This window comes from Sus scrofa, chromosome 2 (assembly GCF_054392235.1).
Source record: "Sus scrofa isolate SSC_HxYL_T2T_F1_AM1 chromosome 2, Sscrofa_HxYL_maternal_Yorkshire_Landrace_v2.0, whole genome shotgun sequence".
NCBI classification, from domain to species: Eukaryota; Metazoa; Chordata; class Mammalia; order Artiodactyla; family Suidae; genus Sus; species Sus scrofa.
This window is the reverse complement of record NC_139384.1, coordinates 73103022-73175110: the sequence shown is the minus strand read 5'-3', so window position 1 is coordinate 73175110 and position 72089 is coordinate 73103022. Positions and strand designations below refer to the sequence as shown.

The 72089-nt window shown below is 36.2% G+C and overlaps 1 protein-coding gene and 2 pseudogenes across 1 annotated transcript; 1 reads left to right on the top strand and 2 right to left on the bottom strand.

Moving 5' to 3' along the window:
• LOC110259628 (olfactory receptor 7A10-like) overlaps nt 1-289 on the bottom strand; it is a 936-nt pseudogene extending 647 nt beyond the window's left edge.
• Nucleotides 290-13979: 13690 nt separating this feature from the next.
• Nucleotides 13980-14880, bottom strand: LOC146405458 (olfactory receptor 7A17-like; annotated as a pseudogene).
• Nucleotides 14881-43324: 28444 nt separating this feature from the next.
• LOC110259627 (olfactory receptor 7A17-like) lies at nt 43325-49234 on the top strand. The gene is made up of 2 exons (XM_021085107.2): nt 43325-43399; nt 48284-49234. The coding sequence occupies exon 2, from the start codon at nt 48302-48304 to the stop codon at nt 49232-49234; it is 933 nt and encodes a 310-aa protein (XP_020940766.1). The 5' UTR covers nt 43325-43399; nt 48284-48301.
• Nucleotides 49235-72089: the final 22855 nt, after the last annotated feature.

Below are 72089 nucleotides of genomic sequence, written 5' to 3'. Positions count from 1 at the left end.
AACCTTCATAGGTTATAACTTTGCTCTGGGTCTGGATGTTCCACAGCATCTTTGGGACAGTGGTGGAGGTGAAACATATGTCTACAAAGGACAGGTTGCAGATGAAGAAGTACATGGCTGTGTGGAGGTTGGCATCTGAGCTAATGGCCAAGATGATGAGCAAATTTCCAAACACAGTGATCAAATACATGGAGAGGAAAATCCAAAATATGAGGGATTGCAGTTCTGGTTCCTCTGAAAAGCCCAGGAGAAGAAATTCTGAAATTCGTGTATTATTTCCTGATTCCATGTGGTATAGATAACTTCTGGGAAAGAAATAAATATCATGATTAATAATCACACAAACTTGCATTATGCACAAGTTCAAAATGCTACAATATAAACTTCACAGTCAATAAATTAATTTTTATGTTTGTTGTATGGACCTGGTTTTCTTTAGTGGATCCTCTGTGCCACTTCTGGAATTTCTGTCCCAATCAGCTTTTTCCCAAGAGGGCCATGTCTTTTACAGTTTTAATGGGAAATTATCCATGTATTTCAGGAATGTAAATTGTAGTCTGACCACATTTTAGGCACTTTCTAGTCTGTATGGGACACCACAGAGCAAAATTTCCTACAATTCCTGATTGAAAAATATATAAGAAAATGATAAAATTATATAATACTTCAGATGGGGATAAGTTGCATGTTAAAATGGATAACTGATGTAAAGGATAGATTGAATATGACATTCTATTTTTATGGGTATTTAGGCAAGACCGGCAAACATGGTGATATTTGAATAGTGACCTCAAGTAAGAGCAGGAAGGAGATGAAAAGTTATGTGTGGATGTGTGTGCCCAGCAGAGAGAATGGCTAGGACTCACACAGATAAAATAAAAAAATAAAAGGGGAGTTGTTACAACTGATATAATAGAAATAAAAATAATTAAAAAATACTACTATGAACAACTACATGCCAACAAAGTGGACCAACTAGAAGAAACAGATACATTTTTAGAAACCTACTCCCTACAAATAATGAATCATGGTGAAATAGAAAATCTGAACAAATTACAAGGAAAGAGATTGAATCAATAATCCAGAACCCCCCAACAAACATCCAGGACCAGATGGTTTAACTGGTGAATTCTAACAAACATTGAAAGAAGAATTCATGACAGCCTTTGCAAAATATTCAAGAAAATAGAAGAGAAAAAATGCTTCCAAATTCACTTTATAAAGCCAGACTTACCCTGACACCAAAACCAGGAAAACACTCCATGAGAAAAGAAAATTACAGACTGATATCGTTGGAGAACAGAGATGCAAAAATCCTCAACAAAATATTAGCAAACCAAATTCAACAATATGTATAAAAAGGATCATACATCAAAACCAAGTGTTACTCATTCTATGGATGCAAGAATGGGTCAACATCTGCAAGTCAATCAATATGATAACCCACATTAACAAAATGAAGGATAAAAATCATATGATCATTCCCAAAATTCTGCATACTTTTATGATAAAAATGCTCAACAAAGAGGGTATATAGGGGAACATACCTCAACATAGTAAAAAACATATATTACAAGCCTACAGACAACATATTCAATGATGAAAGATGAAAGCTTTTCCTCTAAGATCAGGAACAAGGCAAAACCTATTCCCTCAACTTAAAATAATTACGGTAAAATCTGTTTTCTTCCTGTTTTATTGAAAAAATTGACCTACACCACTGTGCAGTTTGAAGGCATATGGCATGAATATGGTTTTTTGGAGGATATGTCAGATTTAATAACCCTAGAAGTACCAATGCTACAAACTCCAAAAAATATCATTTGAAGGTGTAGTTATTCTCATTTATTTTAGGCTGATTTTCTTTTGTGAACTTGAATGATTTTTTTTGACAACATCGTATTTCTCTATTTTATTTTTTAGAAATGTTATTGGGGTATAGTTGATTTATAATGTTGTATTAACTTCAGGTTTACAGCAAATTGAATCAGTTATACATATATATATATGTATATATATATATATATATATATATATCCATTATATTTTTCCCATATAGATTACCAGATAACATTGGGTAGACTTGCTGTGCTATAGAGTAGGTTCTTGCTAGTTATAAATTTTATATATAGTACTCTGTACGTATTAATCTCATGTTCCCAATTTATTCCTTCTCCCACAGTTTCCCTTTTGGTAATATTAAGTTCGATCTCAAAATCTGTGAGATTTTTTAGGTTTTATAAATCAGTTTTTATACCATTTTTATTAGATTCCACATATAAGTGGTATTTGTCTTTCTCTGTCTGACTTACTTCAGTTAGTATGCTAACTTCTAGGTTTATCCACGTTGCTGGGAATGGCAAGATTTTGTTCTTTTTATGGCTGAGTGATATTCCAATGTATATATATACCACATCTTTATACATTCCTCTGTGGATGAACATTTATGTTGCTTCCATGCCTTGCCTATTGTAAAAAGTGTTTCCATGAACATTGGGGTGCATGTATTTTTTGAATTATGGTTTCCTCCGTATATATGTCTAAGAATGGGATTGCTGGATCATATGGTAGTTCTGTATTTAGTCTTTTAAGGAACCTTCCTACTGTTCTCCATAGAGGTTGCAACAATTTGCATTACCATCAACAAATGTAAGAGGGTTCCCTTTATCCTCACCCTCTCTAGCATTTATCATTTGGAGATTTTTGATGATGATCATTCTACTGTGTGCAGTGATACCTCATTGTAGATTTGATTTGCATTTCTCTAATGACTAGTGATGCTGAGCATTTTTTTCATGTGCTTTTGGCCATCTGTCTTCTTTGAAGAAATGTCAGTTTAGATCTTCTGCCCTTTTTTGATTAGGCTTTTTTATATAAATCTGCATGAGATGTTTGTATGTTTCAGAGATTGATCCCTTATCAATAAATGTTTAATTCACCTATAATGTTAAATGATTACCATAGTAGTTTCAGCTAACATTTATCTTTTCATACAGATACAATAAAAAGAAAATGAAAAATTAAAAAATTCCTATTTATAAGAATTCTTAGAATTTACTCTCTTAACATTTTCCTATATATCATACTGCAGTGGTAGCTATATTTATTATATTGTACATTAAATCCCTAGCACTTGTTTATAATTTGAAATTTGTATCTTTTGACAACCTTCTTTCATTTCTCCTGGCTTTGACTTTCTGCCTCAGATAATGGCAGTTTGTTATTTTCTTTTTTTTATGAGTTTGGTTGTTGCATTTTGTTTTAGATTCCACATTTAAGTAAGATCATATTGTTCTTATCTTTGTCTGAATTCTTTCATTTCCAGTAATGCCTTCAAAGTTCAATCATGTTGTCACAAATGTAGGATTTCCCAGTTTTTTTAAATGGCTAAGTAGTATTTCATTGTATATAAACATCACAACTTCTTTATCAATTCATTCATCCACAGACATTTAGGTTGTTTCCATATCTTGGTTATTGTGAATACTGGTGCTATGAGCAAGGAAGTACATATACATTTCAAGTTGGTGTTTTTCATTCTTTGGATATTTTCTCAGAAGGAGAATAGCTAGATCATGCAATATTTCTAAGTTGTTTAGGATCCTCTATACTGTTTTCACATTGGTATTTGACCAATTTACCATCACATTGATCCCATAAGAGACTGGTTCCTGGCCTCCCTGCAGATACCAAAATCTGTGGATGCTCAAGTTCCTTATATAAATTGATGTGGTATTTGCATATAACCTAATACATGCTCCAATACACTTCAAATTGTTTCTAGATTTCTTATAATACCAAACAAAATGGAAAAGCTATGTAAGTAATTGCTGGTGCATGGAAGATTCAAAGATTTTTTCTGGAATTTTTTCAATATTTTTGATCTGCAGGTGGGTGAATCTCTAGATGTAGACTTGCAGGTACAGAGAATAAACTGTACTAACATGGGTATGTAAGATACATCAGAGGAATGTTTTTATATTTTGAGATTGGGACCCATTAGGGTTTCAGACTATGGTTTGAACAATTAAACAAATGGAATCAATATGGCACAAAAGAAAATCTCAGAGAGCATCACACATAGTAAATGTGCATCCAAAGTTATTTCATGGTTAGCTTTTTTTAGTTGTGTGTGAGTGTGCATACATCACATGTTTGTATTTTTAGGTTTCTGTGTGCAAACACACTGGATCACAGAATAAAAATACAGTCAAAAACATCTAGAACCCACTGCTGTAAAGACAAGTCCAGTTTAAAAAGGCCAGTCCTGGAGTTCCCATCGTGGCTCAGGGGTTAACGAATCTGACTAGGAATCATGAGGTTGCAGGTTCAATCCTTGGCCTTGCTCAGTGAGTTAAGGATCCAGCATTGCCATGAGCTGTGGTATAGGCTGCAGATGTGGCTCAGATCCCAAGTTGCTGTGGCTGTGGTGTAGGCCTGTGGCTACAGCTCCAATTAGACCCCTAGCCTGGGAATCTCCATATGCCATGGGAGCAGCCCTAGAAAAGGCAAAAAGACAAAAAAAAATAAAAGGCCAGTCCTGCTAGTGAGTGAAAGCAACATGGATGAGGGGCCCTTCAGAAGAGCCAGGTTGCAGAGAGAATAGAAGCAGTTTGGGTACTGAAGTGCCTTAGACTCGAGGGACCAAACACTGACTGAACTTTCATCACTCTTCCTGCCTCACCATGGGATCCACCTCATGACCTTGATCTAATTGTTACTCCTGTACCTATTTATATTTATTTCACTACACTTGTTTTATTACGGCCCAAGAGTGAATGTGCTTGTACTTCTCTCATTTTTGGGGGGTATTGTTTTCTGTGTTGTTCTTAAACATTGGCTTTTTATTTCTTTTTTGACACCAATGGGTACCCGCTAGATTTCTGTTTCTTGCTCAGCATGAAAAGGCCTTCCCAAACCACGCTTGGTAAAATAGTCATCAAGCTGTGAAAATTTATGTTTTGTATATGATTTATCTCTGAGGACAGTATGTTACATTCATGCATTGATTTTACTGCAGTAGACCTTTTCCATTAGGATTTAAGATCCCCCAAAGAGAGACCTCACACTTTCTTTATCATTTTATTTCAAAATGTGTGCATGTATATAGAAAAAATTAAGAAAATGAGAATTCTTAAAATAAAAATGTTAAGGAAACTAAAAATAAGCCTAGCAGATTCAAATAATTGTATTAAATGGCATTTAATAAACATCTAAGACTGAATTCTTTTTTTTTTTTTTTTGTCTTTTGTTGTTGTTGTTGTTGCTATTTCTTGGGCCGCTCCCGCGGCACATGGAGGTTCCCAGGCTAGGGGTTGAATCGGAGCTGTAGCCACTGGCCTACGCCAGAGCCACAGCAACACGGGATCCGAGCCGCGTCTGCAACCTACACCACAGCTCACGGCAACGCCAGATCGTTAACCCACTGAGCAAGGGCAGGGACCGAACCCGCAACCTCATGGTTCCTAGTCGGATTCGTTAACCACTGCGCCACGACGGGAACTCCCTAAGACTGAATTCTGAAAGAAAACATACAATTTTAATCACATCAACATGGGATTTAATTAAAGAAATGAACAATATAAAATACATTTTTTTAAAAGATGAAGAAGCAGTACCTAAAGTTATACTTTTTTCATATATAAATGTAAATGGATTCCTATGAAAAAAGAGACTATAATTATTTGAATGCAAAAGAACATCTCTTCCAAGAGGCAATAAGATGATTACTATTTTAAAAACAGATATAACTACAAAAGACTAAAAGACTGTGATAAGGAAAAACAGATGTGAAATTAGAGCACAGTTCATATAAAAGGATGTTATTACAAATAAGGACTAAGGAAAACCTTCTATGTTTAAAATGTAGTGTGGAAGGACACAGTATGATTGACTGATAGAACTGACCACACAGAATTAGGTCCAGTGTATATGCATGTTTACCGCATGGCCAGGTTATATTTCCATTTAGTTGGAACAGTTTGTGTTCTTAAATAAAAGCTGGCAAATGGCTATCTATCTGGAAAAACATAAAATTGGTCCCCTCCCTCAGGCATCATAAAAAAAACCCACAGAAGTATTACCTATAAGCTTCAAAAGTCAAATGAGGAACAATGATCTGTAGAAATATTTTAAAATGCTGAAAACTCTAGAAAAAAAATAACATAGAGCAATAAGAGGCAAATGAAAATGGTGATCAAATGTGTAAAATTTGCTGAAAGCAAGCAGTAGTTTATAAAAACAAGAAATGTCTTTCAGTCCATCAGCCTCATGGGGGAGGGGGTAGGGACTTGAAAGAGCTGTCACAATGATGGAGGTTGGAATTTTTAAACTGGTACATAAGTAGTATTTTAGTTTTTCTGGTATAAACATAAAGTGTTACAAGATTGGAAAACAATACAAAGACAGCTGTAAATATAAATGATGGTATTCTTTACGCTAGGATTTCTCGGTCTTAGCACTACTGGGTTTCTGAGCCAGATCATTCTCTGTTATGTGTTCCATGCTGTATATTGAAGGATGCTTATGGCATCTGTGGTCTCCACCCACCCCTCTCCAGTGTGAAGCAAAATATGTCCCTGGACATTGTTCATTGTGTCCCCTGGGATAAAATTTACTACTGCTTAAAACTATGGTTTGAAAGTAACAATCTCAACACATTTTTAAAACACTGACATAATACCAATTTAGTGAAAAAGAATATGAAATATCATAAAAGTTTGAATAGTACAGCCACACTGTGAATATTATGCAGCCACTGAAATAAATACCTCAATAAATTAATAAGCAAACAAACACGGTCATCTCTTGCCTTTGGGCTGAGTTGAATTGGCTTCCATTCTTCCTGACCTCCTCATGCACCATCTTCTGGGTTAATGGACTCACCTGGATGAGTAACCTTAGAGGCAGTTCTATGTGGAGGAGTTTGAATTTTCCCCTAGATGGTTGATGATGGAGACTAAAACTGTCTTCCAAGACAGGACAACAGGAAGGAATGAAGCTACAGCCCTGAAGCCAGAACTAGAACTCAAAACCAAGAAATAAAAGAACCTCATGCCCTTCCAGGCCAAGTTTACACACACTGAAAGACTGAAGACATGGTGATATTTATAGCTCCCTCTATCTGTTCATTAGGCACATTCCTATCTTGTTGTTTCCATTTCTAAATACATAATTTCCCTGTGGAAAATTTCTTGATGGGAGAAAATCATTCCTAATTATTCTCTGTTCACAAGGGATTAGAGTAGAACTCAAGCGAAACCAATTTTACTTTCTTTGTTTTCACTCCTTCTCTATGAAATTATCTCCCTTACAGATTTCTAAACCTCCAGCACTTTATCTCAAAACTGAGTTAGAGTTTTCTCCAAGTCTAAGACAGAGTAACCTGTTTGGTTTAGGTATCATAACTTCAAAGCTTTGACTTGTGATGGAGACACAGCCCATAAATCTCCAGAGAATTTAAGTTCTTTTCAACAAGATGTAGTGTGAGACTGAGCTTTTTTTTAATAATAAAATTTTAGGCATGAATGCATTTTCTTCATAATACTTTGGCCATAAAAAATAGGAATTTCATACTTACACCTTTTTTTTCAGAGCTGTGATTCAGTCCCTTATTATGAAATGTTTGTTGATAAGAGATATATGTAGTACTTTTTAATGTTCTAAAATCTTAATACTTATATGAATTATATGATTTAATACTTAAAAAACTCTTATCTATGAGGAAGTACATTTGAGAACTACATTCTCAGTTTCATAAATGGGGCTTGGAGGGGTTTAGTGATCTTAGCCAAAGTTAGTATCTGAATATGTGGTGGATTTTGATTGGAAATCTGTCAAGATGTTCCTAGTTTTCAAATCCTAGGCCATCGATTTTAAACCATAAAGGATTTTTCCCCTGGAATTTTTGGAAATGTCTGAAGGGATGCTGCTAAATATCTAAATCCCATGGGAAAGCATCCTTGAAATAACATCCTTACTCAAATGTCAAAAATAAAGGGTGGTAAATTTATTCTACCCAAACTTTTCTCTAACTTCAATATACCTAAAAATCAACAACAATCTTACTACAATCTGATTTAGCCCAGAATGAGCCCAATTCTGGTTGGCCCAGAATTTCTTAATTTTTAACAACCTCTTGGGTGACAGTGATGCTTCAGGTCCTGGTTTGTGGACCACTCTTTGAGTAATAAGGCTGTGATCCTGTGATATAGTTAGCTGTAGATAGTTTCATTTTTTCTGCACCAAAAAAAACTATCTTTGCATGTAATTTTGATGGAATCATATATTTACTAATTCCAGAGGTTATGGAAATACTGAGTTTCTTTTTTTTTATATAAGGGTTCTCAAATGACGTAAAATGATACACTTCTAACATAGACTTTGTAGTAAGCAGAATAAAGGGCTCCAAAAATATGTCCATATACTACTTTCTAGTACCCTTGAATATGTTTTTTTTTTTTTGGAGCAAGGAAGGACTAAGGTACTAGATTAATCAACATTGCTAATCAGCAGATTTCAAGTTAAAATTTTGTCATGACACCACAGAAATACAAAGGATCATGAGGCCACAATAATCAAATATATGCCAATAAAATGGGCAGTCTATAAGAAGTGGACAGATTCTTACAAAGGTACAACCTACTAAGACTGAATACTGGAAAATTTGAATAGATCAATCAAAAGTACTCAAATTGAAAATGTGATTTAAAAATTTCCAAAAAACAGAAGTACAGCACCTCCACAGGAGAATTCTATCAAATATCAGAGAAGAGTTAACACCTATTATTCTGAAACTCTTCCAAAAAAATTGCAGGTGAAGGAACACTCCCAGGCACATTCTATAAGGCCACTATCGCTCTGATACAAATACCAAATAATGATACCACAAAAAAGGAAAGAAAATTACAGGCCAATATCACTGGTGAACATACATGTGAAAATATGCAAGAAAATATTACCAAACCAAAGCCAACTATATACTAAAAGGACCATACAACATGATCAAGGGGGATTTAACCCAGGGATGCATAGATATTTCAATATCCACAAATCAATATCCACAAGTCAGTGTGATATATCACATTAACAAACTAAAAAGTAAAAACCATATGGTCATCTCAATAGATGCAGAAAACCTTTTGACAAAGTTCAATACTCACTTCTGATAAAAAACTCTCCAGAAAGTGGGCCTAGAGGGAAAATAACTCAGCATAATAAAAGCCATATGTGATAAACCCACAGCTAAAATCATTCTCAAAAGTGAAAACTGAAAGCAGTTCTGCTAGTATTAGGAACAAGAAAAGGATGTACCCTTTCACTGATGTTATTCAACCTAGTTTTGGAAGTTGTAGCCATGGCAACCAGAGAAGGAAAAGAAAGAAAATGAATCTAAATTGTAAAAGAACTAAAACTTATATGTATTCATAGATTACATGATTATATACCTAGATAACTGAAAGACACTACCAGAAAACTCTTATAGATCATCAATGAATTTGGTGAAGTTGCAGGATACAAAATTATGAAACAGAAATTGGCTGCATTTCTATATACTAACATGAATTTATCAGAAAGAGAAGTTAGGGAAACAATCCCATATGCCATTGCCTCAAAAAGAATAAACCTACCTAAAAAGTCAAAAGACCTGTACTCTGAAAACTATAAGATGCTGATGAAAGAAATCAAAGATGACACAGATGGAAAGATATACCATGCTCTTGGACTGGAAGAATCAGTATTGCCAAAATGACTATAAAACCCAAGGTGATCTATAGATTCAATACAATCCCTATCAAATTACCATTGGCATTTTTCACAAAACTAGGACAATTTTTTTAATTTGTATGGAAACACAAAAGACCCCAAATAGCCAAAGCTAATCCTGAGAAAGAAGAGTGGATCTGGAGGACTCAGGATCCCTGACTTCAGACCACACTACAAAGCTAGGGTCATCAAAACCATATGCTACTGGCACAAAAACAGACATATAGATCAGTGTAACAGGATAAACAGAAAAAAATCCCCTCACCTATCATCAACTAATCCATGACAAAGGAGGCAAGAATATACAGTGGAAGAAAGATAGCCTTTTCAATAAATAGAGATGGGAAAACAGAAGATCTACATATGAAGGAAGAGATTTCAAACACTCTCTAACACCAAACACAAAAATAAACTCAAAATGGATTAAAGACCTAAAAGTAAGGCCAGATACTATAAAATCCTAGAGGAAAACATAGGCAGAATTCTCTTTGACACAAATCACAGCAACATCTTGTTAGATTCACCTCCTAGTATATGATAATAACAACAAAAATAAACCCATGGGACCTAATTAATATAAAAAGATTTTGCACAATAAAGGAAACCATAAAAAACCAAAATGAAAATACAACCCATTGAATAGATGAAAATTTTGCAAATGATGCAAACTACAAGGGCCTAATCTCCAAAACATGTGATCCTTTCATGCAGCTCAATATAAAAAAAAATTTAAAAATTGTCAGAAGAGCTAAATATACATTTCTTCAAATAAGACATGCACATGGTCAAAAAACACAGGAAAATATGCTCAACATCATTAATTATTAGAGAAATGCGAATCAAAATTACTATGAGGTACAACCTTACACCAGCCAAAATGACCATCATCTAAAAGTCTACAAAACAATAAATGCTGGAGACAGTGCAGAGAAAAGGGAAACTTCCTACACTTTTGTTTGGAATGTAAATTGGTGCAACCACTGTGGAGAACAGCATGAAGTTTCCTTAAATAAGTGATTATAGAAATAGAACTAACATATGATCCAGGAATCCTACTCCTGGGTATCTATCTGAGAAAACTATTGTTCAAGAAGATACATGAACTCCAGGGAGGTATAATGAATATCCCGTTATTCATTGCAGCAGTATTTAAGATAGCCAAGACATGGAAGCAACCTAAATGTCTATCAATGGAAAATGTGGTTCATATATACAATGGAGCATTACTCGGCCATAAAGAACAACAAAATAATGTCATTTGCAGCAACATGGATGGACCTAGAGATAATCATACTAAGTTAAGGAAGTCAGAGGAAGACAATATCAAAGGATATCACTTATGTGAGGAATCAAAAAAAGATACAAAATAACTTATTTATAAAACAGAATCTAACACAAATTTCTCTTTTTATCACTCAATGAATTTATTATGTTTATAGTTGTGCAATGATCATCACAATCCAATTTTATAGGATTTCCATTCCACACCCCCAGCACATCCCCCCACCCCCCAAACTGTCTCCTCCGGAGACTATTTTTTCAATGTCTGTCAGTCAGTATCTGTTCTGCCAAGAAGTTCATTGTGTCCTTTTTTTCCACATGTAAGTGATAGCATTTGATGTTGGTGTCTCATTGTCTGACTGACTTCACTTGGCATGATAATTTCTAGGTCCATCCATGTTGCTGCAAATGTCATTATTTCATTCCTTTTAATGGATGAGTAATATTCCATTGTGTATATGTGCCACATCTTCTTTATCCACTCCTCTGTCGATGGACATTTAGGTTGTTTCCATGTCTTGGCTATTGCAAATACCATCGTGGAATCCATGGGAGGGGGATGAATAAATTGGAAGGATGAGTATAACATACACACATCACTGTATTTGAAATAGACAATTAACAAAGACCTACTGTATAGCACAGAGAAATATACTTAATCAGTATTAACCTATATGGGGAAAATAGATATATGTATATGTTTGACATAATAATTTTGCTGTACACCTGAAATTAATACAACTTTGTAAGTCAACTATACTCAAATAAAATAATAAAAAATTAAAATGGGAAATATTTCCTTGAACAGTAGAGTTGTATAGTAGATAGCATTAGAAGTTTTCAAGCAGAAATAGAATGATAATAAATAAAGACATAACATGTGATAACCAATTCCTCACCTCTTCAACCTGTGGCCTCTACAACCTCCATGCTTTAATAAATCAATGTGAAGTATGAAAGGAAATATTTTGCTTAGTACCAAAATGTGTTGTTTGACATTTTGCTTCCTTATATTTATGGTCATCTGTAAATTAACACTAAGATCATATCAGTCAATTTATCATAATTTGTCTTTTCTTGTAGACTTCATTGGAAGATATATATTTGATAATCAAATTTTTGCCAATGACTATGGTAGACATTCTGGACACTAAGGTGAATAGTGAAATAAAACCAGAAGAAGGCATGCTTGCAGTGTTAGTATCTGACATTAAGTTTTTTTTATATAAGCACCTGAAATTCAGCTTTTGTTTTCTGAATCATCCATTTCAGAGCTAACCATGTTGGAGTTCCTGTTGTGACTCAGGTCATTACAAAACGGACTATATCCATGAGAATGTGGTTTCAGTCTCTTGCCTCGCTCAGTGAGTCAAGGATCTGGTGTTGCTGTGAGCTCCAGTGTAGGTCACAGACACAGCTCAGCCTGCACTCCTGTGGCTCTGGTGTAGGCTGGCAGCTGAAGCTCTGATTCAACCCCTGGGCTGGGAACTTCCATACACTGTAGACACAGTCCTAAAAACCAAAAAGAAAACAACAAAAACAAAAAACAAAAAAAAAGTAATCATGTCAAATAATCATATTGTCAGCTGAATGACATAGATACTAGATAAATACATAGGCCACTCCCACCTATGAACTTCCTCTTTTAAAAAGCCTTGAGTAAATATATACGGGGTAGCATGTGTGAACCTAATTTCCACTTGAATGCCCTAATTCCACGCTTATGTTTTAAATTCACCAATAAAGTGTGAACTAGCAGAATCCTAGCCACTCCCCCACCCCTGAACCCAATAAGGCAGATCCCCTAGTTGATGCCTTATTCTTCTCTCCATCTCTTTAGATCTCTACCAGAGACCTATCTACTTGGCCCTTGGGCATGCTGTGTACCCTCTAGGACTTGTGAATTTATTTTTTTTTTTAATTTCCCCAATAGATATTGCTGAAATGTATCTTGCATTCATAATAAGAACCACAGGGCCAATCCAGTCACAGCATAGACTTGGTCAGAGAAATATCTGTGTGGTCTTGTCATAAGTAGCACAAGACTAGGTTAGTGCCTCAGACATTCTTAGCCAATAGTAACACTTCAAAAGGCTGAGAATTAAATGGAGCAATGTTACAGTCTATATTTTGAAGAAGAGAGGTTAAGGTTATAATGAAAGAAGTGATAGACTAAAGTAAAATCTGAACTTCACATTTTCCTCTACAATGATATCACATAAATGATCATAGTTGACAAGTATAGTTTTTTGCCCATGTAAGTCTTATACCTCATGATTGTCCCTTCAGGAAAATTAGGGAAAATTACATGATATGATACAGGTCATTTGAGAACAAAATTATTTTTAAGAAATCCAATTTGACCTATATAAGATATGCAATTTTTCAAATATTTATTATTTTTTCTTCTTTCTCTTTTTACAGCCACACCAGTAGCACTGGAAGTTCCAAGGCTAGAGGTCTAATTGGAGCTGCAGCTGCTGGCCTACACAACAGTGAGAGCAACATGATATCCAAGCCATATCTGTGACCTATGCCTGCAGCTTGCAGCAACACAGGATTCTTAACCGGCTGAGCTAGTCCATGGATCAAACCCATATACCCATGGATACTAGTCAAGTTCTTAACCTGCTGAGCTACAACAGGAACTACCAGATATTTCTGATCCAAGCTTGGGAAAAACTTTGGAATGTGAAAATTTACTTATAAATATGAATGTGGACAAAGGGGAAGCTGTTTATACACCAAAGAAGCTTTACAAAATGAATGATTTAAATTGTGTAGAGGAGTTTAGTTCAAATAAATGGAAATTTCAGCAAAAATAGAAGGAGAAATTTCTTATTCAACAATCTGATCAGAGGATAGCAATACCTATCTCTGAATTTTGAGCCCTAAAATAATAGGCACTCCTTCAGTCCCAGGACAATTAGCCCTTACGTAACAGTTATCCCAATGATTCTTTTCAGAGCTTTCTTTATGTCTTTGTTCCTCAGACTGTAGATGAAGGGGTTCAGCATAGGTGTGACCACAGTGTACATCACTGAGGCAATTGCACTTGTGTGTGAGCTGTGAGTACCAGCAGAGCTAAAGTACATGCTTAAGACTGTGCAATAAAATAATGAGACAACTGAGAGGTGAGATGCACAAGTGGAAAATGCCTTATACTTCCCCTGCACTGGTGTGATTTCTCATGTGGCGGAAACTATTTTAGAATATGAGTAATGAATCCCACTGAGGGAAGCACCATGCAACATCTCAGCTGCAAAATACGTCACCGTGTCATTAAGAAATGTGTCAGAACAAGCAAGTTGGGCCACCTGATTAATTTCACAGAAAAAGTGGGAGATTTCCACTTTTGTACAGAAGGGTTGCCACACCACCATTAGGCTCTATGACAAGGAATTCAGGACACTTATCATCCAGGACACCAGAACCACAATTCATAGAGCCAGAGTTTCATGATGACTGTAGTGTAAGGGTGGAAGATAGCCACAAAGCAGTCATAGGACATCGCAGCAAGAAGAAAGTTTTCCAGTGAAGCAAAGAGTAGGAAAATTATATCTGGGTGATGCAACATTTATAGGTTATAACTTTGATCTTTGTCTTTACATTCATCAGCATCTTTAGGATGGTGGTGGAGGTGAAACAGATGTCTGTAAAGGACAGGTTGGAGAGAAAAAAGTACATGGGCATGTGGAGATAGGAGTCTGAGATAACAGCCAGGATGAGGAGCAGATATCCAAATACAGTGATCAGGTACATGGAGAAGATAAGCCCAAGTATGAGGGACTGCCGTTCTGTTTCCTTTGATAATCCTAGAAGAAGCAATTCTGAAATTCATGTGTCATTCCCTAGTTGCATGTATTGGAGGTGACTGCCAGAAAAAAAAATAGTATAACTAAGTTTCTCAAGAATTTTCATTGGTGACTTAGTTGAAATTCTAGTATTTATATTTTGCATTTGAAAAAAAAAAACTATTAAATTTGTGTGAAACTTTCCTCTTTAATTGACCCCCCATGCTACCTCTGAATAGGAATTCCTATCCTGCATTCAGCCTTTTGTTCAAGTGGTCATGCATTCTATACTTTTAATGAGAAATTCTGTCATATATTTGGGAAATATAAATTGAGGTTTGACCAACATCTAGGCAAAGAGTAGAGGGTGCTGATTGACAATGTTCCCTGTAGTTCTACAATGGAGAAAGATTATAAGGAGAAAAAAATCATACAATTATCAGATGGTGACAGTTGCTGTGAAATAAATAAATTGGGTATAAGAAGAGAGTTAATGTTTTTTTTTTTTTTTTCCTGAATCATTAGGTAAACTGCAAACATTTGAACAGACACCACATGAAAGAGAGAAAGGACACATAAGTCTATCTGAGAGAAGTGTGTGCTGGTCAGAGGGAATGGCCAGGGCAATGGCTCTGAAAAGGGACTACTTTCAGAAAATCAAGGCTCAAAAGTCATTGTGTCCAGGGGAATGTACATGAGTGAGAGCGATGATAGATGGTGTCAGAGTATTTGGAGGGACAATGTGGTCTCTCTGCTACCACTGAAACTTCAAATCACAGGGAGTCCCTGGTTCTCATATTGTTGCTTGCACTTTATTAGTTTGTGTCCACAAAATCCTGTGGTTTGAAATGGGCCACCTTCATGTTTTTATATGTTGGTTAATATTACAGCACATGTAAATGGAGTCATTTGCAGCACCTGTAAATTGGAGAATATGGGCTCAGGTATCCTCTTCTTTGCATTGAGAAGTGTTCATGCCCCACAACAACAACAAAAACAACAACAACAACAACAACACACACACACACACACACACACACACAAACTGTAGCCTCCTGGATGATGCTACTACCAGGCTATTTTCACCCTTAGCCACAATAATTAGGAAAACAGTGATACAAGGCAAGATGTTAATATTGTATTATCTTTCCCAGAAACTGTACTATCTATATTCCAGTTGTTAAGTCTCCTCCAAACATGTAAACATGTGGCTTCATCTTTTTTTAATTTTTAATTTTTAAAATACTGCTGATTTACCACGTTGTACCAATTTCTGCTGCACAGAAAAGCAACCCAGCCATACGCATACATACATTCTTTTTCCCATATTATCTTCTATCATATTCTTTCCAAAATACTCATACAACTCAACAACAACAAAAACAGCCCAAACAAAAATGGGCAGAAAATCTATGGACGTATGGATGGCCCAAAGATAATTGAAAAGATGTTCAACATAGTTTTTTTTAGAGAAAGGCAAATTAAAACTACAATGAGGTATCACCTCACACAGGTCAGAGAGGCTCCATCTTAATATGAATATTTTGTATAAAATATTTAAGGAAACATAAAAATTCAGTTTAAAAAACAGACAAGAAAAAATGATATGTGGGGAAAAATGATCAAATAAACTGAGGTGGTCCCTAAAGTTTGTGATGAAGATAAAGTTTCCTTGGTTCAGCAGCTTTCCAACCCCAGTTATATCCCCCTGATGCCCAGAATAAAAAAGCAGCAAAAAAGCATTTTATTCAAAAAAGAAAGGAATGAAATATTTGCATTATCAGATATTTTACCAAATGTACACCACATTAGAAAAACAAACAAAGGGAATAAACTCACAGTTTACAATAGCAAATACACAAAGCACAAAACTGGGGGATTTTTAAAAACATGAATTGATAAAAGACTTTTCTAAAGGATATCAAATGCAAAACCTTTGTAGCTTGGAGCTCTACATTTGAATTTTGGATTTTCATATATTTGATGTTTGAATGTGGAGAGCCACCAGAACCATTCTAGGTGTTAGTATCCTTACTTAAATTGTAGGGATATTGGTACCCATCCAAAGGCAGTTGACCAATTTAATCAACACATATCTATATAAAGCTTAGCATATAGTTCCTTCCTGTTAGTAAATGAATGGTTACTTCTGGCAATGAGATTTGACTGTTTTTCTCTTCTCTCTCTCAAATGTCTCCATTGCTTTCCCATCTCTTGGTCCCCATTTCTACAGTCTGATTTCAGTTTCTTGTCATCTTTCCCATGTATGATAACTGGCATCCCTCTAGCCAATATTCACATTAACCCAGACAAATATTTCCATGTTACAAAGCTGAGTGTCCAACTCCTTAACTTAACTCTCTTCCAAAAACTCTCTACTGGAGAATGAACCCCAAATTCCATAGTTTCAAATCCTAGGCTTGCCTGACTGAACTGCCAAATTTACACTCATGCAGTCCTCACCCATATGAATCTTATAAATATTGAACTTGAGTTTGGGGTTGGTAAATGCAAACTATGATGTTAGATTGGATAAGCAATGATATCCTACTATACAGCACACGGAACTGTACCCAACCTGGTGGGATAGAACATGATGGAAGATAGTATGAGAAAAAGAATATACATATGTACGACTGGGTCACTTTGCTGTACAGAAGAAATTGGCATAATGTTGTAAATCAGCTATAGCCTAATAAAAATAAAGTTAATTTAAAAAAGAAATGAAAGAACAAAAAATATTGAAGTTGAGTCACAACTTCACTTGATGCTGCAGGCTCAAGACTCAGAGCCTATACACACCTGTTTCCCTCTGCTTGGAGAGTCGCTACTGGTCTATTTGGAATTTTTCACTCCTATCTTCAAAACTCCATCTCCTTTTTCAGACTGCCTGGATCATGTTCTTCATGAAATCTTTTTATACATTCTCACAGAAAAAGGACACTTTCTTGCAATGATTTAGATATAGGTTATTTATTGTATAATTTTTATTCAACTCCATATCTTTTATTTACTGCTAGACTGTGAGTACCTTGAGGCATGAATCAATGTTATAAATACTCTCCAAACTCCCTAAACAGTAGCTGAATAAATATTTATTGCATAAAGAATTGAAAGAATATGTCTTCACAGAAATTTCCAATGATGAAATAACAAAAAGAAGCAGGGAAATATTAACAGAGGAATGGAAGACATGATGCAGGAATGTTTTTCCATACTCTGAGATCAGACCTATTAGGAGGGCAAATTATGGTTTGGAAGAATAAAACAGAATAGAATAAATTAAACACAAAAGAAATAATCAGGGTGCATCATATATAGAAAGGTCTTTTCGTTCTCTTTGTTCAAGTGTGTGTGTGTGTGTGTGTGTGTGTGTGTGTGTGAGAGTGAATGTGTGTGTATACACACACATAGTCATGTATATATATATATATATACTTTTTTTTCAGCCACACTTGTGGCATATGTAAGTTCCTGGGCCATGGATCGTATCAGAGCCATGGCTGTGATCTGCTGCAATGCTGGATTCTTAAGTCACTGTGCCAGGCCAGGGATCAAACTGGCAACATCATAAAGACAAACCAGATTATTAACTCACTGCCCTGCAGTGGGAACTCTGATACATATGTTTTTCTTACTTGCATGTGGGCATTTCTGGATCACAGGTAAAGGGCATGTTTTCTCTGAGACATATGCAAAAAAGTTTCTTATCCCCTGAAGTAAATTCAGGAATGACTTTTATTTATTTATTTATTTTTAGGGCCACACCCATGGCATATGGAAGTTCCCAGGCTAGCTGTTGAAATGGAGCTGCAGCTGCCAGCCTATGCCACAGCCAGAGCAGCACAGGATCCAAGCCACATCTGCAACCTACACCACAGCTCATGGCAATGTCGAATCCTTAACCCAATGTGCAGTGCCATGGATTGAACCCACATCCTCATGTATAGTAGTTGGATCTATTTCCACTGAGCCATGACAGGAACACCCTCAGGGATTATTTTAAATAAAGGCTACTTCCTGCTGAGGAAGCAATATAAACAAAGGATTCAAGAGAAGAGTCTGGTTACAGAGAGCACAGGCAGCAGCATGGGTGATGAAGTGAAATAAGACTCAAGGGATCATACGTTGTCTGCACATTCATTTCTCCATTTACCTTATTATCATATCCACATCAGGCCCTGATCAGATTTTAATTCCATTTTTATTCCTATGTATTTGTCCACACTTTTTTTTTATATGATTCATTAGTGGATGAGGCTGCCTTTTTGAATTTTCCTCTTGTGGCATCTTTTGTCTTATTCTTGGGCTTTAAGCTTTGATCTTTTTTTATTTTTAAAATTTTGTATTAAAGTATAATTGATTTATATTATTGTGCCAATTTCTGCTGTATAGCATAGTGACACAGTCATTCATACACACACACACACACACACACACACACACACACACACACACACTCCCTTTCTCATACAATTTTCCATCACATTAAATACCAAGAGACTGGATATAGTTCTCTGTGCTATATAGTAGGACCTCTCTTCTTATCCATTCTGAATATAATAGTTTACATTTACCAACTACAAATTCCCCATCCTTCCCAACTCCCTCCTCCTCTCCCTTAGCAACGACAAGTCTGTTTTCTATGATTGTGCATCTGTTTCTGCTTTGTACATAGGTTCATTTGTGCCTTTTTTTGTTTGTTTTTAGGGCCACACCTGCAACATGTGGAAATTCCAGGGTTAGGGGAGCTATAACTGCCAGCCTATACCACAGCCACAGCAACAGGCAACATGGGAATGGAGCTGTATCTGAGACCTGCATTGCAACTTTCTGCAATCCTGAACCCAATGAGTGAGGCCAGGGATTGAACTCACATTGTCATGGATACTAGTCATGGCTAGTTCCCTCTGAGCCACAATGGGAACTCCCATTTGTGCCTCTTTTTGACAAACCCATTTGGCACACTTTAGTTCCGGTTTTGAATTTGTTCCACAGGCAAGGGCCACCCTGAAATATACTCTATAATGAGCTACATATGCCACAAAATCCTACCCTTTCCTTTAAGTGATTTATACCTGATGATATTTTGTCATATATTCATTTATCTTATCTTAATCTTCTTTCTCTATTAAAATGTGATCAACATGGGCAGGTACCTACCTGCTTTGTTCAGCTTTCATGGTCTTATAAAAGTTAACATTTATATGGAAACAAATTTTTTAGAAAATAAAATTCATAAAATAAAAAGAATAACAATGGAAGTAAGCAGATATATTGGATTCAAAGCAACTTTATTAAAATAGAACAAAATAATAAGATTAATTTTGAAAGAAAAAATATGAAATAACAATAGTCAGAGTAACCCAGGTTTTAAATAACAATAAAATGGCCAAAATCCTTTAAAAATAAGAATAGGAACTATAACCCCCAATATAGTGCAGGAAATGGTATCTAAGATTAAAATTTCAACCTATAAAAACATAAATGGATTCAAACATGCTTATGAAAAAAAGTAAGCAATATCTAATTGAATGCAAAACATGTGTGCCACAAGATGGCAGTAAATAATTGCTGTCTTAAAAATAAATTTACTCACAAAATGCAAAACATAGCAGAAAGAATAAGATGGTAACACAGCACCATTTTTCTACCTTACTGGTGAGTCTTGTCATTTGTTGTCCGACATAAACCACAGCAATATATTCTTAGATCCACCTCCTAGAGCAATGACGATAAAAACAAAAATAAACAAATGGGACTTAATTAAATTTAAAACTTTCTGCAGAGCAAAAGAAACCCTATACAAAAGGAAAAGACAACACACAGAATGGGAGAAAATCTTTGCAAATGAAGTGACTGACAAGGGATTAATCTCCAAAATTTGTAAACACCTCCTACAGCTCAATACCAAAAAGAAAAAACCCAAACTACCCATTCAAAAAATGGGCAGAAAATCTAAACAGACAGTTCTGTAAAGAAGACATCCAGATGGCTAAAAAACACATGAAAAGATGTTCAACCTCACTCATTATTAGAGAAATGCAAATCAAAACCACTGTGAGGTACCACCTTCCACCAGCCAGAATGGCCATCATCAAAAATCTGCAAACAGTAAATGCTGGAGAGGGTGTGAAGAAAAGGGGTCCCTATTACACTGTTTGTGGAAATGTAAATTAGTGCAACCACTGTGGAAAACAGTATGGAGAGTCCTCAGAAAACTAAAAATAGAATTACCATTTGATCCAGCATCTATCCAGAGAAAACCATGACTCAATAAGATACATGTACTCCAATGTTCATTGCAGCACTCTATACGATAGCCAAGACATGGAAACAACCTAAATGTCCATCAACAGAGGAGTGGATAAAGAAGATGTGGTACGTATATACAATGGAATATTACTCAGCCATTAAAAGGAAATAAATAATGACATTTGCAGCAACATGGATGGACATAGAAATTAACATCCTAAATGAAGTTAGTCAGACAGTGAGACAACACCATGTGCTGTCACTTACATATGGAATATAAAAAAGGACACAATGAATTTCTTTGCAGAAAAGATACTGACTCACAGACTTTGAAAAACTTATGGTTTCTAAAGGAGACAGATTGGCCACTGGGGGATGTGTTGGGTGTTTGGGATGAAAATGTCATAAAATTAGGTTGTAGTGATCTTTGTACAACTATAAATATAATAAAATTCATTGAAAAATTTAAACAAAGATAGTAATGCATATAAAAGGTGGTTTTTTACTACTATGGTTGTAGAACTTTCTGTTTTACAAGCAATGACTAACTGGTAGATTCAAACAGTCAAAATTTTTAAACTCTAACAATCCAACAAATACATGTCACCTACATACACTATTTAAAAGGAAAACAGCAAAGTTGTTTAAAAATTGATTTTCTTTGAAAGGATGCAGTAGAAAAACAAGAATAAAAAGAAAATAAGGACACTGAATCCATGGTAGGGAAAGTGGTTGCATCTTACATCAGTTTTCGTGAAATGGTGCCACAGAAATGGTGCCTGTCACACCTTTGCAGGGAAGGGGAAGAGTGGGGAGAGTGAAGCTACATGTATCTATTTTCAGCATAGAAGACTTATCAAGGTGATAAGATAAGTCTTATCTTATCTTATTTCCACTTCTTCCATGTGTTGGAGTGCAGTTCCTGGCCTTTTCTCTCAGAGTTAGAGATCAAATACTTTAAAGGAACATGTACAGAAACCAACCAAAAAACCCTCCAAGAATAAAAACTCTTAAATCCCACAAATACATACAGTATATAAAGCAAGGAACATGCATAGACAATTTTCAATAGAGAAAGTAAAAGGAACATGTACAGAAACCAACCAAAAAACCCTCCAAGAATAAAAACTCTTAAATCCCACAAATACATACAGTATATAAAGCAAGGAACATGCATAGACAATTTTCAATAGAGAAAGTAAATGGCTAAAAAGAAATTATATTTGGCCTCCTAGGTAATGAAATAATTTTCAAGTAAATCTTTTTATCTTCTGCTTGTCCATTAAATAAATGTAAGAGAAGATTCTGTGAAATGTGTGTCTTAGCACTGTGGTTGGAAAGGACTAGCTACCTACACTGATCTGTATCTTGATAATGAATACACATCATACTCAAATATACCTCATCATTTTAAAAATTAAAAGTAAATAAGTAAAATATCATCATTTCACTGAAAATGCTCTATCATCTGAAAATCTATTTTCCTATTTCCCTGAAGTGCAAATCCCCTTGGAAATGTTCAAATTTTACTGACATCCCTATGCCTTTTGCTTTTTCCTGTGTCTTATCCAACTAGATTTTCATTCCCATCACTTGATTGTCAACAATATTCCCTGTATGGCTGAATCTGATAGACACTTCTTTTAACATATTAAATAAAATGCTTTATAAATTAGTTAATCAAGCAAACAAACATAGAGATATCTCTGCTCTGGGCCAGATGTTTAGGTTTTCAGGTGTCCTCAGGTATATGTTCTAGGGTTTTATTCTCTCTGACATTTTCCTGCAATGTCAGCTGGGCTCTTATACTCACCTGGATGGGAAGCCTGAGAGGAAGGTTTCTGTGTGGAAGTCCAGATTCCTCCCTGAATGGTTGATAGTGGAGATTGAAGTGCTTATTTCCCAACAGGAGAACAGGAAGGAATGAAGAATGGATCTCTGAGCCATATTTAGGGGTCTTGATGCAAAAACCATGCCTTCTACAACTCAAGATTGAACATACTCAGACATAGGAACAGTGGAGATATTTCCAGCTCTGTGTATTAATGGTATTAACTCATTATATCTGCTCATTAACACATTTTCCACTGTTACTCCAACCCTGAGCACATTTCCCTATGGGAGCTTGTCTTAGCATAATGGAAATTTTCTGTACTGATTTGCTGTTTCCAAGAGACCAGGTTAGAAGGAAAGTTTATCCAATTCTTATTACTACTCCATGAGATGTCCTGGCTTCCAGAGAGAAGTTGAAACTTCCCGCTGAGGGTCAATTTTTTTTTCCAAAGCTAAGCCTGAGTAACCTGCCTTAACTAGTTCCCCTGGGTCTTGAAGGCATTGATTTGTAATTGTAACATAGCTCTTAATATCTCCATAAAATCACTATTTCTTCTTCAATAAGGGATAGATCTGTGTTCCTTTGCTATAAAACTATAGATAAAGTAATATTTGGCTTTATAATACTATTAACAGACCAATCAGGAGTTTCATACTTTAAAAAAATACAGCTGATTTACAATGTTGTGCAAATTTCTGCTGCACAGCAAAGTGACCCAGTCATGCATATATACCTATCCACCACGTTCTATCCTGAGATTGGGTATAGTTCCCTGTGCTATATAGGGAGTCTGTATCTTGCTAACAAATAAAAAATATTCTTAAATAACCCTATATTAATTTTTTAAAATGCTTTTACTTCCATGTACTTGCCTTTAAAGCTATTATTCCATTTTCCTACTCCTTTGAACAGCAAAACTCCTCTAATATATTCTAGTTTTATTGCAACCATTTTATGGTTTCAGTTCTGTCCTCAGTTTTACCTAACTGGGCTTCCATTCACATCATTTAATTGTCAATAATTATCTTTGTATTTCTAAATTCAACAGAATTATCTCTTTTTTTGAAATATTAATAAAGTACTTATAAATTAGTCAACAAACTAACATGTCTAACTCTTGGCTTGAAGCTAGGCTCATTAGGATCTCAGATGACCTTAGCTTCCATTGTCTCTGAATCTTATCTGAAGTAATTGTTGTGTCCCTAGATTCACCTGGATGGGTACTCTGAAAGGAAGATCTGTGGAATTTTTAATTCCTTACAGTTGGTTGATGATGGAGTCTGAAGTTGTGTTCTCAGACAAGATAAGAAGGAGTGAATTGTCAATCCCTCAGACAGATACAGGACTCCAAAGGCAACAAGAATGTCTACTTCACCTCAAGGATGTAGAAGCTGAAGGACTGCAGCATAGGAGGTATTTATGGATCCTCAGGTCTGCTCATTAGGGACATTTCCTTCTTGTTACTCTAACATCAAGAATATGATTTCCCTCAGCACAGTGATCTAGATAGAAGTTTCTCCTAATGATTCTCTATTTCCAAGAGACCAAGTTAGAAGTCAGGTGAATCATGATTATGTTAATCCTTCCACATGAACTTGTCTGCTTTCTAGAGGTCTAACCTCTATCACCTTATCACAAGCATGATTCCAACTTTTCTCAAAGGTGTAAGACTGAAGAACCTGTCTTGATTAGGACCATTGGATCTTCAAAGCTTTGATTTGTGGTGGAGACAGAGCCCTGGTATTTTCAGAAAATAATTATCCTTTCAAAAAAGAAAATATTTGAGTTCCTTTAATGTGAAACCTTGAGCACTGTACTTTTTGGCTTCATGAAATTTTGTGTAAACAATTAAGATTTCTATACTTATATCACAAATTATAGGCTTTCATTTAATCCTGCATTATAAAAGATTTGTTAATTATGAGGGATAAAGTTCGATCTTTTTTGTGCCATAATCTGGCTTAGTAATTTATAGTTATTTAATTTTTTATAAAAGTTGATTTATTTTTTATATGCACTTTTTTCAGACTATCTTCATTAAGTTCCAACCCAGTATGTTGGTCATAGTTTCCTGTGTGGTGCAGTAGGACCCCACTGCCTTTTTTTTTGATGCACCCAAAAAGTGAGGAAGTTCCAAGGCCAGGGATCAAACTCTGGCCACAGCAGTGGCAACGCTGGATCCATAACCCATTGAGCCACTAGAGAACTCCTAGAAGTTCATTCTTCTTTCCCCACAGCTTATTTATTTCTAAAAATTTATTTTATTTTATTATGTTGGACAATAGTTGACACAATGGTGTATTAATTTCAGGTGTACAGTGTACAGCAAAATGAATCATACACATAAATATATCAGGAAGGTATGTATGGGAGAAGGATCAGATGGTGGAGGAGTAAGATGTCATACTCACTTTCTCCCACAAGAATATAAAAAAAAATCTACATTTAGAATTATTCACACAGGACATCTTCTTAATACTGGCAGAAGAACTTAAACCTCAAAAAGGGCAAGAAACCCTCCACATAACTGGGTAGAACAAAAGAAAAAAGAGAGAGATAGATAAGGAGAAAGCAAGAGAGAGAGAGAGAGAAAGAGAATCAGGGCAGGAATAGAAGTCCTAAGAGGGAGCTGTGAAAGAGAAAAGAACCCACACACTGGGAAGCCAAATAACCAACTAGGAAATCAGCTGAGATGGAGGGATGTCAAAGTTTCCAAGAAAAGTTCAGCAGCTGGGCTGAGGAGGGCAAAGCAGAGTGACACTTGGGTGGGGGCTGGGCACTCAGATTCAGGTTCCAGAGGACAGTTCTGGGGAGAGGACTAAGACTGGCTATGTGGAGACAGCCTAAGGCACTAGGGCGTGGTGTTCTATGGGCTGGGGAGGGGAAAACCAAAGCCAAGGGAATCCAGCAGGAAGCCTTAGTCTGCAGGAGAAGCAAGGCAGGGAGGGCAGAGGAGGAGGGCCAGACTGCCACAAGAATCTTCCTGCACATGTTCAGGCTCTCAGAGGGTAGCATGCCTTTGGTTAAGGCAATGGGTAACAAGAGACGACTTATTCAGGCTTCAGGAGACTGGGTGCTTCTTATGTGGGCTATGTCTGGCTGGACAACTCTTGTATGCACTAAGAGCAGCAGGGGGATAAACTTGACACTGTGCCTCTTGTGTGATCTACAGGCAGCAGAGAGGAACCACAGTAGTCATCTCAGAAACCAGAGGGAAAAAGTGCCTGCTACCACTAGAGGTCTGTGAACAGGCTCTACCTGTGGCCCCAGTCACCAAAGAGGTCAACAAAAAAGAGAGAACTGCAGTGGACCACCACCCATTGTTGCTCTCACTCCCCTGGGAACACACCTGCCCTGCTGTAGCCACTGACAAATGTTTCAGGCAGTGAGCACACATGCTTGATCACTGTCATTTCCCAGGAACCTTCAACTAAAGACAGCCTGTGCAGAACCTTCTCTGTAGGCTAGGTGGGATGGGGTGCCTCTTGAGTGGTCTACAGGTGGTGGCAGTGAACCACTGCAATTATCTCTGACTTCAGAGGTGGATGTGGCCTGCCACCACTAGGGGTCCATGAACAGGGACAACATGCAGCCTCCATCATAGCAGAGGGCACCACAGAGGAGAGGGCATTGTGACTGAAAACCACCTGTTGTTGCACTCATTTTCCTGGGAACACACACACCCTGACACTGCCAAATGCTCTGGGCACCACCAAAATATGTCTGAGGCTCATTACTACTTCCCAGGGCTCTTCAACTAGGAGTAGACTGTTCCACCTTCCTGCAGGTCCTTGCTACTGTCAGGAGCCCAGCAACCAGGATCTGACAACTGGCCCTGCCCATTGCCTCCTTCTCCATGGAAACACACTCAGCACCCTGGGGATAACAGACTGCTCATGCCAAAGAAAGAGAGAGCAAATGTCCAACTCCCATGCCAAAAATAAATAGTAACACCTCACAAAATAAAAAGGGGTGCTTGTGCATAGAAATAGCCCTCCATGACAACAGTTTGGTTTCCATAAACTCACAGAAAAAAGAAAAGTATAAGCAAACTGAAGAAGCTCAGGAACCATTCCCAGTTAAAGGAACAGGAGAATTTCCCTGAAGCAGCAAACAATAAAAAAGACCTATGCCGCTTAATATACACTGAGTTCAAAAGGGAGAAAGTGAAAATACTGAAGGAGTTGAGTGAATATGAAGGAATTGAGTGGATATAAACAGTAATGTAGATTACTTTAGAAAGGAACTAGAAAATATAAGGAAGAACCAAGAAAAATTAGAAAATTCATTTGCAGAGACACAAACTGAGCTAAAGGCACTAAAAAGAAGAATGAATAATGCAGAGGAAATAATTAGTGACTTGGAAAATATAATGATGGAAATCACCCAATCAGAAAAATCAGACAAAAAAAAAAAAAACAAATGAAAAAACATGAAAGCAATATAAGAGATCTAAGGGATAATATAAAGCAGGCCAATCTACACATAATAGGAATTATAGAAGAAGAATAAAAAGAAAAGAGGATTGAAAGCACATTTGAAGAAATTATCTCTGGAAACATTAAAAATCTCTAGGAAACTTATATCAAGATACAGAGGGCCCTAAAAACTTTAAACCTAAACAGGCCCACACCAAGACATATTGTAATAAAAATGGCAAAAGTTAAAAAGAGAATTCTAAAGGCAGCAAGAGAAATGCAAAGCGTTAATTATAAGGAAACCCTCCATAAGGCTCTCAGCTGATTTCTCTACAGAAATACTACAGGCAAGAAGGGAGTGGCAAGATATATTCAAGTTCTAAAAAGGAAAAATTTGAAGTCTAGAAGACTCTACCTAACAAGAATATCATTTAAAATAGAAGGAGAAATAAAGAATTTCTCCAACAAAAAAAGCTAAGAGAGTACAGCAATAATAAACACATTCTAAAAGAAATACTGAAAGTATTCCTCTAAATAAAAAAAGTAAGAAGAAATAGGGTGGAGGAAAACACAATTGGAATGCAATCACTAAAATAACACAGTATACAGATCTAAAAAAATGTAAATGTGATGATAAACACGAGTAACAACAAAAGGACAAACATGACGATTTTGAAAAAGGACTTCAAAATCTTGGAATGTGGGGAAGGAAAGAAGAAAATCTAGAATTTTTTTTAAAGAATGTCTTTGGTCCTATATGACTATCAGGCTAAACCATGCAGATATAGTAAGGGGTTAACATACTTAAAAAACAGGGCAACCACAAAACAAATCAAACATTAAGTTCACAAAAACTAGAAAGTATATGACATAAAATAAATGGAAATCATCCAACCAAAAAAATAAAAAGAACAAAGGAGAAACATAGAATCAACTGGTGAACTAGCTTTAAGATGGCAATAAATAAATATCTATCAATAATTACCTTAAACTCCAATGGACCGATTACTCAAAAGATGCAGAATGGCAGATTGGATAAAAAGCAAAAACCTACAATCTGCTGTCTGCAAGAGATTCACCTTAGGGCAAAGAACATACGTAGATTGAAAGTGAGGGTATGGGAAAACATAGTTCATGCTAATGGAAAAGACCAGAAGACAGGTGTTGCAATACTATTTCAGACAAAATAGACTTTTAAATGAAACCCATTAAGAAAGACAAAGGACACTATTTAATGATAAAGTATCCATTCAAGAAGAGGGTATTACAATGGTCAATATATATACCACAAAAATAGGAGCACCCAATACATACACCAAATACTGAAAGAGGTAAAAGGAGAAATTAGTGGGAATACAACCATGGTAGGAGATTTTAACAACCCACTCACATCAATGGACAGATCCCCTAGATATAAAATCAATAAGGCAACAGAGATCATAAATGACACAGTAGAAAACTTAGACTTAGTTGACATTTCAAGGAAATTACATCCAAAAAAATTAGAATATACATTATTTTCAAGTATACATGAGACATTCTCATGTATTAACCACATACTGTGGCACAAAACTAACTTCAACAAATTTAAGAGTATAGAAATTATTTCATGTATCTTCTCTGATTGCAATGGCATGAAATTAGATGTCAACCACAGGAAAAGAAATGAGAGGAAGCTGAATACATGGAGACAAAACAACATGCTACTTATAACCAATGGGTCAATGAAGATATCAAAAAGGAAATTTCAAATAACCTGGAGACAAATGATAATGAAGACAAAACTATTCAAAACCTACAGGATGATGCTGGTAGTTCCCATCATGGCTCAGTGGTTAACAAATCCAACTAGGAACCATGAGGTTGTGGGTTTGATCCCTGGCCTTGCTCAGTGGCTTAAGGATCCAGCATTGCTGTGAGCTGTGGTGTAGGTCACAGATGTGGCTTTGTATCCCGCATGGAAAATCATGGACTTGGAGAATAGACTTGTGGTTGACAAGGGGAAGGGGGAGGGAGTGGGATGGATTGGGAGCTTGGTGTTAATAGATGCAAACTATCGCCTTTGGAATGGATTAGCAATGAGATCCTGCTGTGTATCACTAAGAACTATGTCAAGTCACTTATGATGGAGCATGATAATGTGAGAAAATAGAATGTGTATATGTATGTGTAACTGGGTCACCATGCAGTACAGTAGAAAAAAAAACTGTACTGGGGAAATAACAATTAAAAAATTAAAATTTTAAAAAAAGAAAACCTCATGTACTTGGAGAACAGACTTGTGTTTCCAAGAGGGGGTTGAGAGTTTGATGGACTGGGAGTTTGGGGTTGATAGATGCAAACTATTGCATTTGGAATGGTTAAGAAATGAGATTCTGCTGTGTAAAACAGGGAAATACATCTAGTCACTTGCAATTGAGCATAAAGGAGGATAATGTGAGAAAAAGAAGGTATATATACATGTATATGTGTTACTGGGTCACCTTGGTATGTAGCAGAAAATTGATAGAACACTGCAAACCAAATATAATGTAAAAAATAAAAATCATTAAAAATATATTTTATTCTTTTTAAGTATTAAGGAAAAAACAGTTATGTAAATATATAATATGTAATATATTTATTTAAGGGATGTATAAATATATCAAGAAGGAACCCAGGAATGCAAACATATTGATTTTAATCCACTGAGAACCATATGGCTTCTGATCTCATTTAAGAGCATATTTTTTATTTATTTTTTATCATTTATTTATATATAAATTTTTTCTACTGTACAGCATGGTGACCCAGTTACACATACATGTACACATTCTTTTTTCTCACATTACGTGTTCCATAATAATTGACTAGACAGATTTCCCAGTGCTACACAGTAGAATCTCATTGCTAATCCATCCCAAAGGCTACATTCTGCATCTATTTATCCCAAGCTCCCAGTCCCTCCCACTCCCTCTCCTTCCCCTTTGGCAACAAGTCTATTTTCCAAGTCCATAATTTTCTTTTCAGTGGAAATATTTCTTTGTGCCATATATTAGATTCCAGATATAAGTGATACCGTATGGTATTTGTCTTTCTCTTTCTGACATACTTCATTCAGGATGAGAATCTCTAGTTCCATCCATGTTGCTGCAAATGTCATTATGTCATTCTTTTTTATGGCTAAGTAGAATTCCACTGTGTATATATACCACCTCTTCCTAATCTAATCATCTGTTGATGGACATTTGGGTTGTTTCCACGTCTTGTGAATAGTGCTGCACTGAACATGCAGGTGCATGTGTCTTTTTTAAGGGTAGTTTTGTCCAGACATATGCCCCAGAGTGGGGTTTCTGGGTCATATGGTAGTGCTATGTATAGTTTTCTAAGGTACCTCCATACTGTTCTCCAGAGTGGTTGTACCAGCTTACATTACCACCAATAGTGCAAGAGGGTTCCCTTTTTTCCACAACCCCTCCAGCAATTGTTATTTGTGGACTTATTAATGATGGCCATTCTGACTGGTGTGAGGTGGTATGTCATGGTACTTTTGATTTGCATTTCTCTAATCATCAAGGATGTTGAGCATTGTTTCAAGTGCTTGTTGGCCATCTGTATATCTTCCTTGGAGAAATGTCTATTCAGGTTCTTCACCCATCTTTCCATTGGGTTGTTGGCTTTTTTGCTGTTGAGATGTATCAGTTGCTTGTATATTCTAGAGATTAATCCCTTGTCAGTTTCATCATTTGAAACTATTTTCTCCCATTCTGTAAATTGACAAAGTAGGCAAGAATATAAAATGGCAAAAAGAGTCTTTTCAAGAAGTGTTGCTGGGAAAACTGGACAGCCGCATGCAAATCAATGAAACTAGAACATACCCTTACACCATGCACAAAAATAAACTCAAAATGGCTGAAAGACTTCAACATAAGACAAGACACCATCAAGCTCCTGAAAGAGAACATAGGCAAAATATTCTCTGACACCAACCTTACAAATGTTTTCTCAGGTCAGTCTCCCAAAGCAGTAGAAATAAATGCAAAAATAAACCAGTGGGACCTAATCAAACTGAAAAGCTTTTGCACAGCAAAGGAAACCAAAAAGAAAACAAAAATAGCATATTTTATTTTTCCTAAACCCTCTATTTTGGTAATTCATTATAACAGCCTTAAATGTAAGTGTAACACAATTACCCAAATTTTTTGAGGATACCAAATTTAAGCTTATCACGTATTTTATTTAGCTTCCCTTTGGTAAGGACATTTTATGTTGAAATCTGACATTAAGTAATATAATAATTTAGAGTCAATTTTGAGATATTAGACTCCATTATCTCATACAAAGAAATTCCTATTGCATACATGTAAATTGAGCTCTAACGTCAAAGGCCTTAAGTATTAAAAGAGGACATATAATTGCTTATTAATGTCACTCATTCCACTTTAAATATCTGTCTATATTCTGCATTCTTATAATTTGTTATTAATCTAGTGATTCATTCCTTTCAAAGAAAAATTTTTCACCAATTTCCTTTCAACATAAAAATGGGGACATTAATGAATTAGTATGTTTACATATATGTGTGTTCATGTTTATTTGAAATAAATCATATACAAATGCACATGTTCATATACTGACAAATATTCCTCACCTGTGAAAGAGAACAGGCTCAACAAATTATTTCAACATATTTTGTTTATTTCTCATATCATTCATGTGAATTAGATTTGTTATCCCATATTATAATAAAAGAATTAAAATTTGAGGCTCAGAGGAATTATTTTTATTTTTTTCATGGCTGCACATGTGGGAGATGGAAGTTCCCAGACCTGGGATCTAATGTGAGCCACAGCTGTGATCTATGTCACAGCTGTGGGAATACTAAATCCTTAACCCATTGCACTGGGCCGGGGAGCATACCCAAACTGCCACAGAGACAACACCAGATCCTTAACCCGCTGTGCTGCAGCAGGGACTCTGAATTACTTTTTTTTTCATTTTACAGTTACATTACAAGGCAATTTGATCTTACTGTGCACTTTTTTGAAGTATATATTTGAAAGGATTAATGTAATGGGTAGTCTTATTTTTTAAAGTTATTACAAAATAATTGCAATATTTTCATGTGCTGTACAATTTATCTTTTTGTTTACATATTCTATACATACTATTTTGTATCTATTACTCTTTCACCAGCATTACATCCCTCAACCCTTTCCCTCATTTGCCCTCTATATCTGTGACTCTGTTTTTCTTGTTATATACATTCCTTTTATTATTTCTACTTCCCAATTTATATTTAATTTTCACAGATAAATGATAACAGAGTATTTGTTTTTTCCTGACTTATTTTACTAAGGTTAATACTCTCTAAGTCTATCCACATTTTTGCAAAAGGCAGAATTTCATTCTTTATTATGGATGAGTAGTATATATGTTTTTATATATATATGTATGTTATGTATATATCACATCATCTCTACTAAGTCATCTGTTTGTGGGCACTTAGGCTGCTATTATATTTTGGCTATTGTAAATAATAATCCTATATGGACATTGGTATACATACATCTTTTTGAATTGGTGTCTTCCTTGCTTTTGTTCTAGAGGAATGGCTCTAGAAAGAATACTTCTATTTTTAATTTTTGAGGAAGGTCTGTATTTCTATGGTGGGCACCAATTTACCATCCTACCAACAGGGTATGAGGATTCCATTTTCTCCAAATCTTCACTAACATTTGTTATATTTAGACTTTTTTTTATTTAAATTTTTTTATTTTCCCACTGTACAGCAAGGGGGTCAGGTTATCCTTACATGTATACATTACAATTGCATTTTTCCCCCATCCTTTGTTCTGTTGCAACATGAGTATCTAGACAAAGTTCTCAATGCTATTCAGCAGGATCTCCTTGTAAATCTATTCTGGGTTGTGTCTGATAAATCTAAGCTCCCGATGCCTCCCACTCCCTCCCCCTCCCATCAGGCAGCCACAAGTCTTTCTCCAAGTCCATGATTTTCTTTTCTGAGGAGATGTTCATTTGTGCTGGATATTAGATTCCAGTTATAAGTAATATCATATGGTATTTGTCTTTGTCTTTCTGGCTCATTTAACTCAGGATGAGATTCTCTACTTCCATCCATGTTGCTGCAAATGGCATTATGTCTTTCTTTTTTATGGCTGAGTAGTATTCCATTGTGTATATATACCAATTCTTCCTAATCCAATCATCTGTCGATGGACATTTGGGTTGATTCCATGTCCTGGCTATTGTGAATAGTGCTGCAATGAACATGCGTGTGCATGTGTCTCTTTTAAGTAGAGTTTTGTCCGGATAGATGCCCAAGAGTGGGATTGCGGGGTCATATGGAAGTTCTATGTATAGATTTCTAAGGTATCTCCAAACTGTTCTCCATAGTGGCTGTACCAGTTTACATTCCCACCAGCAGTGCAGGAGGCTTCCCTTTTCTCCACACCCCCTCCAGAACTTGTTATTTGTGGACTTGTGAATGATGGCCATTCTGACTGGTGTGAGGTGGTATCTCATGGTAGTTTTGATTTGCATTTCTCTTATAATCAGCGATGTTGAGCATTTTTTCATGTGTTTGTTGGCCATCTGTATATCTTCTCTGGAGAAATGTCTATACAGGTCTTTTGCCCATTTTTCCATTGATTGATTGGCTTTTTTGCTGTTGGGTTGTATAAGTTGTTTATATATTCTAGAGATTAAGCCCTTGTCAGTTGCATCATTTGAAAGTATTTTCTCCCATTCTGTAAGTTGTCTTTTTGTTTTCTTTTGGGTTTCTTTTGCTGTGCAAAACTTTTCAGTTTGATGAGGTCCCATGGGTTTATTTTTGCTCTAATTTCTATTGCTTTGGGAGACTGACCTGAGAAAATATTCATGATGTTGATGTCAGGCTGTGTTTTGCCTATGTTGTCTTCTAGGAGTTTGATGGTGTCCTGTCGTATATTTAAGTCTTTCAGCCATTTGGAGTTTATTTTTGTGCATGGTGTGAGGGTGTGTTCTAGTTTCATTGATTTGCATGTTGCTGTCCAGGTTTCCCATCAATGCCTGCTGAATAGACTTTTGTTTTCCCATTTTACGTTCTTGCCTCCCTAGTCGAAGATGAATTGACCATAGGTGTCAGGGTTTCATTCTGGGTTCTCTATTCTGTTCCATTGGTCTGTCTGTCTGTTTTGATACTAGTACCACACTCTTTTGATGACTATGACTTTGTAGTATTTCTTGAAGTCTGGGAGAGTTATGCCTCCTGCTTGGTTTTTGTTTCTCAGGATTGCTTTGGCGATTCTGGGTCTTTTGTTGTTCCGTATAAATATTTGGATAGTTTGTTCTACTTCTGTGAAAAATGTCATGGGTAATTTGACAGGGATTGCATTGACTCTGTAGATTGCTTTGGGTAGTATGGCCATTTTTACAATATTGATTTTCCCAATCCAGGAACATGGAGTATCTTTCCATTTCTTTTCATCTTCTTTGATTTCTTTGATTAAAGTTTTATAGTTCTCGGCATATAGGTCCTTTACCTCTATGGTCAGGTGTATTCCGAGGTATTTGATTTTGTGAGGTGCAATTTTAAAAGGTATTGTATTTTTGTATTCCTTTTCTAATGTTTCATTGCTGGTATACAGAAATGCAACTGACTTCTGAATGTTAATCTTCTATCCTGCTACTTTGCTGAATTTATTAATCAGTTCAAGGAGTTTTGGGGTTGAGCCCTTAGGGTTTTCTATGTATAGAATCATGTCATCTGCATACAGTGACAGTTTGATCTCTTCTCTTCCTATATGGATGCCTTTTATTTCTTTTGTTTGTCTAATTGCTGTGGCTAGGACTTCCAAAACTATGTGGAAGAGCAGTGGTGAGAGTGGGCATCCCTGTCTTGTTCCAGATTTGAGTGAGAAGGCTTTCAGTTTTTCCCCATTGAGGATTATATTTGCTGTGGGTTTGTCATAAATGGCTTTGATTCTATTCAGGAATTTTCCCTCTATACCCACTTTGACGAGGGTCTTGATCATGAATTGATGTTGGACTTTGTCAAATGCTTTTTCTGCGTCTATTGAGATGATCATAGATTTTTGACTTTGCTTTTGTTAATGTGGTGTATGATGCTGATTGATTTGCATATGTTGAACCATCCTTGTGAACCTGGGATGAACCCAACCTGGTCATGGTGTATAATTTTTTGATATGTTGTTGGATTCGGTTGGCTAAGATTTTGTTGAGAATTTTTGCATCTATATTCATCAATGATATTGGGCGATAGTTTTCTTTTCTGGTGGTATCTCTGTCTGGTTTTGGAATGAGGGTGATAGTGGCATCATAGAATGTCTTTGGGAGTATTCCTTCTTCTTCAACCTTTTGAAAGAGTTTAAGGAGGATGGGCACCAATTCCTCTTTGAATGTTTGATAGAATTCTGCTGTGAAGCCATCTGGTCCTGGACTTTTATTTGTAGGGAGTGATTTTATGACCTCTTCAATTTCATTTCTAGTGATCGGTCTGTTCAGTTGGTCTGTTTCTCCTTGATTCAGTTTTACCAGGCTGTAAGATTCTAGAAAATTGTCCATTTCTTCCAGATTGTCAAACTTGTTGCGATACAGTTGTTCATAGTATTCTCTTATGGTTTTTTGTATTTCTGCAGTATCCATTGTGATTTCTCCTTTTTCATTTCTAATTTTGGTGATTTGGGTTCTTTCTCTCCTCTTTTTAGTGAGTCTGGCCAGGGGTTTATCAGTTTTGTTCACCTTTTCAAAGAACCAGCTCTTGGTTTCATTAATTTTCTCTATTGTTTTTTGAGTCTCTATTTTACTGATTTCTTCTTCGATCTTTATAATTTCCTTCCTTCTGCTGACTTTAGGACTTTTTTGTTCTTCTTTTTCTAATTCATTCAGGTGGAGGGTTAAGTTGTCAATTTGGGATCTTTCTTCTTTTTTGAGAAAGGCCTGTATTGCTATAAATTTCCCTCTGAGCACTACTTTCCCAGCATACCATAGATTTTGAGAGGTTGTGTCTTCATTATCATTTGTTTCAAGGTAGTTTTTAATTTCCTTCTTGATTTCCTCATTGACCCATTGGTTTTTTAGTAGCATGTTGTTTAGTCTCCATGGAGTAGGTTTTTTCTCTTTGCTTTTCCCATGGTTGATTTCTAATTTCATGGCATTGTGGTCAGAGAAGATACTTGAGATAATTTTTATGCTCCTAAATTTATTGAGATTCGCTTTGTGTCCCAATATGTGGTCGATTCTTGAGAATGTTCCATGAGCATTTGAGAAGAATGTGTATTCTGCTTTTTTTGGATGTAGTGTCCTGAAGATATCAATCAAGTCTACCTTTTCTATTGTTTCCTTTAGGATCTCTGTTGCTTTATTGGTTTTCTGTCTGGAGGATCTGTCCATTGATGTGAGGGGGGTCTTAAGGTCTCCTACTATGATTGTATTCTCATCAATATCTCCCTTTATGTCTGTTAATATTTGTTGTATGTATCTGGGTGCTCCTATATTTGGGGCATATATGTTGATGATAGTAACATCCTCTCCTTGGATGGATCCCTTAATCATTAAGTAGTGTCCTTCTTTGTCTTCTTTATGTCTTTTGTTTTAAAGTCTATTTTGTCTGATATGAGCGTTGCGACTTCTGCTTTTCTGTCATGTCTATTGGCGTGAAGTAATTTTCCTCACCCTTTCACTTTCAATCTATATGTATCTTTTGTCCTAAGGTGAATTTCTTGTAGGCAGCATATTGAAGGTTTTTGCCTTTTTATCCACTCAGCCACTCTGTGTCTTTTGATTGGGGCATTCAGCCCATTGACATTTAAGGTGATAATTGATAGATGATTATTTATTGCCATTTGAATCTCGCGTTCCAGTTGATTCTATGGTTCTCCATTCTTCCTTTCTTTTTTTTTTTTTTTTTTTTTTGGTTGGATGGTCTCCTGTTATTATCTGTTTGAGTGTTTTGTTTTGTTTTCTCATTTTTTGCAAATGCAATATTTGGTTTTGGCTTGTGGTTGCCCTGTTTTTCAAGTATGCTAACCCCTTCCCATAATTGTGTGTTTTAGCCTGATGGTCCTGTAAGTTTAAACACTTCATTGCTATATTAAAATTAAGAAGAGAGACATACAAACAAACAAAAAGGGTTATTTATTTCCTAACATCCCTTGCCCACATTTTATGGTTTTGATGACTCTTTTTTATTTTTTTCCTTTTTAATTTTATTTTGTTTGAGGCCTGTTCATGATTAAATCTGTATGCTGGCTTATTTGAGTGACTGCTCTCTGATTGCAATTTCCTCAGTCCTAGTTCTTCCTCTTCTTCTTCTTTCTTTTTTTCTTCCCTTTCCTTCCTTTCTTTTTGGTTTAGAGAAGCCCTTTCAGTATTTCTTTCAACCTGGGTTTTGTGTTGCTGTATTCTTTAAGTTTTTGTTTGTTGGTAAAAATTTTATTTCCCCTTCTATATTAAATGATATTCTTGGTGGATAGAATATTCCTGGTTGCATATTTTTTCCTTTTAGCACTTTAAATATCTCTTGCCATTCCCTCCTGGCCTGTAGTGTTTCTGTGGAGAAATTAGCTGATAATCTTATGGGGGTTCCCTTGTAGGTAACATTCTGCTTTTCCCTCGCAGCCTTTAGGATCCTCTCTTTATCCCTAACTTTTTTCCATTTTTATTATGATGTGTCTTGGTGTGGGTCTATTTGGGTTCAGTTTGTTTGGGGCCCTCTGTGCTTCCTGTATCTTGAACCCAGTATCCTTTAGATTTGGGAAGTTTCCATCGATAATTTATTCAAATATATTTTCCATCCCCTTATCTTTTTCTACTCCTTCTGGAATTCCTATTATGCGTGGATTGGCCCACTTTATATTATCCCATAGGTCTCTTATATTGCTTTCCAGTTTTTTGATTCGGTTTTCTGTCTGCTGACCTGATTGGGTGATTTCCATTATTCTATCTTCCATATCACTGATTCGTTCTTCTGCATTATTCATTCTGGTTTTTACTGCCCTTAGTTCAGTTTGCATCTCTGCAATTGAATGTTCTAGTTTTTCTTGGCTCCTCCTTATATTTTCTAGTTCCTTTCTGAGGGTATCTGCATTACTGTTCATATCTTCTCTGAATTCCTTCAGTATTTTCACTATTTCTCTTTTGAACTCCAGGTCTGTCTGACTGCAGAGATCTGTTTCAGTGTTGACTGTTTTAGGTGAGTTCTCCTGTTGGTTTGACTGGAGGTTGTTTCTCAGCTTCTTCATCTTGCTTGTTGTTTTCTTTCTCCTGAGGGTGTTTTACTCTCTGTGATCGGGCAGTGTTTGCCTTGTCATTGCCATGGAATGTTTCCTGAGAGCTGGCGTTGTTGGTCAGTCTTTTTTCAGGCAGTGCAGCTTTTCTGGAGTGTTGGTGGGGCTAACAGGGTCTCTTTGAAGCAAAGGAGGACTTTCTGAGGGCAGACAGGACTGGGAGGTCCACACCACGATGGTAGCAGATTTCACTTGGTCATGCAGATCTTGCTCTGGTGTTTTTAGGCTGTGGGGTTCTTGCAGGAGTTTGGCAGTGTTGGGAAGCTGTTCCTCAGGAATGCAGCGCCCCCTGGGGGCTTTAGCAGCTATCTGGGTCACTGAGAACCTAAGAGGCTCTTCCCTAGGGCAGCCCAACTCAGAAGGGTGACCTGAGAATGTAGCCGGATGTTTTCACAGTCTGGCCAAGCTTGTTGTAGCTTTTCTGGGCTAGTGGGGCTCCTCCAGGGGGCTGGTGGTGCTGAGCAGGTATTCTGTGGGAGTGGGGCACCCCCAGAGTTCTTGCGTGGCTAGCAGGGCCACTGAAAAGCCAAGAGGCTCCTCCCCATGGCAGCCCGACTCAGAAAGACTGTCTGAGATCTTTTCATGGCTCGGCCAGGCTTGTTGCAGCTTTTCTGGGCTGCAGGGGGTCCTGCCTGGAGCTGGCAGTCCTATGCAGCTGATCTACTATAGCTCAGCACTCCCTGGGGGCTTGGGTGGCTAGCAGGGCCTCTGAAAACCCAAGAGGCTCTTCCCTAGGGCAGCTCAACTCAGAAGGGCGACCTGAGAATGTAGGCAGATCTTTTTACAGTCTGGCCAAGCTTGCTGTCGCTTTTCTGGGCTGCAGGGTCTCCTCCAGGGGCAGCCCAACTCAGAAAGACTGTCTGAGAATTAGGCTGATCTTTTCACAGCCTGGCTAGGCTTGTTCTAGCTTTTCTGGGCTGTAGGCCTTTTCTCGGGGGCTGGTGGTGTTTGGTGCTCCAGCAAACCTCCTTTGGAGGTGTAGCTCCTCCAAAGGGCAAGCAGGCCTATGCAGGGACAGCCCCTGCAGTGGTAGGCTTCAGGCAATTGTTAGGCCAGCCCTCCTGGATGGCAGGCAGCCCCAGGTCTGGCGAGAGTGTGGGAGGTGGCGGGGGTGGGAGGAGGGGATGCACTGGGAAGCACAGCTTTCTGCTAGCTAGCAGGCCTGTAAGCTTGCTGTGGTGTGGGGAGTATTTTATGGGGACCCACCCCTTCTTCTCTCCCCTCCCCAGCATGGGCGCAGACCAGGCTCTTCTCCCAGGTTCCCTCTGATGTGGCTTTACACTTCCCTGCCCCTAGAGTATTGCTCCCTTCCCCTGAGACAGCATTGTTTTCTAGTCTCCCAGGCAGTCTCTGCCCTGTCAAACTTGACAGACTGGTTTCTAGGCCTCCCAAGCAGTCTCCGCTCTGCCCCACCCCCCAGCCCTTTCTCGGGGACTAACCTTTGGAACAGAGGCCTTGGTGCCCAGCCCCCACCCAGGCGTCTTAATTTTTGGTGACTGTGCCCATAGTTCAGATGGTCCGTTCAGTTCTTGATCGGCTTTACAGTACTCCAACTTACTGCTACACTCTTCTCTGCATCTGGAGATTCCTCTGGTTCATTTGATCTTTCCCCTGAGTAGGTGACTTTCCAGGGTGTGGGATCCCTTTCTCCTCCGCAGTTCCCTTTCGGGAGCGCCCGTCCCGCTCGGATTCACCTTCTCTCACTCTCTGCTTTTCTCTTGTTTTGCCTAGTAATGTCATGAACTTCTTGCCATTATCGGAGTTTAGGTTCTTCTGCCAGCAATTGGTTGATGTTCTGTGTGAGTAACTTGTTCTGTAGATATGCTTTTTTTGTTGTGTTTGTGGGAGAGGGTGAGTGTGTCCCCCTACTTTTCTGCCATCTTGTCCGCAGTCTCTATTTAGACTTTTTGATGATAGCCATTTAGATAGGTACCTAAAAATGGGTTAATTGTCTGAATTACATTTACATTCATGGTTGCTGTAATGATTTACAGTAGGGGTTTACAGTAGCATACAGAAGCTAGATAGTCTTGGTGAGCTAAAATCAACATGGCTGTTTGGCTGGGTACAACTTAGGTTCTTCACAGGAAAACCAATTTCTTTTCATTTTCCAGATCATAGTGGCCACAAGAATGTCTTGACTCAGGGGCTTTTCTCCAGCTTGAAAAATAGCAATGTAATATTTTCAAATCTGTCTGATTTCAACTATTCTATATTCCTCTTCTACACTCAGAGGTTCATTGTGATTTCATTAGTCCCATCCAGATAATTATGGCCAATTTTATTATCCTAAGGCCAGCTAATTAGCTACCTAGTTAGTCAGAGTCCAATAGTGCAGTTCCAGACTATTAATTTGAAGAAAAATAACTAATCATAAAGCGAGGGACAATGTAATATGTATGCGTCACTCTTCCTAATGAAAATCTTTTAATGCTTTTAGTCCTAATTCATATGATTCATCTTTTGTGAACATTTTCTTAGTCATAGAGGTAAAAGTAATACCCCTGTGACTCCCAGAGTGTGTACACTGTTTACCATATTATTCAGCAATCCCACTCCTGGGAATAAACCTGGACAAAACTACAATTCAAAAGGATACATGCACTCCTATGTTCATTGCAGAACTATTCACCATAGACAAATATGGAAACAAACTATATTTCCACTGATAAAAAAATGGATTAGGAAAATGTGGTACATATATACAAGGGAATAGTACTCAGCCATAAAAAGAACAAAATAATGGCACTGGCAGCAACATAGATACAACTAGAGATTCTCATACTAAGTGAAGTGAGTCAGAAAGATAAAGACAAAAACCATATGATATCATTTATACATGGATCTAAAATATGGCGCAAATGATCCTACTGATCCTACCTACAAAACAGAAACAGATCATGGACATGGAGAGCAGCCTTTTCATTTTAAAGGGTGGTGGGAGGGATTTGGCTGTACAGGGAGTTTGGGGTTGGTAGGTGCAAACTATTACATTCAGAATGAATAAGGAATGGGGCCCTACTGTACAGCACAGAGATTGATATGCTTTCCATATTTCTTTTTTTTTTTTTGCAATTGTGAATATTTTATTATCTTTAAAAAAATTTGTTTGCATTATATGTTTTGTGTTAGTTTCAGGTGTACAATAAGTAAATAAGAATGGAATATTACATACTACTATATACATTTCCCTGAGCTACACCATAGGTTCCACATTTCTACACTCTATGCAGAAACTGAAATTTACAACTCTTCTTAGAGTTGTTTAGAGCAAAGAGAGAGAGAGAGTGAATGAGAATTTCTTTAAGGTCTAATAGAAGGTATAGTACAAGTATTCCTTAGTATGAAAATCTATTCGATTCCTGAATTTTGGAATGCAAACCAAGATCAATTTGACCTCAGAAAACAAAGTATGGATATAATTATTTTATTATCTTTCAATGAATTAAAAATAAAATGAGTGGGGAATAGATGAGAGTACCAATGTTTATATTTTTTAAATCTCAGGATTAATTTCTATTTTGGAGATTTTATTTTCATATGCACATCACCAGGGGATACATACTTGAAGAAGTCTGTATCATGCAGTGTCCATTCAGCTGGTAGATAAGTTTTAATGATTATTAAACATCATGTAATTGGGGTATGTTGATCAGCTTTGGTGTGATAACAAGCAACTCTCCATCACAGTGGCTTAAAATAACAAAAGTTTATTTTTTTATCACATTAGACACATGCTGCAAGGTGTCTAGGCTCTGTCCCAACTGCATTAGGCTACATGCATGTCTCCTTACTGGAAGCCATGTCAGTAAATCAGCTTCTATGTGAGAGGTTACCATTCTCACAATAGAGGGGAACAGTTATAGAAAGGGTGGAATGTCACATGCCTCTTACAGCTTCTCCTTAAACATTGGGCATGTCAAGACTTCCCTCATTCTGTCCAAGTCCAAAACCACTTGAGGCACAATAAAGACTCAAAGCATTGCGTGAAGATGTACACTCCTAAGATAATGAGGATAAGAACAATAATTTTGAAAAATAAGGAAATTCTACTTGGGGTAGACAAACATGCAAGCATTTTATATTTCTAATGACATCGCATCTTCCTGAATTGTATGTTACAGATTTGCAAAAAGGAATATAAGAAGAGTTGGAGGAAACTATGACTCACTAGGAAAGAGGAGCTTTACACATATTCTGAACAGATCATATAAACAATAGTAAAATAACTTGAAAGAGTCTAAAAATTCTTCCTGAGACCCAAGGAAACTCAAGACATGTTGAGTTTCCTTGAGACCCAAGGGAAGTCAAGATAGCTTCCTCAGGCTTAGATTTGGAGAAACTTTGACTAAGGGTTATAAAAAGTTTCGACATTAGACCTCTGGAGTAGCAATAAGAATTGGATATACCTAACAACTAACCTGGTCTCCTGGGAATAGCAAATCTGCAGGAAAATATTCCATTCTGGCTAGACAAGTTCCTCTGGGAAAATGATGCATTCAAGGGTAAGATTAACCATGAAAAAAGTGTTGAGCAGATTCAGCAAATATACAGAGCTCTAAATATCTCCAGAGCTGCAACGTCTGAGCATGTTCGACCTTGACATGGTTTTTGCATTTAGATACCTAAGTCTAGTTCAGAGATCTATGCTTTGTTACTTACTTTTCTCTCGTCTCGAGACAGAGTTGCAATCTCCATCATCAATCATCCAGGGAGGAATTTGGACTTCCGCACAGAGAACTTCCTCTCAGAGTCCCTATCCAGGTGGGTACAAGAGCTCAACAGATGCTGCAGGAGGACAGTAAGTGAGAATGAAACCCTAGAATATTTTCTGAGGTCACCTGAAAACCCAAACAGCTCACCCTGGGTAGAGAGATCTTCATGTTTGTTTCAGGCACAATTTCCCCCAAAACTGCCCTTGCCTGAAAACACTTCCCTTACTCTAAACTCTCTATTCAAGTCTCACTTTATGCTTATTTTATTGCATTGCATTCTTCCAAACAAAGAATTTTTAAAAGAGTTGGCTATTTGCCATTTAATTCTTGTATGTATGTGTGTGTGTGAGTGTGTGTGTGTGCATTTCTATATAAATGCACATTTTATGAATCTATGAAGGTGAAAAAAAGGTGAAGTTCCTTCCTATTTGGATCTAACATTTTAATGGAGAAAGAAGTTTAAGATAAGATAAATGAATATATGAGAAAATATCCTCAGGTATAAATCAAGTGAAGGAAGATGCAAGTTTTGTGTCATGTGTAGGATTTTATAGAGTATATTGTGGGGAGGCCATTTCATGTGGGACAAGAATCAAAAACAGAGGTATAGTGTGATCAATGCATTTGACCAAAAACAAAACAAAACAAAACAAAACAAACAAACAAAAAAACTACAGCCCAAGAATATAACAGGGAAAATTGCCACATAAGAAAAGTGAGAAAAGGGCCAGCCTCACCCACCATTTGAACATATAAAAGCAAATATGGTCAAATATATAGGAATAAACATGGAATAAAAATTCAGTCAGGGATCTAACAATGATAATGTAATGAGGCAAGTGCAGGAATGAAAATGCAATCAGCATGCGGTCCCTTGATTCTGAGGTTGCTTTAACTTGACCCTTCTATTGACTCTTGTTTATACTGCTTCTCCATCATCAGGAAACAAACTTTTTAAAAAACTTAAGTTTACTGCAATGGATAAATTTTTTTGACTATGTCCCAGGAAATACATACCTTTTACATGTGATCCAACATGTGTGCACTGGCAAGCTAAAAAATGCACACATATGCATGTGACATACACAAAGAGAACCTTAATATGGATGATGCACTCTGATATTTTCATTTGTGTTTTATTGATTCTATTCTATTTTATTCTTACAAATCACATTATCTGATTTTCAAAGAGGTCTTGATTTCAGAGTATGGAAAACATGACTCCAGTCTGTCTTCCATACCTATGTAAGTATTTCCCTGCTTCATTTTGTTCTCTCATCAGGAGCAATTTCTTTGAGAACACTTTCTGTCATCCCTTCATGCAATATATATATGTATTTTTTATACTGTTTCCAACTTGACTAAGTCTGAGAGAGTTGGGGAGTGTGTATAATATTGATACATGCTCCAAGGCACTCAAAGTGTAGCAGAGAATAGAATATATGGAATTAAATTAAAGTTACCTAGTAATAGCACTGTATCTAAATTATTATAAGAGAAATTTTATTTTTCTGTGGGAATGTTAAAAGGGACGTACATGAAAGATATGACCTAAGTAGTCTGAAAAATAAGATGGAGTTTTGAAGGTAGAGAAGGGTGAAAAATTCCAAATAGACTATTGGTTGACTCTCCAAGCAGAGGGGAGCAGGTGTATATATGCTCTGATTCTTGCCACTAAGGCATCAAGTGAAGCTGAGACTCAAGGTCAATATTTCTGAGGTTGCTGTGGAGGAGGGCAGCATGAGGGTAAAGTTTGTGGTTCAATCATGTAAAACCAACACTACAGTTTGAAGCTATGGAATATGGGGCTCATTCTTCACTGGGGAGATTGTTAAGTCAGGGAGTTGGACAACATATTTTGTAATATAGAAATATTTCTCTGTGTTAATATGAATATTGGCTAGAGTTGCCAGATATCATAGATGGGAAAGAGGACAAGAAACTGAAATAGGATGTGGAACTGGGGACCAAGAGATAGGAAAACAGTGGAAACACAAGAGGAAGAAGAAAAACATCAGTCAAATCTCATTGTGAGTGGTAACCATTCTTTTACTAACAAGAAGGAACGATGCTAAGCCCTTTACATATAATGGTTATATCAATTACCTTAGGAGGACAGATACAGATGCCCCAACTCTTTGGGTGAGAATATTAACATATTCAATGGTTCCATTTCTTCTCCAAATTCAAACAGCAAGTATGTTCTGGTCCCAAAATTCAAAATCAGAGTTTCAAGCTACCAAAATTTTGTATCTGATATCTAAATGGCCTTTTATCAAATCATTTTTATATCCTCCTTTTTATTTATTTTGTGTATTTCCCTTTTGTGGATTTTCAATTTATTTTCCTTGACAGTGTTCCTAGTAGGATGTTCATTCTTTCAGATAGCTTGATAATGCAAATACATCCTTCTATCTCTTTTGGATAAAAAGCATTTTGTTGCTTTACTACTTTGGGCATCATGGGGATATAATTAGGATTGAAAAGTTGCCCAAACCTAGGAAGGTTTATCTTCATCACAAGTTCTAGGAATCACCTGAGCTGCTTAGATCTTTTTTCCCTAACATAAGCTTTTTTCCTCTTTTTGCCAGAACTCACAGGTGCTGAAGAGAAATTCAGAGACAGAGTTTTGGTCAGAGGAGAAAAAATAGATTTATTGCTTTGCCAAGCAAAGGAGGGTCACAGCAAGCTAATGCCTTGAAGACTGTGCCCTCTTTAGGAGATACTGGGAGCTGGTTTTATACTTTGGGGAGCAAAATTAGGGGTACATATAAAGATTCGGGTAGAGACAAGATTGTATTGTTTTCAAAGCTGGTGTTCAGTGGTCTGATGGTCTTCTTTCCTGAATGAAGAATGCTTTATTAATATCTTTTGTTTGTTGGGGGTTTTAGTTCTGCATAAGAGCTCAAAAATATAGTTATATATATTCCTTGAGGAGGGACCAGTACCCTGCCCTAGGGCTGCACTTTTGTCTCTTGACTGCTCCTCCCTGGTCTCTACATTCCCTCTCTTCCCTGAGTAGCAACTGTTTGAACCTGCCCTTTGAAACTCAGGGAAGGTCATGGAGGCTGAATTTTATTCCCTAAATACAAGAAATGGAGGACACAGAAAAGCTTGTTTGCCCAGAAGTCCCACAGGTCCCTGTCCAGTTTCACTTTCAGTTTTTAAGTGATAGTTTGTTTTTCTTTTAATGCTGGGCACAAAATGATCATACTAAGATAGAGTCACATGTTTACATGTCCATAGGAGACTTAACAGCTGGAATTTAGGTATTGTTTCTACATTTTTTAGGTCAAAGATAATCTAATATTAACAGTTGTTTTGTATCAGTGTTTTCCTTATAATTGTGAATGAGTGAGATTAGCCTGGTAGTAGTATTGCTCCAGGAGGCCTCAGTGTGTGTATGTGTGTCTCTCTGTCTGTCTGTGCCTGTGTGTCTGTGTATTGTGAGACATGAGATGTTCCCAAGGTAAGGAAGAGGTAACTGAGCCCATATTCTCCAATATGAGACCCTTAAAATACATGTGTCAGAATATTAATCAACATATAAAAATAAGGAAGGGACCCATTTCTATTCATAGGATTTATTTTTCTACATTTTATTTTATTTTTAAAATTTTAATAGATTATAGTTAATTTACAGTTTTGTGTCAATTTACGTACAGCATAGTGTACACTCCCTTTCTTATATTATCTTCCACCGTGGTCTATCCCAAGAGACTGTATATAATTCCCTGTGATATACAATAGGGAATCATTGTTATAGGACTTCTTGGAAACAAAATAAAGTTTAACAGACCTGGGAACTAGGGACCACTATGACTTGAAGTTTCAGCTTTAGCAGAGAGGCCACCTCATTTCTCCCAATTGTCTGATACCATCTATCATCACTCTGCATCTTGTACTTTCTGCTGGAAACAGTGGGTTACTTTTTGGCCCTGATTTTCTGACATGAGTGTCTTTTCAGAGTCTTTTCCCTGGGGTTCCCTCTGACCAGGATATACTTCCCTCAAAGACTCATGTCTCTGTTCTCTCTTCCATGCCATCTCTGTTCAAATGTTTTTCAGTCTACCTAATGCACAGTTAAAAAGAATAGCCCTACTAACTCTGTGCTTCATATTTGATTTATTTTTCTCAGAGCATCTTTTACCATCTAATAATTTGTATGAATTTTTACTTGCTGATATTTTCTCCATCATTGATCTATTGGGACTAATGTCTCTCAGGACCCTCTACTCTTTATTCAGAAGTTGGTCATTTCTTAATTTACTAAAATGCTTGACAATATTCCTTATTTAAAGTGTAGAATGCATGAAAATGCAGTGGAAAAGCTGAAAGTGGAATGGACACTCCTATTCAGAGATGGCTCAGGGGATCACTTGAAAGGGAAATTTCCATTAAAAATTACAGATATCAGGAGTTTCTGTCATGGCTCAGTGGTTAACAAACCCGACTAGTAACCATGAGGTTGTAGGTTTGATCCCTGGCCTCCCTCAGTGGGTTAAGGATCCGGCATTGCCGCGAACTGTGTTGTAGGTCACAGACGTGGTTGGGATCCTGCATTGCTGTGGCTGTGGTGTAGGCTGGTGCTGTAGCTCTGATTCGACCCCTAGCCTGGGAATCTCCATATGATATGGGTGTGGCCCTAAAAAGCGAAATAATAGTAATAACAATAATAATAATAAAATAAAATGAAAATTATGGATATCAATTTTTGAAAGCAAAATACAAATTATAGAATTTCAGCAGTTTGGAAGTGCCAATGTTTTGGCCATACCCATGACATGTGAAAGTTCCTGGGCCATGAATCAAACCTGTACCACAGAGGTGACCAGGGCCACTGCAGTGAGAATGCTAGATACTTAACTTACTGCACCACAAAGGAACTCCATGCAATGCCAATTTTTGAGTTATTTTTGTTTGTTTGTTTTAGGGTAGTCACCTATACCACATGGAGCCAGGGAATAATACACGAATTTCAGAATTTCTTCTTCTGGGATTATCAAATGAACCAGCATTGCAGCCTCTCATTTTTGGGCTTTTCCTCTCCATGTACCTGATCGCTGTGTTTGGAAACCTGCTCATCATCCTGGCCGTCAGCCTAGAACCCCACCTTCAAACACCCATGTACTTCTTCCTCTCCAACTTGTCCTTTGGAGACATTTGTTTCACTTCCACCACCATCCCAAAAATGCTGTGGAACATCCAGATGCAAAGCAAAGTTATCACATACGAAGGCTGCATCATCCAGATGTATTTTTTCATACTCTTTGGAACATTGGACACGTTCCTCCTGACCGTGATGGCCTATGACCGCTTTGTGGCCATCTGCCACCCTCTACACTACACAGTCATCATGAAACCCTCGCTCTGTGGATTGCTGGTTCTGGCATCCTGGACCGTGAGTGTCCTGAATTCCTTATTACAGAGCATAATGGTTTTGTGGCTGTGTTTCTGTACAGATGTGGAAATCTCCCACTTTTTCTGTGAAGTTAATCAGGTGGTCCAACTTGCCTGTTCTGACACCTCTCTTAATGACACAGTGATGTATTTTGCAACTGGGGTTTATGGTGGTGCTTCCCTCACTGGAACTCTTTACTCATATTCTAAGATAGTTTCCTCCATAAGAAGAATCTCATCAGTGCAGGGAAAATATAAGGCATTTTCCACTTGTGCATCACACCTCTCTGTGGTCTCGTTATTTTACTGCACAATCTTAGGTGTGTACTTTAGTGCTTCTGCTACGCATACTTCACACTCGAGTGCAGTTGCCTCAGTGATGTACACTGTGGTCACACCCATGCTGAACCCCTTCATCTACTGTCTGAGGAACAAAGACATAAAGAGGGCTCTGAGAAGAATCATTGGGATGGCAGCTATATAAGGGCCATTTGTCCTGGGGCTGAAAATATACTCATCACTCTAAGGTACAAATCCTCAGGGCCAGAAATTGCTATTTTTAATCTGATTTTTAAAATAGAACTTTCTCCTTCTCTTTATTTACTGGAATGCCCAATTTTGTGGATTCAACTTCTCTACATAATTTAAGGAACTCAATTTATTAAGCTCTGCTCTGCTCAATACTCAGACAGTTTTTCCCTTTGTCCATATTTATATATTTTCAAAGGTTTTTCAAGCTTGGATCAGAAATATTTGAAAATGTCCATATCTTAAATTAGACAACTGGAATTTTTAAAAAAATTTGTCCTCAAATGATACACCTCATGTCAAGTAGCTGTTTTTTGATTTTTTGTTTGTCTTTTCTGAAATAATTATCATTAGGTGTTTTACTCATATGAGTGGAAAAACTATACTTGACAACTTAGGCTCTTTACGTAATTTCATTTCAGAGGAAAATACAAAGTTCTGATTTTACTTTAGTACATCGTTTCTTTCATAATTATCTTAACTTCTCTTCTTCACAATGAAGACCATAACATTGCTCCAAATAATTCTCATCCTATTGATAATAATGTTGTTAGCTATGAATGTTTGAGGCCCTCACCTGTGCCTGTGTGACAATATCTCACAGACATTTTCCTGACCAAGTGTCTGCTGTGGCTGGTTTGGCCCTGTGGTTCTTATTAGGAATGCATTATGCATTTCAGCAATATTTATTGGGGAACTTTCAAACAATGAATTCACATGTCTTATAGGGTACACAGCAAGACCATGGGCTGTGCAGGTAGGTCTCTGGTAGAGAGAGAGAGAAAGAAGAGAGCACCAACTGGGGGCCCTACCTTTATTGGTCTGTGCAGATGGGATGGCTAGGATTCTGCTAGTTCTCGCATTTTTCTCTTTCTTTTTTCTTTTTTTTTTTTTTATTTTTAGGGCTGTACTGACACCATATGGAAGTTATAAGGGTAGGGGTCAAATCAGCGCTGTAGTTGCCAGCCTAGGCCACAGCCACAGCAATGCCAAACCTGAGTCAAATCTCTGTGACCTACACCTCAGCTCATGGAAATGACAGATCCTTAACCCATTGAGCATGCCATGGATCAAGCCGGCATCCTCATGGATGAAAGTCGTGTTCATTACTACTGAGCCACAATGGTAACACCTAGTTTAATTTATTGGTTAATTTAAAATTCTGTCCAATCTCTTGGGTTAGAACATGATGGAAGGAAATATAAAAAAAAGGAAAAAAATGTGATGTGATATATATGAATGGGTCACTTTGCTGTATAGTAGAAATTGAAGGAACATTGTAAATCAACTACACATTAAGAAAATTAAAAAAAAACTAAGAATGGAATTAGGGCATGGGAAGGGGGAAATTGTTTCAAGCACATGGCCAGGTATCTATTTACTCAAGGCTTTCTAAAAGAAGAGCTTCATGGGTGGGAATGGCCTTGGTGTTTACATTGTATTGTATCATAAACCTGGCAATTCAGATATTTGACATGATTATGCTTGAAATGGATGCTTCAGAAACCAAAATCTGAATTTCAGGCACTTACATTGCAATCAAAACCTTAATGTCAGATACTTACACTGCGAATATTCTATATGTTTTATAACTGTTCTTCTGGTCATATTGGTTTTATTTTACTATTCACCTTGGTGTCCAGAATGCCTACCAGTCACTGGCAAAGCCTGATTATCAAATATATATCTCCCAGTGAAGTTTACATAGGAAGATTAACCACAATAAGTGGGCCTAACATGTACTTAGTGTAAGAGAAGAACTTTAATATAAGGAAGCAAAATATTGAATCACATATTTTGTTACTATGCAAGATATTATTTTTATGCTATGCATATATTTATTAAAGCATGTAAGATAAGTGCCCACAATTGACTGTTTTATTCATTGAAGTAAAGATTGGTTACTGTATTTTACATTTTATTACTGAGTTATCTTCCACTTCTGTTTGAAAATTTTTAATGTGATCTGACATTGCTGTGAGCTGTGGTGTAGGTAGCAGACATGGCTCAGATCTGGTGTTGCTCTGGCTGTGGTATAGGTCAGAAACTGCAACTCCAATTTGACCTCTAGCCTGGGAACTGCCATATGCCATGGGTGCAACCCTAAAATTACAAATAAAATAAAATATCTGCTCAATTCATTAGTAAAAAATAGAAATGCAATTCAGATCATTTGGTAGATGTGACATAAAAATTTACTATGATTGGTAGATGTCACACAAAAATTTACTATGACTGGTAGATATGACCCAAAAAATTACATATAATTACAATTTCTCTTAAATACTTCTATATTCACATAAAATAACTACAATAAAACATATAGTTTGTGAAAAAGAAATCTAATTCTTTAAAAGATTTACTCAAACATAAGAATAAAAGTTCTCCAATCCTATTATACAAAAGCAGAAAATTCACATAGGTAATTTGAGATAAAATAGATGACTAACAATCCATATACATATTTGCCCTCAGAGGTAAGTAAATAATTGCTAAGAAAGCTCATTAGCAACCCCTGTTTACATCTTTTATTTTTTTTCCCACACAAAATATTGTGTAGTGTATGTCTCAGGCAACTGCTCTTACAAGGATGTATTTTCAAGCAATATTGAAACATGGTCATATATGCTCAGTCACAAAAATTATAAAGAAATGACCTCAATATATTTTATATCCCTCCATCACTAATAGGCAATTTCTCTACTTAAGATAATTAATAAGATCTTGGACATATGTTCTACTTTTATGGGAAGCACTTCATGTTTCTCATCCTTCTTCCAACTGTGTTTCCATTCCTACCATTGAATTGACATCACTGAACATTGCCTTAGTGAGTTTAATGCTTACTTCTCTATTTAGCTTCACAAAAATATATTGCTCTTTAATCAAAGAAGCAAATAACCACAGTGGCCTCTGTGCTTTGAGTTCAGCTCATTTGGCTCTCAGGTGACATCATCTAAGTATTTTGGATTTCATTTTGCATGACCTATTTCTGAAGTTTCATTTGGGGTGTTAGACTCACCTGCAGGGGACACTGAGAGCAATGTCTCTGTGTGAAAGTCTGAATCTCTTCCTGGATGGTTGATGATGGAGACTGAAACACTCTCCCCAGACAAGTGAGCAAGAAATAGACAAGCATACAAAGAGGAACTTATATCCATCTTCCTTAATTTTTCCAAAAGTTTGAAAAAGAAGGAACATTCCCAAATATATTCTATGAAGCCAACATCACCCTAATACAGAAATCAGGCAATACCACACAAAAGAAAGTTAATGGCCAATATCCTTGATGACTATAGATGCAAAATTCTCAACAAAATTTTCGCCAACAAAATACCTCATATAACAAAGATCATACACCATGACCAGGTGGGATTCATCCCAGTTGCACAAGGATCATTCAACATACTCAAATCAATCAACATCATACACCACATTAACAGAAGAAAAGTTAAAAACATGATCATCTCAATAGATGGAGATAAAACATTTGACAATGTCAGTTAACCAGATTTAGGACTCCAAAAGCACAACCTGTCAGTTTTTTTTTTTTCTCCTAGGGCTGCTCCTGTGACATATGGAGGTCCCCAGGCCAGGGGTCAAATTGGAACTGTAGCTGCCAGCCTACACCACAGCCACAGCAACGTGGGATCTGAGCCATGTCTGCAACTTACACCACAGCTCACGGCAATGCTGAATCCTTAACCCACTGAGCAAGTCCTGGGACTGAACCCGCAGCCTCATGGTTCCCAGTCGGATTCATTAACCACTGAGCCACGACGGGAACTCAAAGCACAACCTGTCTTGTCCATGCCCAGGTTGTACAACCTCAGGAACTACAGAAGAGATATTAAGAGCATTTTTTTTCTGCTTATTAGGTACATTTCCCACATGTTACACTGACTTGTAAGCAAATGATTTCCCCGTGGGACTTGTCCTGGACAGAAAGGATAGTTTTCCTGCTTATTCTCTGTTCCCAGGATACCAGATGTAATCCAGATGAATTCAAATTTTACTCAAGTATGGTACAGTGTTTTGTGAATTTCTGCTGTTTAGCATAGTGATCATGTTACACATATATGTATATTCTTTTTCTCATATTATCTTCTATTCTGTTTTATTACAAATGACTGGATACAGTTCCCTGTGCTATACCACAACACCTCATTGCTTATGCATTCTAAATGTAACAGTTTGTATCTACTAACTCCAAACTTCCAGTCCATCCCACTCACTCCCCCTTGAAACCTCAATTCTCTTCTCCATGTTTATCCGTCTATTTCTGATTTACAGATTGGTTCACTTGTACCACATTCTAGATTCCACATAAAATAATATCATATGTTATTTGCCTTTTTCTGACTTACTTCACTTAGTTTGAGAATCTCAAGTTGCATCCATTTTGCTGCAAATGGCATTCTTTTGTCCTTTTTATGGATGAGTAGTATTCCATTGTATATATGTACTACGTCTTTATTTATCTGTAGATGGACATTTATTTTCTTTCCATTTCTTGGCCATTGTGAATAGTGCTGAAATGAATATAGGGATGTATGTATCTTTTTGAATGAAAATTTTGTCCAGGCTTTTCCCAGGAGTGGGATTACTGAACGTGAATCTTAGGGAAAACTTGGGGGAATAAAGCTCTTAGACAAACAATTTGGAGGGGAACAAAAGGCTCTCTCCCTGGGAAGAACCCACAGGTCCTGTTCATTTTCACTATAACTAACTCTTAAATTAAAAAACTGAACAGAACTGAAGGCAATTTAATACTCTGATTCTTCTTTATCAAGGTATTTTTTTCTGATACTTAAAGAATACATTCATGACCACCCTAATCAATTTATTTCAAATATTTGTATGAAAAAAGTGACTCCATTGGTGTCTGTTTGTGATCACATGCAGAGGCTGGAAAAAAAGGAATATTTGCATAACCCTTGTTACCCTAAATCACATACCTGAACAGCTTTCCAGGTTGTCATCCTTTGATTATGAGATGATATATAGAGGGTGATATATGATGGCTGATAATGATACTTTTCATTTTCTGCCCTTTTATTGGTTATGAGAACATTTTGAAGACTGGGAGATATTTCATTTAGAGAAATGGAAGGAATCAAAGAGGCTGTTTGGAGACACTGAAAATTTTCATACAGTACAATAAAATAATTTAATAAAAACCCCAAACCTTCCTCTATTACTTCAGGTCTGTAAATGGACCCTGGTGGTCCATATATCAGTAAGTTGATGAGCTGCCGTAAAAAGAAATATTTTGCATTGTATTAAATATATAATGTACTATTTTGTTTCATTACACTTAAGGTCAAGTCTAATGAAGGCAATATTATATCAATCTATTTTTCTCATTTGTCTTTCTGTGTGGATTCCACTTGGAGTCAGGCATTTTATTATCATTGTTTTGAAGCTGACTATGGTAGATACAAGTTGTATAGCTGAACAAGATCCTAATGGATAGAAAATTCCCTTGAACAGTGATAACGGCCACTATGTTAACATTTGTATTATCAAGTAGAGCAATTAAAGTAGTGATTTGCATAGAATGATTTTCACTAACATTAAAAACAGTGGTCACAGGTTTTTCTCTCTTATAAACTTGAAAATTCTGGTTGCCAAGAGGACATTTTTTTTTTCACAAATGAGAGTTACATCTCATGGCTTGTGTTTTTGTCAAAGAAAAAAGAAAAAAAATACTCCATGAGATGCATTTTATTTGAGAAAAATTTATTCTTAAGAAATGCCTGGGAGTTCCCATCATGGCACAGTGGAAACAAGTCCAACTAGGAACCATGAGGTTGCAGGTTCGATCCCTGGCCTCACGCAGTGGGTTAAGGATCTGTCATTGCCATGAGCTGTGGTGCAGGTCACAGACGTGGCTTGGATCTGATGTTGCTGTGGCTCTGGTGTAGGTCAGCAGCTTTAGCTCTGATTAGACCCCTAGCCTGGGAACTTCCATATGCTGCAGCACAGGTGTGGCCCTAAAAGGGCAAAAAGAAAGAACGAAAGAAAAGGAAATAAAGAAAGAAAGAGAAAAAGAAAAAGAAAAAAATAAATGCCTGTAGTCCCTTGAGATAAAAGAGAATTTCTAAATATTTCACATGCAAGATAGGAAATGCAATTATGAGAGTAGAAAAAGGAAAAAATATTCAGTATTGGAGATATTACAATGTATGATACTGAGTTACATAAATTATGTAAAGCCAAAATCAAAATAGAAATGCTAAGAAAAATAGAAGAATATGTATGTTCATCCCACTGTTTATTCAAAGCCTGGAAACATTGGGATAAAGCTAAAACTCTGCTATCGTGGGCATGTCATAAACTCTTGGCCAAGAGGACCTTCTATAGTCAACTTTTCAGCAGGCATTTTCAGGACCCCCTTTAAGTCTTCATTTCTCAGACTGTAGATGAAGGGGTTCAGCATGGGTGTAACCCACAGTATACATCACTGAGGCTGTTGCACTTGAGTGTAAGCTGTGGGTATAAGCAGAGCTAAGGTTCACTCCTAAGCCTATGCAATAAAAGAAGGAGACAACTGAGAGGTGAGATGCACTGGTAGAAAATGCTTTACACTTTCCTTGAGATGAGGTTATTCCACATTATGAGGAAACAACCTTAGGGTATGAGTAAAAGATACTAGCAAGGGAACCACCAGTCAGAAACAGAGCTATCTATAATGGAAAAAAAGTATTAAAAAAAGAAACAGAGCTACAAAATATATCACAATATTGTTGAGAGATGCATCTTGAACTGTAAAGTTGGATCATCTGATTGAGTTCACAGAAAAACGGGGGGGGGGGCGGTTTATAAGACTGCGTGGAAGGACAGCCTCAACACCATTTATCTTTCCAACAAGGAATACAGGTCACTAATGATCCAGGACACCAGAACTAGCAGTCCACAGATCTGGGTGTTCATGATGACTCTTTAGTGAAGGGGGTGAAGATGGCCACAAAGTGGTCACAGGTCATCACTGTCGGGAGTAAAATGACCAATACCACAAAGAGTGCAAATAATAACACCTGAATGATGCACTCCTCATAGGTTATTACTTTGCTCAGTGTCTGGATATTCCAGAGCATCTTTGGGATGGTGCCAGATATAAGGCAGATGTCCACAAAAGATAGTTTGGAAAGGAAGAAGTACAGGGGTGTGTGAAACATTGCAATAAAAATAAAGAGCAGAAATCCTCTGATCCTAATACTCAAAAGCAAATGACTCACATAGGTAATTTGCTATAAAGAAAGTAAATGGCTAACAAATCCACATAATATTCAGACTCATGGAAATGAAATAATTGGAAAGTAAGGTAACAAGCATACCTCCTTCCACCACTTTTTTTTCCCTTCATTTCACTGAAGACACAGAGAAATGTATGTTTAATAGACTGAAAAATGTGAACTACTGTTGCAAGTATGTCTTTGCAAGCATGCATTGGTATGGAAACATGGTCATATATGCCCTGTCTTAAAAGTTAAAAATAAATGTCTTTATTTCATTGTATAACCCTCCACAGCTAATACTCTATTTCTCTACTCCAGTTAATTAATACGATACTTGGACAATGGTCTGCATTTGCTGGATGTACTTTATGTCCCTCATCCTTTATCTAATGGGGATAACCTGCCTATCACTGAATTGGCATCACTGAACATTGCCTTATGTAGTTCAAGATGTGTTAAGATGATAATCAGAGAAGATGCTTCCTATACCCTGGACAATCTGTAGTCCAAAATGGCCATGTGCATGTAAGTATTTTGTGTATGTGTGTGTGCCCATTTGTGTGTTAATAATCTACGTAATAAATATTAAATATTAATTAGTGAAAATGTAGAAGAATAAAATTTGAGAGTGATGGGAGAACACAGAGATTTTAAGAAATGAAATTAAAATAGTAAAGAGTTCCAAGGAAGCAAGGTTAATATGTCCAACATCAGCAAACAATTAAATGAATGATCATGAGATTTGGCTATTAATAAATCATTGGCAATATAAACAGGTACAGTTGTCTTGGTAATAAAGGAGGAAGCGAGATTAAGGAAGAAAGATAAAGAAAAATTTCCATGTATAGGAAGATCCCAGTGGTTATAAAGCTTGGGAATTCAGATCCACCATCAGGAGAATAAAATTATTCTCCAATGAATGGAGCACTTCCCCAATAAATGGAGAAAAGGAAGTAAAATCTCACAGACATGCAGGCTAGTATTTATGGAGAGGAATATTAGGCAAATTAGAAATTGAGCATATCTGCTAGATAAGAGTAGACAGATTTGAGGTAAATTGAGAAGACTCAGGGTGTGGACTGGGATGCTTGCCTGACAAAAGTTTGTGGGATGAATGAGAAATGAAACTGGGAGGTAAATGATGGAATGAGAAAACAAGGAAGATTTGAGAGCTCCGAATTTTGGCAGGCAGCAAAGCCAGGAGATAAGAAAACAGAAGAGAGGAAGGCTTGATAAAAAATTAGGATATTGGAAGTTAGGATTCAAGAAGATGTTAAGATCCAAGTGACCATCCTTGCAAAATCTTTCCACAACACTAAAATTGTAATGCATATTTTCACTTCCAAATGCTTGCTCTCTTCCTTCTTTTCTTTCTTTCTTTTTCTTCCTTTCTTTCTTTCTTTCTTTCTCTTTCTTTCTTTCTTTCTTTCTTTCTTTCTTTCTTTCTTTCTTTCTCTTTTTCTTTCTTTCTTTCTTTCTCTTTCTTTCTTTCTTTCTCTTTTTCTTTCTCTTTTTCTTTCTCTTTTTCTTTCTTTCTTTCTCTTTCTTTCTTTCTTTCTTTCTTTCTTTCTTTCTTTCTTTCTTTCTTTCTTTCTTTCTTTCTTTCTTTCTTCCTTCCTTCCTTCCTTCCTTCCTTCCCTTTTCCCTACTTTCTTTCTTCCATTCCTCTCCTTCACACACTCCTCCTCTCCTTTTCACCCTTAGATGACTGTTTCTATGAACCTGTTACTATAGACACTGTTCTTCAGTGAGACCCAAAATCTCCATATGGGCCCATGACAAATTCCCCTCCCTAACCCAAGGATAGACCCTCAGAAAATCTCATCTCTTCTGCAGCATCAATTAATTGCCACTGGTAGATTATGCCTGGAATTATACAAACATGTTCCCATTTTTTCCATTTAAAATATTTCCTGGGTGAATTTTATAATATGTGATTTGTATGTTAATACATTTATGTTTTCTTGATGCTACTTTCATTTCTAGATACTGCTTCTGTATTGCTGCTCTCCATTTCATTAAAACTCCTCAAAAGAGCATTCCAAATGCACTAGCTCCCCTTTCTCTCCTCTATTACATTGCAAACCGTTTCTAATAAGACCTTCACACACAAAATATCACCTAAGCAATTCTCATTTAAGTTGCCAGAGATATCAAAATCCAATGCAATGGTTGCTTGTCAATAATGCTTTCATTTCATTTTACATCTTTATTTTTTATAATTGAGCACTCAATTTATATACATATAATGGATATATATATATTTATATACATATAATGGATATATATATATATTTATATACATATAATGGATACATATATATATCCATTAATTTTCAGATTATATTCCTATATAATTTATTAAAAATTACTTAGAAGATATCCCTGTACTACAGTGTGAGTCCTTGTTACTTTTTGTATATGGTCACATGTATATATTAATCCCAAACACCTAATTTATCAACCCCCCAGGTTTCTAATTTGGTAACCAAGTGTTTGGTTTTGAAGTCTTTGAGTCTATTTCTGTTTTATAAATTAGTTCATCTGTATAATTTTTATTAAACTCCACATATAAATGAATCATATGATATTTGTGTTTTTGTCACTTACTTCACTTAATATGATAATCTCAAAGTCAATGTTTGTTGCTGCAAAATACATTATTCATCCTTTTCTATGTCTGAGTAACAATCTTCTCTCTATATATATATTTTTTCCAATTTCTTTTAATGAGACCTAATAGTTTTCTGATATCACCTTTAGGATTTTCTATGTATAGTATCATATCATCCACAAAGAGTGACAATTTTACTTCTTCTTTTCCAATTTGGATTACTTTTCTTTCTTTTTCTACTCTGATTGCCATAGCTAAGATTTCCAAAGCTATGTTGAATAAATGTGATCATAGTGGACATCTTTGTCTTGTTCCTGATCTTAGTGGAAATACTTTCAGATTTTCACTGTTGACGATGATGTTAGATGTGGGTCTGCCATATATAGTCCTTATCATTGGAGATGGATTCCCTGAATGCACCTGATCTCTTTTCATCACTCTTTCTTAATACTTTCATTCTCTTGGTTTTGATCCTACTTTACTTGCATCTCCTTCTCAATATTTTGCTGGCTTCTTCGCTCATCATTTACATTCCTCATTGCTGCAGGACATCAATCAAATCGAAGATATCAAACTTTGATTTCAGACTATACTGCAAAGCTACATTACCAAATTAGTTAGAGAGAGAAAGAAAGAGAGAGACAGAGAGAGAGAGATGAAATAAAGGAGGGAGGGAAAAAGAAAGAAAGAAAGAAAGAAAGAAAGAAAGAAAGAAAGAAAGAAAGAAAGAAAGAAAGAAAGAAAGAAAGAAAGAAAAGAAAAGAAAGAAAGAAAGAAAGAAAAGAAAAGAAAGAGGGAAGGAAGGAAGGAAGGAAGAAAAGAAAGAGAGAGAGAAAGAAAGAAGGAAAGAAAGAAAGGAACATAGATAATGGAATAGACTAGAGAGCCCATAAATAACCCACACTTATATGGTCAATTAATCTATAGAAAAGGAGGCAAGAAATAAAATGATGGAGAGACTGCCTCTTCAATAGATGTTTGGGAGAACACTAGACAGCTAGATCTGAAATAATCAAACTGGACTACTTTCATAACATAAACAAAAATAATTTCAAAATGGATTAAAGTCCTAAATGTAGGACCTAAAACTGAGAGAAGAAGTAGAATTATTAGAAGAAAATGTAGTCAGTTCAGCCCTTGAATATTGTTATTAGCAATGTAGTACTTCTGGGTCTGTGTCTTCAGTGAAGGAAAAAAAATAAAAATAAACAAATGAGACTACATCAAACATAAAAGTTTCTGCATAGCAATGGAAACCATTGAGAAAACAAAAAGGCAGCCTACTGAATGGATGGAGATATTTGCAAACAATATATTTGATAGAGGGTTAATATCCAATATGTACCAAAAACCCATACTATTCAAATTAAAAATCCAAATGATCTGTTTTAAAAATGGGCAGATAACCTAAATAGACACTTTTCAAAAAAGAAAAAAAAATTCAGTTTGCCAGCAGAAACATGAAAAGATGCTCAAAACCACTAATCACCCAGGAAATGCAAACTAAATCACAATGAGATACTATCTAAAACCAATCAGAACGGCTATCACACAAAGACAACAGATAACAGATAACATAGAGAAAAGAAAATATTTGTAGATTTTGGCTGACATTTTACCTAGTTTCTTCCACTCTGGAAAACAGCATGGCAGTCCTCAAAACCTAAAAATATAACTACTATATGATCCTGCAATTTCACTTCTGGATATTTACTTGAAGAAAATGAAACATTAATTTGAAAGGGTATATTCACCTCAGTATCTGCTGAGCATTATTTAAATAGCTAAGCTATGGAAGATACCTAAATGTTCATAGATAGATAAATGGATAAAGATGTGGTATATATTTATAATGGAATATTACTCAGCCATATAAAATACAAAATCTTGCCACTTACCAAATGTAGGTGAATCTAGGGATATCATGCTAAGAGTCAGAAAGACAAAAACCATGTGCTGTCACTCATATGTGAAATCTAAGAATCCAAACAAACACAAAATAAAATGGAAACAATCATAGACACAAAAAACACATGTAAGGTTCCTAGAGGGGAGTGGTATGAGAGCAAAATAGGAGAAGGGGATTAAAAGGTAAAATTCTCTAGTTATATATAAGCCACAGGGATGTAATATGCTGCATAAGGAATATGGTCAATAACAATGTAATAACTCCTTGGGGACTGGTAATTACTAGATTACCATGATCATCATTTTGCAATGTGTCCAAATAAATCTCTATGCAGTATATGTGAAAGTAACATAATATTATGTCAACCATATTTCAATTTAAAAGTCACTCTGTGTTGTATGCAGTATCATCCTCAATAATTTTAATTTTGGATTCAATGTGGATTTCACAGGGCTGTTTTTTTGAAGCATGCTTTAGTAGAGATGGATGTCTTCTTATGGTGTGTGATACAGTAATGGCAGTAAGGAGGGGAGAAGTAAGGTAATCCAGGAGTAAGTTATCGATTAGATAGGTGGTACAACAATTGAGGTAATAATGTAAACCTTGTGAACACCAAAATAGGCCCATTCTTTTGGTGGAAAAATTCTCATCCTTTAGCATTCCCTGCTTGGGCTGAAAATAGTCACTCAAAATAGTCACCATGGAGTTCCTGCTGCAGCACAGTTTGTTAAGACTCCAACTTTAGGTTAAGAATCTCCTATAGAGGTTTGGGTTAGATTCCTGGGTCAGTATCGGAACTCAGATTTAATTCCTGACCTGGGAACTTCCATATGTCATGGGTGCAGTCATTAAAAAACAAACAAACAAACAATAAAACCTAAATCTTTCCTTGTTCTTATTTTCTGAAAATGCTTTAATAATGTTGATTATTACTTTAAAATCAGTTTCTTCTTCATTAATAAAGATGAAGATTTCCTCTGTACTAGAATACTGAAGACTGCTCACCAGACTTGTTTTGACCCTGCAAAGCTGTAGATACCAGCAGAGTCCTGCCTGTACAACCAGTCATCCACCTTTCACCATATTTTCCTCACTGCATGCCTGGAACTTTCTGTAGTTTGTACCTTCATGAGTATGAATAGATGTCAATGGAAATGGTTTTCTTGTAATTTGGGCATGTCCCAGATCCCTGATGACAATTCCAAGTCCAGGTGTTTGGGACTCACAAGGTCCTGAACAAAGAGTCATCATGTCTTTGATATTTAAAGAAATTCCATATGCAATGTTGAGGAAATACCCATGGGAGAGGACAGTGGAGGTGAGATCCATGGAGAAAAGCACATCATGACTAAGGTGCCTGGGGAGGTCATGCACATATCTCACATCCAAGATGCTCCCATGGATAGAAAACTAGCAGAAAATAATTTTGTTTCTATTTTGGCTCCCTAACACATGGGAACCAAATTGCTCAGAGACTAGAGTAACAATGGAATAATTTAATGAGCATCTACAAAACTTCAACCTCAGAAACCACAGAAATGGTTATCCTCCATTCTACAGCTCCACTATTCCAGGAAGAAAGGAGTTCAATGCTGCCATTTAAGAGAACTCATTCTTGGTGACACTTCCCTGCCCTTCCTTGGAGCTGAAGTGAACTTCCATCATCCAAGGAAGAAAACACCCAGGGAACTAGAGGCTCAGGGATAATATTACAGTACTGCTGCAGGAAAAATGTATGAAGGCAGGAAGAATTCTCAGAGTATTAACTTTAACGGCATAGGTGGAGATGATGTGATGGTGAGATTCTGTTTACTAAAGCATTCTACACTCTCCCTTTCTGTTTCCTTCCTCTCTGTCTTCTGAAACCCAATTCTGAGAAGCTATCATCTTCCTAATGGAACCTGACCTCTCAGACCCCAGTCTCTCTCCTGAGTTTCTTATCCAGTATCCATACATCATAGTCATTCTTCAGGAGTCATACACGTGCCTCTATTCTCCTCTATAAAAGCTGTTCTTTATTCCTGTAATTATCAAATCTTATTCATTCATTCATTCATTCAGACAAGCAATGTTTACTGGGATTTCACACAGTTATCACTTACAAGTTCATTCATACATCTTCTGATATTAGTTACTTAATGATTCTGTATCTCTCTTTCAATTTTTGTAAAATGGGGATAAGACCACTTCACAGCATTAATATGGTTAAAGGAGATAATGTATTTTATTTTTAACTGATTCTAACAGCTAATGAGCAGTTATACATTTTAATCCTTATCAGTGCATTAGTATATGCACATATTAATTATTTTTTAATTTTTTATTATGATTGATTTTCAATATTCTATCAATTTCCATTATACAGAAAAATCACCCAGTCATATATATATATATATATATATATATATATATATACACATATATAGATTATTTTACTCACATTATCCTCCCATCATATTCCATTACAAGTGATTAGCTATATAGTTCCCTATTCTATACAGCAAGATCTCATTGCACCACATCCACTCCAAATGCAAGAGTTTTCATCTACTAACCCCAGATTCCCAATCCATCCACTCCCTCCATTTCTGACCTGGAAAACAGAGTGCGTTCTACATGTCTATGATCTTTTCTGTTTTGTAGAAAGATCATCTGTGCCATATTTTAGACTCTACATATCATATTTTAGACTCTACATATCACATAGCCATATATCATATGGCTATGTCTTTCTCTTTCTGACATACTTCACTCAGTATGAGAGTCTCTACTTCCATCCATATTGCTACAAATGGCATTATTTTGTTATTTGTTATGGCTGACTAGTATTCTATTGTAAACATGTACAACATCTTCCTTATCCATTCATCCATCAGTGGGAGTTTAGGTTGATTCCATGTTTTGGCTATTGTGAATAATGCTGAAATGAACATACAGGTACATGTATCTTTTTCAATGAAAGCTTTGTCTGTACATATGCTCAGGAGTGGGATTGCTGGGTCATGTGGTAGTTCCATATTTAGTTTTCTGAGGTATTTCCATACTGTTTTCCATAGTGGTTTTACCAATTTACATTGCCACCAATGTAAGGAGTTTTCCCTATCTCCATACACTCTCCAGCATTTGGTATTTGTTGACTTGTTAAGGATGGCCACTCTAACTGGTATGAGGTGGTATGTCATTGCAGTTTTGATTTGCATTTCTCCAATATTTAGAGCTTTTGAGCATTTTTTTCATTGCCTGCTGGCCATCTGTATGTCTTCTTTGGTAAAATGTCTATTTACATCTTCTGCCAATTTTTCAATTGGCTTGTTTGTTTTTTTGTTGTTGGGTTGTATGTGTTTCTTGTATATTTTGTAGATTAAACCTTTGTTGGTTGAGTCATTTACAAAATTTTTCTCCCATTATTTTTGTTGTCTTTTCATTTTTTTAATGGTTTCTTTTGCTGTGCAGAGGCTTTTGAGTTTAATTATGTCCCATTGGTTTATTTGTATCTTTATTGCCTTTATTCAAGAAGGTGGGTCAAACAAGATGTTGCTGTGGTTTATGTCAAAGAGTGTTCTGACTGTTTTCCTCTAGGAGTTTTATACTGTCTGGCCTTACATTTAGGCCTTTAATCAATTTTGAGTTTATTGTGTATGGCATTAGACAATATTTTAATTTAATTCTCTTACATGCAGTTGTACAATTTTCCCAGAACCATTTATTGAAGAGATTATCTTTCCTCTGCTGTATGTTTTTGCCTCCTTTGTCATAGATTAATTGACCATAGGTGTTTGAGTTTATTCCTGATCTTTCTATCCTGTTCCATTGATCTATATTTTTGTTTTTGTGCCAGTACCATACCATCTTCATGACTATAGCTTTGTAGTAGAGTCTGAAGTCAGGGAGCCTGATTCCTCCAGTCCTTGTTTGTTTGTTTGTTTGTTTGTTTCAATTCTGCTTTGACTGTTCAAGGTCTTTTGTGTTTTCATGCAAAGAGCTAGTTCTTTGAAAAGGTAAACAGAGTAGACAAGCCTCTTGCTAGACTCACCAAGAAGAGGAAAGAAAAAAGCCAAAATAAACAAAATAAGAAATGAAAAATTAGAAGTCACAACAAATACTACAAAAATGCAAAAAAAAAAACATGAGAATACTATGAACAATTATATGCTAACAAATTCGACAACCTAGAAGAAATGGACAACTTTCTAGAATCCTACAGCCTGCCAAAACTGAATCAAGAAGTAGATCAACTGAAAACACCAATCACTAGAAATGATATTGAATATGTCATAAAAACACTCCCTACAAGTAAAAGTCCTGGACCAGATGGCTTCACAGGAGAATTCCACCAAACATACAGAGAGGAACTTATACCCATCCTCCTTAAACTTTTTCAAAAGGCTGAGTAAGAAGGAACACTCCCAAAGACACTCTATGACTCCACCATCACCCTAATTCCAAAACCAGACAAAGATACTAAGAAAAAGGAAAACTATTAGCCAATATCTTTGATGAATATAGATGCAAAAATTCTCAACAAAATTTTAGCCAACTGAATCCAACAACATATCTAAAAGATCGTACACAACAACCAAGTAGGATTCATCCAAGGTTGAACCACAAGGATGGTTCAACATACGCAAATCAACCAACATCATACACCACATTAACAAAAGAAAAGTCAAAAACCACATGATCATCTCAATAGATTCAGAAAAAGCATTTGACAAAGTCCAACATCCCTTCATGATTTTATTTTACTTTTTTTATTTTTTTTAATATATTTTTTTTTATTTTCCTACTGTACAGCAAGGGGGTCAGGTTATCCTTACATGTATACATTACAATTACATTTTTCCCCCACCCTTTCTTCTGTTGCAACATGAGTATCTAGACATAGTTCTCAATGCTACTCAGCAGGATCTCCTTGTAAATCTATTCTAAGTTGTGTCTGATAAGCCCAAGCTCCCGATCCCTCCCACTCCCCCCCTCCCATCAGGCAGCCACAAGTCTCTTCTCCAAGTCCATGATTTTCTTTTCCGAGGAGATGTTCATTTATGCTGGATATCACTTATAACTGGAATCTAATATCCTTCATGATTTTAAAAAAACATGATTTTTTAGTGTTTGGGTGTGTGGACAATTTAATGTCCTATGACCAGTGTATGGCCATCTGGAACCTCCTTTACTACACAGTCATCATGCCCCCCAGGTATGTGGAAAGCTGGCTGTGTGGTCTTAGTGCATCAGTGTCATGGGCTCCCTGCTTGAGACCTTGACTGTTTTGAGACTGCCTTCTGCATGTATATGGATATCCCACACTTTTTTTGTGATCTTCCTAATGTCCCAAAACTTGCCTGTTCCAATACCCTCATCATTAATATAGCAGTATATTTTGTAGTTGTTGTCCTAGGTGTTTTTCCTCTCTCTGGGATCCTCTTTTCTTATTCTCAGATTTCCTCCTTCATCCTGAGAACTTCATCATCCAAGGGCAAGTTCTAAGCCTTTTCCACCTGTGGATCTCATCTCTCAGTTGTTTCCTTGTTCTATGGCACAAGTCTTGGGGTCTATACCTCAGTTTGGCAGTGACTTTATCCTCTAGGACTAGTCTGGTGGCCTCAGTGATATACACCATGGTGACTTCCATGCTGAACCCCTTCATCTACAGTCTGAGGAACAGGGATATGAAGGGGGCCCTGATTAGACTCCTGAGCAGAGTAGCATCTCTCAGTGATGGGGATGTCGCAGGGTTCTCATATGTAGAAAGCCTCAAATAATTGGTAGGTATTTCTCATGGATTTTGCTTGTCTCCAAATACTGGTTTATTCTCTCCTACTCCTGGAATCATTATTTCTTATTGTTTCTTTATTTTGATCATATTTAAAGACACTGTATTATTTTTCTAGGGCTGCCATGGCAAAGTACCACAAACTTAAGTAACAGACCTTTCTTGTCTCACAGTTCTAGAAACTAGAATTTGGAAATCAAGGGGTCAGAAGGATTGGTATCTCCTAAGGGATGTGAGGAAAAATTTGTTGCATATCTAGCTGCTTTTCATTTGTGGGCCATCTTTGCCATTCCTTAGCAAATAGATGCATCACCCTGATTTCTGAATTTATTTGCATTTTGTGTCACAGCTGTGTGTGCCTGTGTATGTTGAAGTCTAAATTTCCCTATTTTATAAGAGTGACAGTCACATTAAGGGAATAATCTACTCTACTATAAACATCATCTTAAATTGACTAATTATATCCATAATAAAACTATTTCCAAATAAGGGCAAATTCTAAAGATCTGGTTGTTAGGACTTCAGAACATGAATTTTAAGGAAGCAAAATTTAACCCATAAAATAAGCAGCTACATCAAGACTAGCTTCAAATGTGAAGTATGGAAAAATAACACACTTTGACCTTTTTTTTCTTTGTTTTTTTAATTAAATCAAGTTTTATTGAAATATAGCCAGACTCAGGTATGTAAATATTTTCTACAGTTACTTTAATTTTACAACAGTAGATTTGAGTAGTTTCAGAAAAAGACTAAAATATTTATTATCTGGCCCTTCAATGTAAAAGTTTGCTTCTCCCTGAATCAAACTATTGCTTTCACGTCAGTTCAGTAGCTAGATGTGTAAGCATCTCAGTACACTATCAAAATCCCCTAATGATAACATGAAATTCTCCACAAAACTACCTTATTGCTGTTAATGTATTTTAGAAGTTGGATTATTTATTTATTTATTTTTATTATTATTTTTTTAAATTTCTTTTCCATTGCTGTACAGTAGAAAATTGACAGAACACTGTAAACCAGAAGTTGGATTTTTAAATGAGATATTAATCAAACATAAGTGAACATTTTCCTAGTAATATAAATAATAATTTTATTAATCTATATATCTTCTCTGCCTTGAAAAGAATTCTTACATAGAAGGAAAATGGAATAAATCCTTGAAAAAATAAATTAGTCTAAGCAAATACTGAATAAATAAATGGAATTAATAAGGTCCTGAACCTAGAAAATCTCTTAGGTATTGTATACTTAAACTGTAGTAATGCTATTACGTGAAAGTTTTGTTTCAAGTTTATGAAGTTGCCATCATGTACATGTTAAGGAAAAGGTTATTTATCTTCTCCAAGTGGACTTGTGTATAATGGGAAAGACTTGCTAAATGGTCAAATTTTTGTATTACGCATTCAGTTATGGAAATGATCCTACTATCTCTACAAGAAAGACTGCTTTTGAAATTAATTCAATTTGGGGGCAATACTCAATATTAAAGTCATTTCTTTATTCTAAATCTACAATATCTGTGATAGATTTAGTTCTTTTGAAGGCATGATACTGGCTGGTAATAATCTTTTTTGTGTAGTGTCTTTGTCTGAGGTTGATGTCAGCCTCATGGGATGAATTTGGGAGTGTTCCATCCTCTTGAGTTTCTTGGGCCAGTATAACAAGGATAGGTATGAGTTCTCCTTTAAATACTTGTTAGAATTGCCACTGAAAGCTGTCCAGTCCTGGAATTTTGTTTGCTAGGAATTTTTTATATATATAAATTCAATATCACTTATAGTGATTGGTCTGTTCAAATTCTTTCTTTCTTCTTGGTTTAGTCTTGGCAGTTTGTAAGTTTCTAGAGTTGTGTCCATTTCTTCTGATACTCCAAACCGTTCATAGTATTCTCTTATGATTTCTATCACTGTTTCATCAATTGTTATTTCTCCTCTTTCACTTATTACTTTCTTGATTTGGATCCTCTCTCTTTTATTATGAGACCTGATAAAATTTTATCGATTTTATTTATCCTTTCAAAAGCAACAACACTTTGTTTCATTGATCTTTTCTTTTTTATCAATAGTTCCTCTCTGATGTTTGTAATTGTCTTTCTTCAGATAACTCAGGGCTTTGTTCTTCTTTCTAATCCTCTTTAGAAATAGGGTATATTGCTTATTTGAGGTTGTTTTTGGGGGGTTTTGTTTTTTGTTTTGGTTTATGAGGAAGGCCTATATTGTTACAAACTCCACTCTTAGAACTGCTTTTGCTGTATCCCATAGATTTTGGAGTTGTTTGTGTTTCCATTTTCATTTCCCAAAAGTATTTTATGATTTCCCTGTTAATTTCATCATTTACCCACTGACTTTTTTGTCCACAGCATGTTGTTTACTCTCCACGTTCTCTTCCTACTTTCCTTTCTGTAGTTCTCTAGTGTCATAATATCGTGGTCTATAATAATGCTTAATATAATCTCTATCCTCTTAAATGTGTTGTGGGAGATCATCCCATGTGCGCTTGAAAAGAATGTATATTCTGCTGGTTTTGGAAGGTAATGATGTGTAGATATCAACTTAGTCCAACTGGTTGATTCTATCAGTTGGTACCTCTGTTGCCTTATTGATTTTCTGTCTGGATGATCTGTCAATTGACGTATGTGAGTATTAAATCCCCTACTATTATTGTATTATCATTAATTTCTCCCTTCATTAGTCTGCTAGTATTTGCTTTATATATTTAGGTGATCCTCGAAGTAGTGCATATGTATTAATGAGTATAACATAGTATCATCTTCTTGTAGTGATCCTTTTATCATTATAAAAGGCCCTTATTTGTCTTTTGTTGTAGCCTTTGTTTTAAAGTCTATTTTGTCTTTATGACAAATTTTGTCTTTATGACAAATTTATTATCTCTTTATTTTGTCTTTTATGAGTACAGCACCTCTGCTTTCTTGTTGTTTACACTTGTATTAACTGTTTTTTTTTTCCATCCCTACACTTTAGGTCTGTTTGTGTTTTTAGCCCTAAAGGGTCTTTGTAAGTAGCATATTAAATTTTTAATCCAATCAGCCACCTAGTTTCTTTTGGTTGGAATAATTAGACCATTAATATGTAAGCAAATATTAATAGGTATGTCCTTATTGCAAATCGATACATTATTTTTCAGTTGTTTTTGTAGATCTTCTCTGTTCATTTCTTCTTTGTGTTTCTCCTGTTGTGGCTTAATTATTTTCTTTAGTAGTATGTTGGGGTCCTTCCTTTTTTATTTTTGTGTATCTATTGTATATTTTTGAGTCTTAGTTACCATAGAGTTCATATTTTTAAAGCATAATTAAGTCTACTTGAATAAGCTAATAGTCATTTAGGTTCAAACACATTCCAAAAGACCTACATTTTATACTCCCTTCCTCCACATTTTTTGTTTTTACTGTCACATTTTATATCTTCATGCTTATATCTTTACAGTTTATTGAAGTTATAGTTGTTATTTACAATTTTTAAAATCTATGCACTGGTTTATTTAAGTGATCTTTAATCCTTAGTATATATGTTTGCCTTTCATAGTGGGATTTTCCCTATTCTATAGATTGTTACTTACTTTCCATTTAGAGAAGATCTTGCAAATTTTCTTTTATGGTAGATTTAGTATTACTGTGTTCTTTAAGTTTTTATATCTGATTTTATTCTAAATTACAGTTTTACTGGGTAGAATATCCTAGGTTGCAGGCTTTTCCCTTTCAACACTTTGAGTATGTCATGTCACTCCATTCTGGCCTGCAAAATATCTGTAGAGATATCAGCTGATAACCTTATGAAGATTCCTTTGTATATGAGTCTTTTTTCTCTTACTGCTTTTAGAATTCTTCATTTATCCTTATGTTTTGCCATTTTAATTATGAAATATCTTGGTCTGGGTTTACTTGTGTTCTTCTTGGTTGGGACCCTCTGAGCTTCCTATACTTGGATATCTATTTGCTTCTTTAGGTTTGGGATGTTTTTCACTATAATTTCTTCAAATACTTTTTTGATCTACTTCTCTCCCTCTAACTCTGGAACGACTATAATGCAAATATTGGCACATTTGATATTATCCTAAGTATCTCATGTGTTGCACTGATTTTTTAATTTGTCTTTTCATTCCTTATTTTGTATTATTTAGTCTGCTAGTTATTTCTTCTACCATGCTTTTATTTCAGATATTAAATTGACTATTTTTGATTGGGTCTTCTTTATATTTTCTAGTTCTTTATTGAAATGATCTCTGTTCAGATAGATTTTCTGCCCTAATTGGGTTAGAATTTTTATTACCAATGTTTTGAATTCTTTGGCTGTTTCATTATTTTCTCAAATGGTTTCTGTTGATATTTCAATTAAAAGTACTTCCTCTGCCTTTTCATTTTAGTTAAATTTCTCTGTCTCTATGAATTTAGGTGAAACAGTTATGTATTTTATCCTGAAGGAATGTTCTTATGTGGCAGTATATGTAGAATGCATGTATCTACTGCCTTTTATGGGAGGGCTAGATTTGGTTTGGATGACAGTCATATATTTTCATCAGGGAAGCTGTCATTTTTGTAGTAGGTATAGCTGATGATGGAGGAGCTAAAACCTGCAAGGGATGTGATGTGGGACTTCCTCCCTGCTCAGTGGTCATCACCACTCTGTCTGCTCCCAATTTGCTGGAATGGAATCCCTGAGAGTCATACTACAGGTGGTTTTTTTCCTTTAAGTGTGCTTGTTCTACTTCCACCACTGGGGTCTGTGTCCACAAAAAAAAAAAAAAAAAAAAAAAAAAAAAAAAAGTATGTGCTGACACAATAGGGGTACATGCACCTACAAAAGGCCAATGTTCTTCCTTTGTAGTCATCCACAGCCACCCTCAGATGCAGCACACAGTCACTACTTTTCCCCTGTCACAGCCATGTCAGACTTGTGCAGAGCTGTGACATGGAGTGTGTGGGGCCAGAACATACATTAGTCTTGGGGTGGAGTGCACAGTGAGGTGGTCATGGGAATTCCATAGCTGATGTCTTATAATAATAACTTTCAATTGAGTGTAATTTGTAAAATATTATCCCTTTGATATTTACAACTAATATAATATTTTAAATCAACTATACTTCAAATTAAAAACTTTAAACAAACAAAAATAAAAATATGTTGAAAATAACATGTCACAGTGATTCTTTGGTAGTGGCAGAAAGAAAGATTTTGTGTTTATTGTTTTGTGTTTTTTATGTTTTAAAAATTGTATTGCTATGTTTACTTTTTGCAATCAGAAATAGCAATATAT

What these genes read in the sequence shown, in the direction of transcription:
- LOC110259627 (XM_021085107.2), top strand. Translation starts at nt 48,302, where the DNA reads ATGGAGCCAGGGAATAATACACGAATTTCAGAATTTCTTCTTCTGGGA.